The 60,948-nt window shown below is 38.2% G+C and overlaps 1 protein-coding gene and 1 non-coding gene across 5 annotated transcripts; both read right to left on the bottom strand.

Annotated features, from left to right (window-relative positions):
- Positions 1-1,030: 1,030 nt before the first annotated feature.
- On the bottom strand, positions 1,031-58,830 carry PELI1 (pellino E3 ubiquitin protein ligase 1). 4 transcript variants are annotated; one of them, XM_060412042.1, is made up of 9 exons: positions 58,504-58,830; positions 38,513-48,492; positions 31,028-38,315; positions 16,746-16,885; positions 13,704-13,833; positions 7,074-7,175; positions 4,335-4,532; positions 4,059-4,247; positions 1,031-3,487 (listed from the first exon to the last, which is right to left on the bottom strand). In XM_060412042.1, exons 4-9 carry the CDS (start codon positions 16,814-16,816, stop codon positions 2,921-2,923), a joined length of 1,257 nt encoding a protein of 418 aa, XP_060268025.1. In that variant the 5' UTR covers positions 16,817-16,885; positions 31,028-38,315; positions 38,513-48,492; positions 58,504-58,830; the 3' UTR covers positions 1,031-2,920. The 4 variants fall into 4 exon arrangements, with proteins under 4 accessions (XP_060268025.1, XP_060268024.1, XP_004005890.1 ...); XM_060412041.1 differs by having other exon boundaries at positions 31,028-48,492; XM_004005841.4 differs by lacking the exons at positions 31,028-38,315; positions 38,513-48,492.
- TRNAW-CCA (transfer RNA tryptophan (anticodon CCA)) lies at positions 43,367-43,439 on the bottom strand. The gene has a single exon. It is a non-coding gene; the product is annotated as a tRNA-Trp (tRNA).
- Positions 58,831-60,948: the final 2,118 nt, after the last annotated feature.

Genomic DNA, 60,948 nt, shown 5'->3' with positions numbered 1-60,948 from the left:
TATCTGCCTGCAATGTAGGAGACTCAGATTCAATTCCTGCGTTGGGAAGATCCCCTGGAGAAGGGAATGGCAACCCACTCCAGTATTCTTGCCTGGAGAATCCATGGACAGAGGAGCCTGGTGGGCTACAGTCCCTGGGCCTGCAGAGTCAGACACGACTGAGTGACTAACACATCCCCCGTTGGCTCAGCAGTAAAGAAACTCCTGCAATGCAGGAGACTCAGAGACATGGGTTCAAGCCCTCAGTTGGGAAGATAACCCGGAGGAGGAAATGACAACCCACTCCAGAAATCCTGCCCAGAAATGCCACAGACAGAGGGAGCCTGGTGGGCCACGGCCCATAGCATCGCAGAGAGTCAGCCACAGCTCAAGACGTGATCTTAATCAAACACAGATTTAGATATTAAGATCACTGATAAAAGAATTGAGCCATTCAGACTATCTTTCTTGAGAATGCATTTAGGACACCTAAACACAACTTTTTTCTTTTTGGTCAGAATACTGACATTCCCTTAATACAACTGAGTAAGTAAAAGTATTCTATTAGTCATTGGCAAAATGTCTAATAATTAAACTGCTTGAGTAATTAAGATGCTTGAACAGAAAAACATATGACTAATGACTTAAATTATCTAAGTTTTCATAACTTTAATTTGACAGAAAATGAACCAGATTTTTCCCAATTGATAGGAGGAAGTTCAGACACCTCCGGAAGAACACGAACCTTTTATGATTACTGAGGCACTGCTTAAACAGTCTAGTTATGCAGCTTACTAACAGCTATCTCTCTAGCAGGGTTTAACTTAGAAAAAGGCTGCAATTACTCAACCACTAAAGAAGTTCCTTTATTAACAGGGAAGACATAGCTTCCTAAGAGAACCAGAGAATAAAGAGTTACATTACATGCAAACTCCTCACCTATTTCAAGTGAATATTTCTGGAGTGTGGACTGGTTTTGTCCACAAGTTTTCACTTCTGGTTTCCCATTCTAAGTTATGGAAAAATGAACTCACAGAAACAAATTCAAGTATCTATTTTGAAAAGTATTTACTTAGTTTGAATAAATTAATTGCAAATAAAAATTAGCTACAATATATAGCCTGAATAGAAATTACTAGAACAAATACAACATAGGACTTGATTTCCTTGCATTAGTCACAAAGCATGTGACAATCTAAAAAACTTCAAAATCAACTGTATTTCTTTGAAAAAGGAGTAACAGCAGTTACTGGTACATCACAACTAGTCAACTTATAATACAAGTTTCCTGACATGCATTTCCTGAGTGAACCCAAATGATCATTTTTTTAAAACAAGTAAATTTTGACAAGTAAAGTAAAATAGTTCATGGCTTCCAAGCAACAGGTTTTGTTTTTTAAAAACCAAAAGAAAATTCAGAACAGTATCATAACAGGATAAATTAAAGCTATGCTACCACATACAAAATCTTGCTAGAGTCAATTAAGTATAATACAACTTTTTGAACTAAAGGAAAACAAATCAAAAGATTAAAAAAATGATTCTGTCTAACCTAAAAGTGTACTGATTTTTACAAGTGTCACAAAGGGTTTGATGTAGTGCAGCTGTCTATACTTTCCTTGTGGGTATTAAAAAAAAAAAAACACACAAAAACGGGTGGGTGGGGGAAAGGGAGAGAAAATGTTTTCTTCCTTCTGAAACCAAAGAACTTACTGGAAATGAAGAATAAACTGACCATGCAAGCATGTCCCTCTATTTGGCTGTCACTGGTGCTCACCTGCCAACCAAATACTTCCTTGAGTCACACTGTGGCAAATGTCCTTTTAGGATTCAAACCCACAGTTAAGGCTGGTCTGTTAAATTAAAAAAAAAACCAACAAAAAAGCACTGTTGTCATTCAACCCTTCAAGACAACCCTTCAAATCTTTCTACGTTTTTTAACACCTGAATAAGTCCAAATACAGGATAGTTAATTCAGCATTCTTCTTCTAAAAGCAAATCAAGTCACTCTCCTTTCTTGTTAATTTATGCTTTTTCTCATGGGAATGATTTTTTTCTAGAAACAGTGAACAGATGAACCACAGTTTATATCTAAAAAATAAACTTGCCAAATGTTGCTGATACTAAAAACAGATTAGTTATTGTGGGAGAAAAATAGATAATCTAGATTAAATTGCATTTTCAAAGGAGCATATAAAATGTTTCTTAGCGTTAAGTTTTCGTTATAGTACTATACTCGGAAGAAACATTAAGGAAAAAATTCTTTCCCGATTACCTTTAATGTGGTTAAAAACAAACACCTCTTACATAGTGGTAATTAATATGAATCTGTTTTTACAAAGTATTCTAATTTACCAAATTTCATATTTAAATGGGGTGGGGAGAGAGTCTCTCCTGTCCTTCTTCCTAACTCTGCAAATCCTTGAGCTACGCTTGCTAAACTACCATTCTCACCAGGAGTGTGAGACCATTGTCACCATGCTACTCTACCAGGAACATTCTAAGATATTTTCTATAATAAAGATAAATAGAAAAAAAGTTAATATACATGTTGCTGTATTTTACAATTTTGCAACAAACTGTAAACTAACATAGTTTGAACCAACAGTACCCTCAGTTATACAAAACAATTTTTCAACACTGAGGATGGGTGATTCAAAAACACTAAAAGGAAGGCATCAAATTAGACTATGTCTTTTTCTCCTCAAAATATATTTTCAAAACTCAGAAATCAGAAGTCTGGTACTTTCGAAAATCCCTTTGCTTGATTTTCTCAGATTTTTGCTCAGAAATTGCTACTATTTATTACAAATGTTTTTAAAAAATCTTCATCTTAATGCAAACGACCAAAGCAGAAAAACTGTGACGTGGACGACAGGTTGGAAAGCCCAGATCACTTAGCTTATAAATGTTTAATGTAGTCCTGGAGGACAACTGTCTGTTAGTCTAGAGGTCCTTGGAAAATAAGTCTGATGTAGCCTTGTTCACCAGCCAACTGATGTGCACAGAAGGGACAGGCGGCATGAAAAGTGTGAGTACCGTGAGGAAGCGGGATCTGGGACCAATAGGCAGTTGTCTTTTCTGAACACACATGCCCACATGGGCTAAACGCATGGGTTGGAGGGCCGGCGTCCACATAAAATCCAGCTTCACATCCAAGCCACAAAGGGACATAGGGACCAACAGACCTACACATAGGACATTCACGATCTTTTCCATCACGTTCTTCTTTGTTTCCCCAGTTATGATAGCCATGCACATGGCCGCAGTTTAGATACACCCAGGGTTGTTTTTCATCAACGACATCTTTTCTCTTCATGCTGGGAAATGCTAGTGTGTTGAACCCTACAGGGCACTGAGGTCGCGCTGCATTGATTTCCTGTCTTAAAGCTTCTAAATGCTTCACCGTAGGAGTGTGGGACAGGCCTTCTGCAGTACGCCACAGCAATGTTGCGCCACAGAGATCAATTAATGAGCCATCTTGTAACTGATTGGTTTCAATTTCCACCTAGAAGAAACAAGAATCAAAAAACACACACTCACCACGGAGTTTTGGATTTTTACTTCAGAGTTTTGGTCTTACAAGCTCCTTGCTCAAGAATCGAGATTTCCTCTGGTTGTTTATTGAAGAAACTTGAATGGCAGTCATGAAAAATACAGGTTTCAAAATCAAGGATCAAATATTAAGCAGTAACACATCTTTTCAGAGTTATAGTAAAGATAATTTATGATTAAACCATCTGACTAATCAGTTAGCTTAATATTTACAATTTGGTAAATATCTTGGTCAAAGATATACAGATACAAGTAGAAAATACACAGAGTGTTGTTTAAATTGGGAAAGCTTAGGTTTTAAAATATATTAACAAAATATAAAAGAATATATTTTTAGAGTGTCCTCATTGAAAAACTAGGATACTATCCTCCTGGTATAGTGTTTGGAAGTTAGAGCTTGATAGCCACACTTTGTACTTTGTATCAGCAAAAGATTTAATAGTTTTGGGGAATATGTAATGCATTCAGTCCAACTCACCCTACGAAGTCTACTGTAATTAAGAAGTTTACATCTTAGTACTCACCATTTTCCCTCTCTGCTGAGCTGATCTGGTTTCACGCAGGCTAAACACATTTCCACACACTGATATTTCTCTCCATATTCCCGGTTTGGAGTCTTCTGTGAACCCATTGCGTGGATGCATAACAAGAACGCCATTAGTGGTCAGGCCATCCATCTGTCCATCTGATGTCTTCCATTTGGCAGCCTTCTCCTAGCAGGAAAAATAGCTTCTGTTTATTTGTAAACTGGGAAACTGAAGTGGTTGTGAAAGGCAACATTTAGGAAAAAAGCTTTTTACCCCAAGAAAGATGTTTTTTGATGAGTCAAATCCTGCAGCATAAATCCGTGCTGTAAAGGGGGGATTCCGTTCACATATGATTCTACAGGCAAATCTTGATATGGTGCTCTGCACTGACTGTGTATCAGAATTACTTTGACTTCCAGGAACTGTGTCAGTTACTACAAAATCAATGGGACTTTCAGTCGACCGGCCAATCTAAGAGAAAAAGAAATATCTATAAAACTATTGAAAGGAACACAGAGGAAAATTCACTCAAAGGCACAAACAATAGGGTGAAATCATCAAGCCTCTGAAATTTCTAAAGCTCAAACTTGTCACACTTAACTCTGGGGGCATCTATACCCTTGAAAACCAACCTGTCCGATTTCCTCTAATGTAGTAATCACTTAGAGCACAGAATTAAGTAGGAACTTACAACCCAGAATATAGGAAACCCTTAAGAATGAAGAGTTTAGGATGGCTGAGATTTCTAAGTGAGTGCAGATTTTAATTTTAACCCCTTGGGAAAGAAATATGTCTACCACATATTACTCTAGTTTCCTTAACAGAACACAATGAACATAAAAGTAAATCTTCTATGATGACTCCAGGACATTACACTATGAATACTGTTTCTATTAAGCTGAAGTGCAGTGATGTCTTTGGGTCCTATAAAGGTGTAGAAGAACACTGATCCCTATGTTAAAACCTTACAAAGCCATGCTTTGAGGTCTTATGTCTACTTCACAGATTTTCTCCTGTCTTTTCTGTCAGGCTGTTAACTCTCATTTCTTGCTGATGGGTATACTTGTTTCTGCAGCATACTCCTCCTTGAACCAGCTACTCTTAATTCTGCTATGGGTTGAGAAATCAGATAACCAAACTTCAAAGAACAGTATTTCAAAAGGTTCTTGGCGGTGGCCTAAGGGATTCTCTAGGGAGTTAGAGAAAAGGAATTTCAGTATATGGACTCTGTGGCATTTATTTGATATGCCTAAATGTCTCTTCTGTTTTCTTCCTGGTTCTTGGCCATATTTTAGAGACAAGTTTCCTTGAACAGTGTTCTGCTGGATGAGGTGTCAGTGAAGTAAAAACATCTTCAAATTTACTAGCTAGTAAATTAATTTCATTTTGAAAGATCAAAGTTGAAAAAATGAAATCGGTGGAAAAGAAGGCAAAAGTGACAATTATCACAGGGTATTAAACATTTAGAAATCAGTTCATTAACGTATTTGTTATAAAGTAGTATCATAGGACTTCCCTAGTGGTACAATGGTTAAGAACCTGCCTACCAATGCAGGGGACAGATCTGATCCTTGGTCTGGGAGGATCCCATGTGTCATGGGACGACCAAGTCCAAACACTGTAACTACTGAAGCCCACAAGCCTAGAGCCTGTGCTCTGTCACAGGAAAAGCCACCACAATGAGAAGCCCGCTCACTGTAACAGAGCTGCCCACACTCACTGCAACTAGAGAGAGCTTGCTTGCAGCAATGAAGATCCAGCACAGCCAAAAACAACTAACACTGAATAAGTAATATCATAAAAGATAAAGAAAATTGTTACTGAGAAAAACTACTGACCCTTTATAAAGAGGATGACTCTTAAGTTGCTCTTTGCATAGTTGAGTTTTAAGAATTCCTTTTATCAACACACTTTCAGATAAAACTAGTGTTTTTATCCTGCCACTAAGTACAAAGACTTATTTAGTCTGGATAGTTTTAGGGGGAAATTTATTGATTAAAAAAATGTAACATTTGGATGTTCCTTTTCTTTATTTCTAAGAATACGATATCTAAAGAAAATGGTCTTAAACCTTTGGAACTAAAAATATTTCTACTATTCTAAAAAATTCAGCATTCCATTAAGAGGGTTGACTATAAAGTGACTTTAAAGAAATATTTTGTTACTGACTACAGCAAAGACACCTCCAGGCCTTTTTATCTTCATTTTATCTCATAAATTTAAGAAAAAGTGTAAAGTCATTGGGACAATAATTATAAGAACAACATTATGAGGCACTTTATATCCTATTTAAGTTTGTTTCAAAAAAGCCCAAGGCTTTACAAAAACCCAATATTGAGAGACGATGTCATGAATATCAAGAATCTTGCTTATGTCTTTAAGGTTTGGCTTTTCTATCACTGATTTATAAAATCATCAGTACTGGATTGGTACAAAGAATGAGAGAAATAAAAACTTACTATACCATTAGCTTTGACCAAATATGTGCTGAGAAGAAAGTTTAACTTCACGTATATGATATGAATAATTAGAAACTGTACTTTTAGTTGCCTAGAGAGGAAAGTGAGAAGTAACAGCAAAAAAGATCATAAATGTGTATAAAATATCCCTTGGTTTCTTTTTTGGATAATAATAGATAATAGTAATTTTTACAGCTACCAATACTAGTAGCTAAGTGTTTACCAGGTACCTGGCACAGTTCTGAATACTTCAGAGGGACTAACACATTTAAGCTTCCTAATAGTCATCTGAAGGAAGTTCTATTATCTCACTTTATAGGAGGAAACTGATGCAGAGAGTGGCTAAGTAATGTTTACCAGAAATTCTGATATCAGAGCCCATCTCTTACCCATGCTATGTGGACTTTTATACATGGGGTTTAGAAATCAAAATATATTTTAATGAAATGCATTAAGTGTGATAACCTTTAAGCTGACCACAGCGAAAGTCAATTACAACAGGTTTTTAACCTTTTTTTGTTTTTTAAGAAAAAAAGTTTAGATGTTATAATACCTGAAACATATCAGTGTTGCTGTCATGAGTATATTCAACCACTACTGTCTGTGCTCGAGACAAGGTGTATGATATGCTATGCTGGTCCTTATTGCTTATTGCCTAAGAAAAAAAAAGATTAATAGCAGAAATTAGCAGGTACATCAATCTAAATAGATAACCATAATAGATAAAAGATAACCTTTTTTTCAAAAAAAAAAGAGAGGGAGCTGTGCTCATTATACTATAACAATGTAATTGGAAAAAGAATTTGAGAAAGAAGAGATACATATAAATGTATAACTGAATCACCCTGTTGCACACCCAACACTAATACATTGTATTGGAGTATATGTACTCCAACATAAAACAAAAGTTAAAAAAAAAATACCACTATATTGCTTCAAGGGTAAGTCAACTATTTTATAATTACAAAACAAAACATCTCTTATGTCACTGCTGGTATTCATTTCAACCATACACAGACGTATAAAAATATATATGTTAATACATAATCAAGGACATCACTGCTGCTACTTTGAATAAAATGTTTGATCAATTGAGAATAAGAAAAATAGAGGTTTTTATTCTTTCTTTAAAAAACAATGATCTATTTATTACATGTATGACATATTTTCCCCCTGAAATTTAGAGATTAATAACTTGCATAACCTTTGCTGTGACAGTGGTTTCTTAGAGTGAGTGGAGTACAGAAGAATTTAGGCAGACCTCATTTTATTATGCTTCACAGATAACTGAATTTTTTATAAACTGAAGATTTGTGGCAACTCTGCATTGTCAGATGATGGTTAGCATTTAGCGTTAAAAGTACTTTAAAATTAAGGGCTTTCCTGGTGGCTCAATGGTGGGAAAGTCCATGGAGAGGGGAGCCTAGTAGGCTACAGTCGATGAGGTCGCAAGAGTTGGACACAACTGAGTAACTTTCATGATGCTATTACTGAACACTTAGTTCTCAGTCACTCAGTCATATCCGACTCTTTGTGACTGATGGACTGTAGCCCGCCTGGTCCTCTATCCCTGGGGTTCTCCAGGCAAGAATACTGGAGTGGGTTGCCATTCCCTTCTTCTGGGGATCTTCCTGACCCATGGATTGAACCCAGGTCTCCTAAATGGAGGTGGTTATTTACCAGGTGGATTCTTCACTCTCTGAGCCACCAGGGAAGCCTGCACACTTAGGGGACCACAGCATGGTGCAAACATAACTTTTATATATATATTAGGAAATGAAACCAGTTGTGATTTGCTTTATTGTGGTGGTCTGAAACTGATCCCAAAATATATCTGAGGTCTATCTGTGCACTGAAGCAATTACAGAGTAAAAACATAAGTTCACTGTATAAAAAAATTGTAAAATCTGAGTCTCCATTATAAGTATTTCAAGTTATAAGATACTTAAAAATCAAATCCCAGATAGAAAATGAAAGCAGTACTCAGTACTGCTCTGATAAGGAGAAAACACAAAATCTTGCAAGACAAGATTATTTATTTAAGAATCTTATTTAATAACTCAAAGAGGCTTAAAGTTAACAAATAAGCAAAGTTAACTGGTTTTTCTAGCCACTCTGTGACTCTATAGATGACAAGTATTTGCCATATGCTAGGCTAGATACAGAAAAATTCATAGAATGATTAAACATACCAAAGGAAATGGATATAATGCTTATGACTGTACTTTTGACATATGCCAAACTAAAAACATTGTTAAAAAGAACTTCTCAGTTTTGTTTTCGGGCGTTTTCTATGCATATGAGTTGATGATAATATCAGAGGGGGAAAAACCTGCACAGAGGAAGTGGAAACAGGCTGTGTAAAAGAAACAGAGAAAGACACAGAAGAATGATTATATGCAGCAAAGAGGCTAAATGAAAACAAAAAAACACTTTCGTAATTAGAACTTTGGTATTATGAAATTTTACTTGGTTTCAATTGGTAGCTAACCTGTAATGATAAAGTCTTCATAGTTTTAAGATAATTAAGACTGTGAAATTTTCAAATATACAAAAAGAATATATAAATACCTGGGTACTAACTACCCAACTTTTATCATTCTTACTAATACCATTTCTGCTTCTGATATTTTAAAAGAAATTAAACTGCAGATATAATGAAGGCTGCTTATATGTCCTTCCCTACTCCTGTCTCTGTAGAGGAACTGAACCTCAAGAGTACAGTTAACGTCACTCCCATGCACTTTAACAGGCTTTATATGCAGGCTTTACCACACATTGATGCACTCATAAACATGACAAAATGGTTTTAAAGATTTAAAAATCTATAATTACTTTATCTCAACATTAAGCAGCTGACTTTTCAATGAAATAATTTTTTAGTACTTTGGCCATTAATTCTTAAAGGCTAAAGGGATTTAAAAACACAGGTTTTGTATACTTTGAGATTATAAACTGTGTTTTTTTAAACTATGAGATCTACTCAGATTGAGAATACAGAGCTGTGTCAAGTTAAATTCTCACTGGATTGGAAGTCAGGGTTTAAGCACTCATCCCAGATGACTGCTAGACTAAACAGTTAGTTTTCTCCCTGACCTCATTATACACTCCTCCAAAACTGAAAAAGCAGAAAGTCAATTTTTGATCCCTAAGATTCCTGCTGCCTAGTAAAGATGCAAAGGAGCCAGCAATGAAACATGAGAAGTATGACAGTAAAAACATGAAGAGACGTACACAACAGGAAATTACAGAAGCAAGGCTTAGAAAGATTTCCCTAGGATAGTAGTTCTTAACCAGAGGTAGTGTCAGCTGTGTAAGGGGCGTTTGCCGGCTGTGTTTGCTGGCCATCACAATGATTTGAGGGCTGAAATGGCATTCAGTGGGAAGGGACCAAGAATATTAGGTTGGTGCAAAAGTAATGGCTGTTCTGCATTGTTGAACTCTGCCTTTAATACTGGAATAAATTCCTAAATAAATGTGGCTATGTTATTATACATCATTTTAATGTGCATTTCTCACTTTATTTTTTTTGCTAATGACTTATTACTTGTTTATATTTATTTTAGACTACAGAAATGATGCTAGATATAAAGCAAATTTGGGCAATTTTTTTATTCGAGTTCAAAACGGGTCATAACGTAGCAGAGACAACTTGTAACATCAATAATGCATCTGGCCCAGGAACTGCTAGTGAACGTACAGTGCAGTGGTGGTTCAAGAAGTTTTGCAAAGGAGACAAGCGCCTTGAAGATGACGAGTGTGGTGGCTGGCTATCAGAAGTTGACAGTGACCAACTGAAAGCATCACTGAAGCGGATCCTCTTATAACTACACAAGAAATTGCCAAAGAATTCAACGTCGACCATTCTACGGTCATTTGGCATTTGAAGCAAATTAGAAAGGTAAAAAATCTTGGTAAGTGGGTGCCTAATGAGCTGACTGCAAATCAAAAAAATCATTTTGAAGTGACATCCTCTCTTATTCTACACAACAACAAACCATTTTTCAACCGGATTGTGACATGTGACGAAAAGTGGATTTTATACAACTGGCAATGATCAACTCAGTGGTTGGACTGAGAAGCTCCAGAGCCCTTCTCAAAGCCAAACTTGCACCAAAAAAATGTCATGGTCACTGTTTGGTGGCCTGCTGCCCATATGATCCACTATAGCTTTCGGAATCCTGGTGAACCGTTACATCTGAGAAACATGTTCAGCAAATCAATCAGATGCACCCAAAACTGCAACACCTGTAGCCGGCAATGGTCAACAGCAAGGGCCCAATTCTGCTCCATGACAATGCCCGGCCACACACTGCACAATCAATGCTTCAACAATTAAATGAATTGGGCTATGGAGTTTTGTCTCATTCACCATATTCACTGACTCTCTTGCCAACCAACTACCACTTCTTCAAGCATCTTGACAACTTTTTGCAGGGAAAACACTTCTACAACCAGGAGGCGGCAGAAAATGCTTTCCAAGAGTTCATGGAATCCTGAAGCACAGAGTTTTATACTACAAGAATAAACAAAATTACTTCTCATTGGCAAAAATGTGTTGATTGTAACAGTTCCTATTTTGATTAATATAAAGACATATTTGAGCCTCTTAATTGCACCCATCTCACACGCTAATAAAGTAATGTTCAAAATTCCCTAAGCCAGGCTTCAGCAATACATGAACCGTGAACTTCCTGATGTTCAAGCTGGTTTTAGAGAAGGCAGAGGAACCAGAGATCAAATTGCCAACATCCACTGGATCATGGAAAAAGCAAGAGAGTTCCAGAAAAACATCTATTTCTGCTTTACTGACTATGCCAAAGCCTTTGACTGTGTGGATCACAATCAACTGTGGAAAATTCTGAAAGCGACAGGAACACCAGACCACCTGACCTGCCTCTTGAGAAACCTACATGCAGGTCAGGAATCAACAGTCAGAACTGGACATGGAACAACAGACTGGTTCCAAATAGGAAAAGGAGTACGTCAAGGCTGTATATTGTCACCCTGCTTATTTAACTTCTATGCAGAGTACATCATGAGAAACACTGGGCTAGAAGAAGCACAAGCTGGAATCAAGATTGCTGGGAGAAATATCAATAACCTCAGATATGCAGATGACACCACCCTTATGGCAGAAAGTGAAGAGGAGCTAAAAAGCCTCTTGATGAAAGTGAAAGAGGAGAGTGAAAAAGTTGGCTTAGAGCTCAACATTCAGAAAACGAAGATCATGGCATCTGGTCCCATCACTCCATGGGAAATAGATGGGGAAACAGTGTCAGACTTTATTTTTGGGGGCTCCAAAATCACTGCAGATGGTGACTGCAGCCGTGAAATTAAAAGACGCTTACTCCTTGGAAGGAACGTTATGACCAACCTAGATAGCATATTGAAAAGCAGAGACATTACTTTGCCGACTAAGGTCCGTCTAGTCAAGGCTATGGTTTTTCCAGTGGTCATGTATGGATGTGAGAGTTGGACTGTGAAGAAGGCTGAGTGCCGAAGAATGGATGCTTTTGAACTGTGGTGTTGGTGAAGACTCTTGAGAGTCCCTTGGACTGCAAGGAGATCCAACCAGTCCATTGTAAAGGAGATCAGTCCTGGGTGTTCTTTGGAAGGAATGATGCTAAAGCTGAAACTCCACTACTTTGGCCACCTCATGCGAAGAGTTGGCTCATTGGAAAAGACTCTGATGCTGGGAGGGATTGAGGGCAGGAGGAGAAGGGGACGACAGAGGATGAGACGGCTGGATGGCATCACCGACTCGATGGACCTGAGTCTGAGTGAACTTTGGGAGGTGGTGATGGACAGGGAGGCCTGGCGTGCTGCGATTCAAGGGGTTGCAAAGAGTCAGACACGACTGAGCGACTGAACTGAACTGAAAATGATTTGAAATTCACGGTTCGAAATCGTAATTACTTTCGCACCAACCTAATATTAAATATCCTGTAACAGGTGGGACAGTCCTGAATAAAGAATTGGCACACCCAAAATGCCAAGAGCACTTCAGTGGGGAAATACTGGAAAGAAGTTCCTCAGATCAATAAACCTTTCACTCTACCACCTGCTTATTATTTATCAGCACATCCCTTCTTTGCAAAAGAACAGAAACAAACATGTAAAAGAAAACGGTCACTTTTCTGCATTCCCTGGCCCTTAAATGACTCCTCGAGGACTCTTGCTTAGACACCACACTGGATATAAAACAAAGCCAAAAGTCCAGGGACCACAAATGTGACTTAAAACAAGGCACTATATGCCAATTTCACTCTCATTTATTTTTAATCTACAAAAATATACCTCAGATGGTGTAATATTAATGTACATTCTAGAGTTGCTTAAAGATACAGATACTTCCAGATGTAAATAACTCTTTGTAATGTTTATTCATTCACCACAGCATCAAATTTAGTCTGTGTCGTAAAATTGGAAGTAGAAGAATACATAGGAAATTTAAGATCTGAAATGTCCTCTTACTGTCTATCACTCTAGGAAAAGTCCAAGTGTCCTGAAATGATGGCCTAGCTTCTGGGAATTTTAGTTGGGAATAAAAACGGGGTTAGAAGCATGAAGTAGGCCAGGAGACTGAGAAGTTGTGTTATAGACACAACTGGGTATTTGCTTTCACAGCTTTGATTTGATTTAATAATTAATGAAAGTCTACTGTGTTTAAGGCACTATGCTACAAAGCTGTGGGGATCATAAAAAATAAAAAGAGCATCCACAAAACCTTTGATAAAGACTATTTAATTAAAAAAATGATCTCATCCAAACATGTTTCTAGGCCCTGAATACATATATTCTGTACCACGCTCCTTGCCCAGCTCAGGGAGGTCCCTCGAGTAATAGCGGGAACACACTACATCCCAGGGCAATCCCACAATTCCAAATTCTAGATGAATCCCCATTCCTCCTTCACCCCCACTTTTTTTTTTTAATGACAAAAAAGGAATTATTTCCTTCTAATTTCTACTCATGGATCCCAGTGTGTCATTAAAAAAAAAAGTCCTATGCCCTTTTAGATGGCATTTCTTTAGATATCCTATCTCCCAAGTGTCTTCTCCCATCCAAACAAAAGGAAACTTCTGGGATGCAATGTGAAGGGTCTGCTAGAGAACATAAACAGCAAATAAAAGTCTTCCAATTTCTCCAAGTTAATGTACCTAGTTTCTGTTTGTCTTACCTTTGCAGCCTGAGGAGTGCAAGCAATATGCACAGTGCTGGGCTTCACCCCATTTGCTTTAGGCCTTTTAAACAGAGCAAATCTACTTTTCCTCCTTCCTCTATCGCCGTTTGGAAGAGACCCATTATACCTGATGGGGGAGAAGAAAGTTTAGATGATCTCATGAAAGAACCACACAATTCTAAAACAAATGCTTTACTTTGTCTTAGAGGATCAACCACTGGTTAATTATCTATTAGTAGATTATAAGCGTCTGGAATTAACTTTTAGCAACTGCTGATCCCCAGACCAGCTGCCTGAGTGTGAAACAAAAAAGATTTTTTTCTGTCTACGTCTGAAGTCACAGAGAAGTACCTTTTGGATTACACACAGCTGTAAATTACTTGTATTTTTCTTCCCTCTTTTACTTAAGATAATCAAGAGCTGATTGATGGCATATCTGACTTCTTATGACTCATTCTATTTTTTTTTTAAGGTGAATGTTTGCATGTGGTAATACAACCTTTAAAAGTACATATTTAAACAAATATGACTTGTTTAAAATAGAATCTCCTTTAATTATGAACCAAACACTTTATAAATAAGTGAACTTTTGAAATTAGGAATTTTTAGACTTGTTTGTTAGTCTCAGCTACTGGCTTGTACACATTCACGTTATGTCAGTAAAACCTGTCTGACTGAGCATAATTAAGTGGCCGTTAAACATGGTTGTTGCTCAGATCTTATGACCATTTCTCCATGATAACATAAACACACCCTAAAGGTAAGCAAGTGAGCGAGGAGTGAACCAATAGGAAAAAGGTTCAAAACAAACATCTGGGTGTTAACTACATACTAGGCACTGCTGCTGCTGCACTGCTTTTAAGTTGCGTCAGTCGTGTCTGACTGTGTGACCCCACAGACGGCAGCCCACCAGGCTCCTCTGTCCCTGAGATTCTCCAGGCGAGAACACTGGAGTGGGGTGCCACTGCCTTCTCCGGTACTAGGCACTAGTGGGTTCTATTTCACAAATCACTTTATTTATCCATTCTCTCATAAAAACTGCAAGACTGGTACCACTTGCCATTGCTACAGGTTAGGAATTAAGTTATTCTTCAGAGGAATTGAGTCCCTCCATTATTTTCTGAAGGTCACACAGGTGACACTGGCAAAGCTGGAACTGGAATCTAGGCGCTTGCTGTGCTTTCTTTCATTCTTTACTGCTTCGCTGAAGCATGGACAGTAGCTTAATAATACTCTCCCCTCACACACTGTCCCCTTATTGCTCGATAAAACCCTTTGGTTTGATGGTTTCTTATTTATAGCTGGTTCATCTGGGAGGAAACTGAGGCAAGGAATGGGTACAGTTTTGAGGGTGGAGGAGACTGTGCTTATAAAATGGCCTACACTAGTGGCTGACAAGGAAGGGAAGGGAGTTTACTCAAAGGTTGTCAGATATAGAAATTACAATGAACAACCTTTATAAAATGTAAAACACACTGATTCTTCTGGTAAAAGCCCCTGCTAACCTTGCTAAAGGTTCAGAGTAGTGCCGCTCAGCTAATACATATTGGATTTTGCTGCATGGGACTGTGCTGCCCCAGTCTCACAAACTGAGGGCTCCTCACTGCCCCTCACTACTGTCTACCAGAGCTCACCTCCTTCCTCTTTTGGACATATGCTCTCTATTCCTACACTGTGTTCCTATAGCTCAGAGCTCTTTTCTAAATAGCACCAGCACAAAACTGACCACCTTATCCAGCTTGACTTCTTCTAAAATGTTGAGAAGCAGCACTGTATGCATTTTAAGACATCAAGTGCCAGGTACAGAGACAACCATTTTATAAGATTAACTGAGACACTGCTGGGCTAAAAGAGCCAGTTTAAACCATATACTAAATTTCAAATTCTAAGTCTTCAAATGACTCAAATTTCCTGCTGAAGAATTTAACTTTGAATAGCTTTTAGTGGTTAAAAATCTGTTATTAATACATAAAAATCTATGTGATTTTAAATTGTAATATTGTAGTTCCTATATTAAGTTTACAATCTTTAAGTTGTTTTTGAGAAAACAACATTTTCTTTAATCTCAAGAGACCTTAGTTGATCTTGTCTGTCATTTTACAGAAGAGGAAACTAAGGCCCCAAATGGTTAAGTGACTTGCCTAAGGCCACACAGCTAGCAGTGCTTGAAAAAGTACCGGAATTCAGGATTCCTGGCTTCCAGTCAAGCTCAGTAACACCATATTATTTCCCTAGTTTTTCTTACTTTCTTATCTGAAACAATGGCCACAGTCTCAGTTAAAGAATAATTTGCACCAACCTGATTCTAAAATATGTTGTAAATGTCTAGAACTGCTTTTTAGGCAGGACAGAAACAGTAGGGAGAAAATAAATTTTACAATGTCTAGTTTCTGAGATCTCTAAGAAACAGACTAACATTGTGTCTCCATTTTGACACTGCGGCAAGTTTAGACTGGATAAACTGAAATAATGGAATCATTTATTCGTCAATCATAAGACTGTATGAGTTGAATGGATGAGATTACTTTTGAAGCAAACAAGTAGCAATGTCCTGGGCTTCAGAATCATCATATTGTTATGTCTATACAACTCTTAAGTACAGGACCAAAAGCACACAGCAGCATCTGTCTCAGAGGGCAAAGGGACAAATAAACACTAACCTACATGAAATGACCTAAGCAGAGGGGAGATTTTGGGTATAGTCAGCTGAGGCAAATTTTCTAAAAGAAGGCATAGGGAAGGCAAATGGATTGGCTATGTGAATTTAGACAAGTACAGTTTTCACTTCATCTTTAAGAAGGCTTGTCCTTTCTAGGGATGAGGGTTAGGCAGAGTTTATGGAGCATTTGAGTACTTACAAAGGATGACATAAAAATGGAGAATTAAAAGAATTTCTTGATTTGGTAATATAACTCTGTAGCTTTAAATACTCTTTGGAAATAGACAGGATATAAACTCTAAAAAAAAGTTCATTTAACGAAGATGTTCAAGTTACCATATATCATTCAATTTTATGCTCATCAGATGGAGAAGTCTTACCCTAAGACAATGAGTTCACCATATTTCACTGGTGCTTTGGATGGATGATTTTCTTGATCAGGAGAAAACATGAGCTTGGCTGTCTTTCTCAAATCTTTGTTCACTGGTCAGGAGCCTTGGGACACCTTTTGCATTATTTCCTAGAGGGGAAAAGTTTTCATTAATAATTTGAACAACGAATTTCAATTTAAGTAAAGATGTTCTTTCCTAAAAGTCCTTGTGAGCACTATATTATGAAAATTATCACATAATATATAAAGTGTGTGACATTTCCCCCAATAATGGTTGTATATTTGATATAACTGTTTAAACACATTAAAATGTAAATTTAGGAATGTTAACTTTACATTAAAAATGTAAATTCCAGTTCCAGGACGATGAGGAAGACATTATTTTCCCTATGATTTCTGCTAATTATAACACAAAACCCTGAAATTATATATAAAGCAGAAGAAGACTCTGAAAAGTAGAGAGAAGGCAGAACAGCTAGGAGCTTTGGAATGGAATGGAATGGAATGACTTAGTGGCAAGTTCTTTTGGTTTTCTTTTTGCCTAATATCAATATATCCCAGATCTGAAGCTTAAGAATCTAGCAATCTGGAAATGCCAACTGGCACAGAGAAAAACAAACATCTGCTGCTCTCTCTGGTCAAAAGAACAAGAAAACGCAGTCTTAGCAAGACAGAAAACTTTTGACAATAACTGCTCTAATGCAGCCAACACCACAGAAAACACTGTGACCCCACCATCGCACTCACCAGCAAGAGCTGAGTGGTAAGCCCGGACATCTACCTCAGGAGGCCATAATGAGGCGGCCTGACCTCCCCCTGGGCCTACCTTACTTGCCAGAGGCAGTGTCAGAACAGGCCAAGTGGAGAGCCAGCATGACCACCCTGTTGACTGGCAACATACCTCCTCCCCTGCCTGAGTGGTGTCAGCGGAGAGCGCAGGGAGCCTGGGGTTCCATCCCAATTCGGCAGGATCTTCTTCCCTCAGGGGTCAATGGAGGGCGAGCAGGGAACCTGGACTTCCATGTCCACCTAGTAGTAGTAAGAAGGCTCCCCGTACTCCCCTGACAGAGCAATGTGAGGAAAAGCCAGTGAAAATAGAAGGTCTGGATGATATTCAGAGTGTCCGAACATAAAACGAAAATGTCCAGCTTTCAAAAGAAAGCCACTTACTATATAAAGTACAAGACAGAATTAAAACAACACAAAAAGATAATCAACAGATGCCAGAAGTTTAGATGACAGAGATGTGAGAATTATCTAACAAAGATTTTAAACCAGTCATGATAAAAAATTTCAGTAATCAATTACAAACAAGTTTGGGGCAAAGAGACAAACAAAAAATAGTCTCCACAAAGAAAGAGACAATATGTAAAGTTCACTGGATGGGCTCAACCCAGAATGGAAGGTATGTAGGAAAGGAATGAGCTGGAAGACAGAAAGTACCGTCTTAACAACAGACAGGAAATTAGACTGGAAAAAAACAGGAACGAGCCTCATGGACCTGCGGGGCTACAAAACGGCCCTATTAATAACATTAGGGCCACTGGAGTTCAGAAAGAAAGGAGAAAGAGTGGCGCTGAAAAAGTACTCAGACAACGACTGAAATTCAACAAATGTGAAAAGGAAACAAAACCACAGATTCAGGAAGCTGAACAAACTCCACATAGGATAAAACTAAAGAAATCTATGCCAAGACACGATAATTAAACTTCTGACTTAAAGGCAAAGAAATTTTCTTGAAAGAAGAACTAAATCTTACCTATAGGGGGAAAACAATGAATTTTTCACCAGAAACTACAGAAGCCAGAAGCAAGTGGCCTATTTTCTTCAGGTGCTGAAAGAAAGTAACTATCAACCAGATTCCAGCAAAAATGGAAAGAAAAACTAAGACATTCGCAGAGGAGGAAACATTAAGAGAGTCTGGCACCAGCAGAGCTACTCTAATAGCATGGTTAGCAGGAATTCTCTAAACAGAAAATAAATTAAAAAAAAAAAAAAAAAAGCTTGGAACATCAGAAAAGAACAAAGAACATGGTAGTAAAATCAAGACTTATGTTCACACAAACCTGTACATAAATGTTTATAGCAGCTTTATTCATAGTAGCCAAAAACTTGAATTAATCCAAATGTTCTTTACTGAGTGCATGATTAACCTGTGGTACATCCATACTACGGAATAGTACTCGGCAATAAAAAGGAATAAACTACTGGTACATGAAACGTCGACACATCTTTAGAGAATTGTGCTGAGTATAAAAATCTAAGCTCAAAAGGTTACATATATGATTTCTTTTATACAACACTCTTGAAATGACAAAATTACAGAAACAGAAATCAGATAAGTGGCTGCCAAAGGTTAAACTAGGGGTGGGAGCAAGGGGGAAGTGAATGTGACTACAAAAAAGCAACAGGAAGGCACCACAGTGGTGATGGAAATGGTCTGTAGCCTTATCAGTGTCAGTATTCTATAAAACCAGAATATTGTGATATTGTGCTATAGTTTCACAACTATAGTTGAATATAACAAGATCATCTGATCTACACTATGTCATATATCAATATATGAATGTCTATCCCTTTTACTTCTCCCCTAAAGAGGCATTCCATTTTAAAAACCTGAAGCAGAAGATTTAACCAGAGGTTTTAAATGAGCTCTTCTTAGACAATTAATGTACTGCCATCTAAACATGCCAACACTGCTGTGGCACACTTCTGACCAAGAGCAGTAAGAATTAAAACTTCAATAACATGAATTAATTAAATTTAAAATTTAAATTAACTTTTAATAACACTGTCCTGATTCAGATTCCTTTTTAGAGTTACTTCCTATTTTTAGGAAGTGGGGGTTTTTCATTTATAGCAGCAAAACATTTCCTTAAAAAGAACTTACTTAAAGAAGTCAATTTCAACAGTATTAAATAGGATTAGTAAGCACATAGATATGGCAAAAATCTGAAAATGATACATAAATGCCCATATTTGGCTGACACTAGTTTTTAGCATGGCTAGCAAGTATTAACCTATGTTATAGTTCTAGTTCTCTTTGAATAAACCAATCTGCTTCCTCATCTCTAAAAATGAAGGGACTAAAGTAAAATGAAGAGAACATTGGAGGTGAAAATATATGAGAGAACATCTGGTCCTGACATAAGAATTTACAAGTAATGTGCATACAGCACTATAGATTTAGTCCTATTGCCCCTATAGCAAAACAAGAATTCTAGCTTTGACAAGGAATAAGAGTAGGGCTGGCATATACTCACCATTCTATATTTTCTAGAGCCTCTGGCCAAATTAGCCAAGGAAAACAACATGTTCCCAGTTATTCTTACTTTGGTTAGATCCCTTAGAAGGTCTAATTTGAGATATTTATCAGATATCAAAATTTCAATCACAGGAACACACTGAAACTTGGTTTCTATTTCTGTATCTAATAATCTAAAATCTCAAATAAGATACTTTAGTAGTAATGGTTATTTACAATCTTAAACAAAGCCCAGCAGCTAGGTAGTAACTCTTGCATTCACTCTCTGTAGATAACCTGTGTTTTAAAAATCTGAATAATATACAGAATTCTTCGAGATCAATTTCTGAAGACATACTCCTGAGAACATGAAATGCATATGTACATAAGTGTATTCTAATACTTCAATCACAGACAACACCTGGTGGTATTCAGTTAAGTTAGCTGGTCTGACCCCATATATTCAGTCCCATCCCAAAGTGACCTAGCAAAAAGAATAAGAAATAGCACCATTAAGTCTATATGAGACTGGAAAAATGATAGAGAAAATCTTGCTAACACCATAAGTCTGTTTCCTATAATATCTATTACTTTGAAGTCCGCTTGATCTGTGAAAATTAAGCATGCTGTTCTCATCAGCCGGGACCTTCCCAAGTGGAACAGATTTTAAAAGAAATACATTCTGGAATGCTATTTGTGTGTGTGTGTTGGGGGGAGGGGGCGGTCAGGAAAACATGAATAATTTGCCATAAAATACGTTTCTTAGAGTCTCATTAATTTGACTGATACAACATTCTAATTATTTGTTCTTTAAAGGCCAGTGGGGGGGGGGGGGGAATAAAAGGCCAGTGAAATACAACTGTTTTCTTATCAAGTGTTTGCAAAGGAAAAGACTTTCTAATATGTAACTGTCAGTTTTACCTTAAGAAGGAAAACTGGGGAACCAATCTTGGTCCACATTGCTCCTTTAACATACCATTTTTCCTTTTCACACTGCACACAGCCTTTTTGCTTTCTACCCACTAAACACAAGTACAAAATTCCTGTCCTGAAAAATAAAAAGAAGCAAAACACTAAGCAAGGGACAAAACAGACCTTGGGAATGTGTTTACATAATCTTTTGAACACTCCTATTTTGGTGGGCAAGAGAGTAGGTATAAGGGATGCTGGGGGCGCGGGAGGAAAATGTTTTAAAACATGAAAATGTTATAATTTTTTTATGGTAAAAAATATAATGTGGATTGCATATGTTATCTCTGATGAAACAGAATTCCATCTATATCAGCATTCCCCTGTGGTTAATTTCAAAAGGATGATTCAAACAAAAGGAACTCTTTTCTTATGCTTGTGGTGGTGGAGCCATTTCGTGAAAACAAATTAGCTGATGATTGGAGGGTGGTAAACTTAGAGCAGTTTCTTGCTAAGAGTGAAAAGTTAATCATCATCTTCCTTCTTTCACCATCAGCAGGATTAATAAGCAGCATTTTTCCATAAATGGAGAAAAGAGATAGGCAAAATAATGGTGTCAGCTGTAGGAGTATGAGGTTACTGCTTTTCTTTCTGTTGGTGTCTTTTGGCTTCTCAGTAGACCACTGAAAGAAGTGAAGGCCATGTTCCCCTTCTCAAGATACAGGGCACTTCTGGACAAACTCCCAGCCCTGCTTTTCAGGGTGGCCAAGTGACATGCTGATAGTCTATCAGCTACAGTGATAACATATTTTCATCCTGATGGGAAAGCAATTAACATCTCTCCCACAGATAGTGACTGTTCCCCTAAACTCGGGTTTCTCAACCCTGGCACTACTGACATTCTGACATGGGGAGTGGAGGGGGGTGATGGCCTGCACATTGTCAGAGGTTCAGCAGCACCCCTGAGAAATGTCTCACCTTCCCACACTCCATCCCCCAACTTCCTTCCCACCCTTCACCCTCAGAACCACTGAGAACAAACTGGAGATAACAATTTTTTTAGGAATTTCCCCTATTTTTGTCATAGTACTTAGTACACAGTAAGGTATTTAATAAACATTTGCTTACTACCATAATCATACTGATGTCTTAAAATTTTTTTATTTTATTTGGGCACACCTCACAGCATGCAGGATCTTAGTCCCTTGACCAGGGATCAAACCCATGTTTTCCTCACTGGGAGTGTGAGTCTTAACCACTGGTCTTAAAGAGTTATTACTAAGCCGTGTGATAGGGAGAGCAATGGCTTTGAAGCTACAGTTTCAGTATTTCATTACACTTGATAAGAGTGGCTGGAATGAGAATGGGAGAACTATCATCTTATCTTGATGGTGATTATTAATATTTCTGTGCATTAAAATATTTTAATATTTTAGCAACCTCTCTCAACCTTCCTTCTGGCCAGTGCTTGGTAGCCTGACATTTCGTTGTTGCTTAGTCGCTCAGTTGTGTCTGACTCTTTGCAACCCCATGGACTGCAGCCTGCCAGGCTCCTCTGTCCATGGGATTCTCCAGGCAAGAATACTAGAGTGGGTTGCCATTTCCTTCTCCAGGGGATCTTCTCAACCCAAGGATCAAACCCATACCTCCTTCATTGGCAGATGGATTCTTTACCACTAAACCACCAGTGAAGCTCAGCCTGACATTTAGAGAAAGGCTAATCTGTGGAGGCCAGATGAGGAAATATCTTCTTGACCTAGGGAACCCAAACTCAGAGAAACTAAAAGCAGGCTTTGAAAAGCATAGAGGAATGCATTTAAATCAAAATGCATATCAATAGCAATTGGAATCAAACTTAGATTAAGGTCTATCTTGCACTTGTACAGAAAGTTAATCAGCAAAGTGCTTTCTCACAGGATTAGGTTATTTGACCCTCACAACAGCCCTGTGAATTAGTTAGGGATGTCTTATTAACTCCATTCTCCAGACAGGGAACAGAAGTTGTCAGTCAGAAAGGCCAGTGACTGGTTCAAGACCAAACAGGTACTAAGTGACAGAGCTAAAACTGAAACCTATATATTAAACAAACACACATTAACTAATTAATTTCTATCACAACTGTATCAAGTATAGTTACTTATCTCCATTTGATAAATGAGAAGACTGATGCTCCTAGAAGTTAAGCAGTAGTTCGGGTTTTTTGATAAATAACTTATCACATCCCAAACGAGGTTGGGTAGGGTTGATTCCTAAATATTAATAAGAGTAAGAGGCCATTAGGGGGCCATTTAAGAAAAGAGACTGTAAGTAAAATAAACTCTAGACAAGTTACACTCCAGCAGAGATGGACAGCAACTATGCAATTATGACTAGGGCTACTGGACATTATTTGAAATTTTGTCACTTCCTCAAAGCTCACTGTATTTGTCAACCCTGTTGCCTGGTAGTGACCAACAATAAAAACATCAGTAAATAAAGTGGACTTTGTATGCTTTTCTTTAAAAATGAGGAGGGGAGAAAGGAATCCAAGGGGAAAAGCACAGTATTACACTAAGACAAATTCCTGGCACCATGAGGAAGAAAAACACATATATGAGAAGACAGCCCAGACAGCGTAGGGACAGGTTTCATGCAATCCCAGAAAAGTTAACAGCCAAGAAAAAACTGCAGGGCAGTATTCCTGACGGGGGTGGGGGTTTAAATACAACCTGGCCACCCTACCACAAAATGATCACTTAACTCCCCACGTCTAGAAAATGTATTTTAAAGGACACAACTAAGGATTTTTCTTTTTTTAATTGTGTCTGCCCATGCTTGGCCTGTATTCAACGCTTTTAGTTTACCAAAGTGCCTAAAATGATAATATGCTTCTCTTAGGAAAGCAAGACCAGAAATTCCCCTAGATTTCACCACTAAAGTCTTGAAGAAAATTTTGCAGAAAGCAGCAAATTCAGTGGGATTAGATAGCTATTCGGAACAAAACACATCTGACAGAATTATACTCATTGTAAACGCTATAGTTTCTTCAAGTCAGCAGGCAACCCATGCCTCTGCTACCCTTTTTTCCTAGTGTCCAACACTTTCTGGGTTCTGTGCCAAGCACTGTTCTAAATACTTTACATAAAACAACTGATTTAATTCCAGAACAACCTTGTGAGGTTCAACAGATAAGAAAACCAAGGTTACAATTCAAACTCAAACCAGTACTCTGGATCAGCTGAAACAACTGAGTTTAAAATGAAAAGTAAATGGGGGGTGGGGAGGAGAGAACTGCACTGGGAAACTAAACAACAAGCAAGAAAACCCTCCAACTCTTTCCTACTATAACATATTTAATAGTGAGAGTTTATATAAATGCTATTGCTCTAATACAGGACAAACTTCTATAATATTGACTAACCATCTGAAGCTTCTAGTAACTCAATTATTTTAAAGCTGAGTTCAAAAGTCCCTTGGATAAAATTTAAACTTGAAAAAATGAACAAATGGATTTTTCTCAATCACTTTAAATCTATACCACCCTATGAAATTAAAAAATGGAATATGGAGTCCATGTTCCACAAAAAAGTATTGTGTAATGATTATTTTGGACAGTTAGATTACTCCCAGAAACAGAATAATCAAGGTTTTCTCTAGTCCTTATTTTTATTAAAACACTGACCAAATTACATGCATTTTAAAAAGGCCAATAACAGTCTCAAGTATCTCCTCCAAGATACTTATTGATTATGAAGTGAAAAACAGTAACTTACAGAGGGCGAAACCTGGCAGACACCATCTTAACTAACTGATCAAGGTTAACATCTGCAATAAAATGTTTCAATATCGTGTCTTCCCTGATTATGATGCATGAAAGCCACATCACTTTTGTGCTATGTTGCCAGAAAACGTGTAACCTCGATCTAATCAGGAGAACCTATCAGACCAACCCAAACTGACAGCCTACAAAACAACTCTCAGTACTCAAAGTACAAAGATCATGAAAGACAAGGAAAGACTGAGAAACTCCCAGGTTGGAGATGAAGGAGATGAAGCAACTACACAGGATCAGGAACTGGATCCTGGAACGGAGAAAGGACAGTGGAAAACTGAAATTTGAATATGGCCTATAGTTTAGTGAATAGTAGTATACCAATGTCAGTTTCCTGGTCTTGATAAATATACTCTGGTTATACAGATCGCTAACATTAGAGGAAATAAAGGGTATATGTAAACTCACTGAATTATTTTTCCAATTTTTCTCTAAGGCTAGAATTATTTCAAAATAAAAAGTAAAAAAAGAGAAGACAATAAAAATGGAAAATGAAATTTAATAAAAATTTTAAAGTAAAAAATTTAATATAGAAATGAACTCAAGATTTAAAGTTTGCTTCCTTCCAGCCCTCTCACAACCTAAATGTGTGAGAGTTTCATTTATGATGGGCCTGTCAAGTCACAGCATCTGGTCTCCTGTCCTGTCTCTGATGTGAAGCTGCCCCATTCACAGCCTCTTTAGTGAGGAAAGTTGTTACTGCCAAGTGTGGGCATTCGTTGGACTGAGTGATAAAAACTGAACCTTAGTGATGTATCCACACACTGATCTAAATTTGGCAGGATCATGTTTCATGATTTTTTTTCCCCTCAAAGTTATGACATAAGAGCAACTTTACTACTGAATGCTCTAGAAGGTTTTATTAGAAAATACTTTGTATATGTAAGTATATCATAGCTTTTGATTTAATGCTATACTATACACTGACCTTTAACAGGATTTTAGTTTATTTGAGTTCTCAATAGTTTATAAAAGGGAACAGAAAAAAGGATGGGAGAAAGAAGAGTTAGGAAGCAGCAGCCCTGGGTGATTTTTGACACATTTCATTTAGAATAAATCCTGAAAAGCCAGAAAGTCAAATACTTTCCTGAATCATTCATTAATGTGGATACTATTCTCTTCCAACAGGAAGCAGCACTCGCAAAGGACTATGCCGTGACAGAGTTCCCTAAGGCCAACCCTAAGAACTCTGGCCCTTGACAGTCATGAGGGCTGGACCCAGGGTCGCTCATGAATTCTCAGAACTACAAACCAGTCCTGTAACACACAACTCCCCCAAATGGGGACGTTTCCCTCACCTCATAGGATTTGTCACCGGATCTGAATGAGAAACAAAGCTGCACTGGGATTTGTTCTGTTGGGCCATCTCCTTGATTCACTCAAGTCACAGAATTTTGAGTCTCTTAAAATTATTCAAACTGTGAGAGTTAAACCAGCGATTTTCAAGGTCTTAATGTAACGTTAAAAAAAAAAAATCAAGTATTTGTAAAATGTATTCAGCTAGGCTAGATAATACTTGGTAATCTAAATAATATATCTAATAATATAAAGTTGGCCTTGATAATAATTTATGGTAATGCTGCCTTATCACTTAATATTTGTTTTCTCAGAGATGCATCTTTATTTCTCAGTATTTAAACAAATGTTTATGGTCTGCTCTTTGTCGATAACTTGATACCATGTATAAAGTTCTAGTTTTCTACTGCTCATAAACATAACAGGCCCTGAAATTAAAAACCTCAAAGATCATAGCAATTAGTTTTAAGGTTGAATGCTATATAAATGTTTTGATTCGCAGTAGTGGAAAAAACTACATCTAAATCAAATTAGATTTAGTGTATTTACTTCCTGCTTTTGATGCTTTCAAATTATGGTGCTTTTGAGACTTTTGAGAATCCTCTGGACAGCAAGCAGACCAAACCAGTCAATCTTAAAGGAAAATCAACCCTGAATATTCACTGGAGGACTGATGCTGGAGCTGAAGCTCCAATGCTTTGGCCACCTGTTGTGAAGAGCTGACACACTGGGAAATACTCTGATGCTGGGAAAGATTGAGGGCAGAAGAAGGGCGTGACAGGATAAAATGGTGGGATGGCATCACTAACTCAATGGACGTAAGAGTTTGAGCAAAGTCTGGGAGGTAGTGAAGGACAGGGACGCCTGGAGTGTTGCAGTCCACGGGGTCGCAGAGTAGGACACAACCTAGTGAAGGAGCAGCAACGATTTCCTGCTCTTACAGGGAGTTAACTTTAGCTCTTTCATAGTCTCACAATTTCATCATAAGCTTTACTAAAAAGGAACGGGGAAAGAAAATGTGGTTGAAAATTCAAATAACAACTAAATCTCCAATATTTCTTCTAACAGTGAAGTCAGCGACCCACAGAGAGAAGTCATTATTAAAAGATGACTATTATAATCTCACTAATGAACCAAAGTTTCATCTTATGATTTCTCTGTGGTTCATGAAAAGTTCTCACAAGTAACAGCATCTGATCTTTCTTTGACCAAACCATGTTTTCCCCATAAATTTTTATAGCAGTGATTTAGAGACACTGTGGGTGGGAGGCTAAGAACATCTATTTTTTAGCAGAGTGAATATTTTAAATCACTCAGTATGGTGTTCCTATCTAATTCTTTTCATTAGGAAAATAATACATACATGTAGCCGGGATATTTCTACAAATTTCCTCTTTCCACTCTGATTATCCAAGTAGGTAACTTATTAAGATCAATTTTTCTTCCTAATCTGCAACTTTCTCCTTGTCTTCTGCTGTATACATACCCAAGAGAGTGTATACTCCCCTCTCACAGATTAGAAAATCTGATAAAAAATGGACACACATTACTGGGCAGCATGTTGGTATTCTAGCAAACAGTCAGTTTTAAACAAAATTTTAAAAAGAGAATCTTAGTTGTACCTTTTCTTTAAAAGAAAATAAAATGCTTCAGAAAAGAACACTGCTGGGAACATAAAACTGTTCATTTTTTAGCAGGAGCCTCACCCCCTCTTAATCAGTCAGCAGATCTAGAATTATTAAATCTCTTCCTACCACATTATAGAACAATCACAAAGCATTCAGGTAGAAACATCATCTAAAATTCTTATAAAGCAAAACTCTCAATATTTTTTAAAAATCCTATAAATTTTCCCTACCTTGTAAAAATGTTTAAATAGTAAATTGTAGTTATCTCAAAGCCCTCATCTCTTTGAGGGGACCTTGGGAGACTTACAGTCAAAAAGCTGAATTCTGAATAAGCTATAAACAGCTAACCAAAGTAAAATGACAGTGCCATCATTCTGGCTACCAAACGATTTCCTTCATAGAGCAATGTAATTCTCAAATTTAATAGTCCAAAAGAAAACAATGAATAATACTGAATTCCAAAGTATGTTAAAAACTAAATACTGTAGCCTGGATCGGAAAAACACTGCAAATGAAGAATTTTTAGTTTTCTGCTGACCGACAGTCAACAGGCAGTAAATCCCTGTAGTTATTTCTCTAAGAGTAATGAGAGGTAAAAATTAATAGTATAAACCTCCCTAAAAACACAAAATCCTTGGAGCCTGAGATTTATTCAACCTTTCTCCCAAGAGGGAAGAAAAGATAATTTATACATAACATATTTCTAAAATCAAATGTGAAAAAATTAAGTATAAACCATCTAATGATTCCAATCATTCCTTTTGCAACCCTACCTTTAACCTGAAGCACTGACAATGTGACACTTAAAATTAAGCCATAGAACATCTACCTCTTTATTCCTTTGCTATCACCACAAGCTAGATAAACAACCTTTTCACCAGATGATAAAATCCAGATAGTACTAACGCATCTTCCAGTTACACTTGGAATCACACACAGAAAAGCAGTGTTCAGTTCAGTGTTCTTTCACTTAAGCACCTCATAACGTGTGTGGGTGGGCCTGTGTTAGGGAAAACAGGTAAACACTATGTAATTCTAGATTCTATTGGCTGAGTTGAGAATTCACTTCTCCCCTCTCCTCCCTAAGGAAGTCTGTATCCCAAAAGAGAAGAAACGAAGTAAGAGGAAAGCATTCGACAATTTTTAACAGACTGAATTTCAAGTTATGGAATACGGTACTTCAAAAGGGAGTATTCTATTTCTTAAAAGGCTGACTGAATTGACTACCTAAAGGTTCTCTAAAAATGTTGGAATTATAAAATTCTGAACTATCTTTTCATAATAAAGTAATAGCCTATTTTAACAGATTTAGTATAATACTTAATCTGTTAAGAAACACTCTTACTTAAAAAAACAGAAGAATCAATACCATTCATGCAAAGAAAGATGGCTCTTTTAGAACTATCCAACGAAGCAGATTTTTTTGATTTTGTTACAAAAAACTACATTATTCCAGGCGTAAGAACAGGTGAACATTCAAACACATTTCCAATTGATCATGCTTATTTCCAGATTTATACTTTAAAAATAGATTCACTGGGTGCTCATGAACATGGAGAAATGATACCAGTACCCAGAGCGAGTTGGGGTTGTATAAGTTTCACCAACAGCCACTGAAGGCACCAAATTATTTACTGACTTCAGCAGCTTTTAGATCCTACTTGTAAGCTTTATTTGAAGAGTTACTGCCTGCTTTTCCAAATTTCCCTGCATCTTTTCTTAAGAAATGTGTTTTCTTATGGTGAAGGGTTATACATGGAACCTGTTATTCCTCTACACAGCCAAAAATAAACCTGCTCTGAGCTTAATTATATTTCAGGGTTTTTTTAAGCATGCTAAATTAAGTTACAAGAGCAAATTCTGGTCCATACCTGTTCAATAAGCTGCACATGCAAACTATCTATACTCTCACCCATTAAATTGTTGTTCAGCTTGAGTCTAGGGAGCAAATGCTCTTATAGAAAAATATTTGGTAGCCCTAATATCTGCCAAATAATAGATACCCTGTTATCTACCAAATAGTAGTAAATTAGGGTATCTACTATCTACCTAATATCTACCAAATAATATCTTGTCACAAAATGAACTCTCTTCTAGCTTATAGCTACAAGTCTACTTCTGCTGCTACCCAGCATTCATAACTATGTCATATCCCCTGCAGCTATTCTTGAGCAAATCTGCATAATGTTTCTTTTGCTCATTATGCTGGCAGCAGGCCCACTTAGGTTACTGTGAACGTAAATCTGCTCAGGTAGTCTGCTTTTGTCCAATGTAGATACATGCTCAGTCCAGGAAACCTATTTGTCAAAGTAATCTGGGCATACTCTGACGTTTTGCTGTTTGGTGATCCTGCCGCATCATGGGATTCCAGGCTGATGAAACTGCTCAAGAAGCCGGACGTGACCGGTCCAATACTCATACTAAACAGAATGTAGTTGTGACTGACTATGCCTTAAACTTGATGCCACAACAAAACTTGAGGACCTGCCATTCTTGAGACCAATATACTGACTCTCTTATTAACTTGGGGAGTGTATTTCTTGCTCACCTCCTAAGGCAATCAAATACATCAATAGCTCATACACTGTCATTGTGACTTATCTTTTAATGATTAAAAACAGACCATCAGGAGTATAAAAATTCCTTATGTATTTCAAGCTCTGTGTTTACCAAATAATCTGAAGGAATATATTTTTCTTAAAGAACTCCAAGAAAACACTGAAGACAAAACCTCCCTATTTATTGAGAATGATGAGCAATTTAAAAATGGGACAAAGACCCGTATTCATAAGGGAAAAGGGCTAGAATTAAATTTTTAAGCTTTTCTTTCCCAATCTGAATTGACTAGTTACTTGGGTTTGCTTTTTAAGAACATTTTTTGCTTTTCACATGTGGTTTGTTTTTTATTTACAATGTCTGATTCAGTAATATCTCGTTGTTTTCTGTTGTCCCTGTGTCCATGGGATTTCCCAGGCAAGAATACTAGAGTGGGTTGCCATTTCCTTCTGCAGGGGATCTTCCTGACCCAGGGATTGAACTCGAATCTCCTGCACTGCAGGCGGATTCTTTCACTATTGAACCACTGGGGAAGCCCAGTCAAATACAAAAACAAAACATTAAGTAGTTTTGCTAACTGGCAGGAATCAAAGTTACCAAACTGGCAAATGGACCTTAACCTCAATAACCTTTCCCCACTCTTCTTCTGAATCTGCCTTGGCTTACAGGTGTCAAACTGCCTTGTCTTCACCTATAATATCTGAACTTCTGGGACTTATTTCAGTTGGGCTGGGTTTGTTTTTTTTTTTTGAGATCAGTGATAAACTTTCAGTACCCTGAAAACTTAAAAATCAATCCAAAAGAAAAATAAAACAAAGTGCACTTACCTGAAAACGTGTATGCCTTTCCAGATGTTTCTTTTCTTATGTCTTATTTTTCTTATCTGTTGTAGTTTAGGTTTTGATTTCACCTTTGAACACGACTTCCCTCTGAGAGCCTGTTTCTCCTCTAATGGTCTCTGAATTCTTGTGAGGATGCAGTCAAGGACTCTTTCCTCCTAGGCCCTTTACCTCTAGCCACACCCACAGCAAGTGTGTAAACTATTTCATCCTTTAGTTCCACCTCACTGGTGACTCGTATGTCATGTTCCTCTAAGACATAAGGCAAATTCACATAGATGGCCTTCGCTAGTCCACATTAAACTTTTACTGAACATGTGCCCAGGTTTTTACTTGCCGAATGCACCTGACTCTAATTCTTTTGAAGAAAAGGTATTTGAGGTCTAAGATATTTCAACAAGGCATAATTCTTCATTGTTAGGGACAGGAAGAAGATGACAATAACAAAAATATCACTGGTATTACTATATCATATAACCACACTGTAAAGCTGGAAAGAACCTTAAAGAATATCCTATCAGCTTCTTCAACTTTCAATTCCCTCATTTTACAGATGAGAAAAATCTGTATCTAGAGAGGGTAAGGTATTTGATCAAGTCATAGTACTGGGAAATAGATGGAGAAACAGTGGAAACAGTGTCAGACTTTATTTTGGAGGGCTCCAAAATCACTGCAGATGGTGATTGCATCCAGGAAATTAAAAGACACTTATTCCTTGGAAGAAAAGTTATGACCAACCTGGATAGCATATTCAAAAGCAGAGACACTACTTGGCCAAGAAAGGTCCATCTAGTCAAGGCTATGGTTTTTCCAGTAGTCACGTATGGATGTGAGAGTTGGACTGTGAAGAAAGCTGAGCTCCGAAGAATTGATACTTCTGAACTGTGGTGTTGGAGAAAGATTTTTGAGAGTCCCTTGGACTGCAAGGAGATCCAACCAGTTCATTCTAAAGGATATCAGTCCTGGGTGTTCTTTGGAAGGAATGATGCTAAAGCTGAAACTCCAGTACTTTGGCCACCTCATGAGAAGAGTTGAATCATTGGAGAAGACTCTGAAGCTGAGAGGAATTGGAGGCAGGAGGAAAAGGGGACGACCGAGGATGAGATGGCTGGATGGCATCACTGACTCGATGGATGTGAGTCTGAGTGAACTCCGGGAGTTGGTGATGGACAGGGAGGCCTGGCGTGCTGTGATTCATGGGGTCACAGAGTTGGACACGACTGAGCGACTGAACTGAACTGAACTAAGTAGTGGAGCCAGGTAATAGATCTTTTCACTTCTATTAGGTTGTTTCATTAGTTTTGGAGGCAATATCACAATACTAAAGAAAAGAGCAGTCAGCTGACCAGTGACTCATACTCTGTACCATAGTATTATCTATCATGTGAGATGGCCAAATATTGACCTTTAGCTCTATTCTTTTCTGTGTGCTGTTACTTTACACCATAAAGAAAAAGCTGAAAATTAGACAAATGAAAGTTTGATGATATGCATACCATGGAGATTTCTTTTTTAAAAAACATAAATAATCAATAATTACACACAAAAAAATGCTCAATATCAACAGCCATTAGGGAAAGGTAAATCAAAATCTGAATAATGAGACATTTCACACCCACTAGGATGGCTGTAATCAAAAAGAAATACTGTCAAGGATGTGGAAAATTCAAAATTCCTGACCACTGCTGGTAGGAAAGGAAAATAGGGCAGTCACTTTGGAAAACAATCTGTCAGCTTCTCAAAAGATTCAACACAAAGTTACCATATGACCCAGGAATTCCACTCCTGGTATATATTCAAAAGAAATGAAAACACATATTCAAACAAATATCTGTGCACAAATGTTCACAGTAGTATTATCCATAACAGCCAAAAAGTGGAAATCAGCCAGATGTCCATCAGCTGACAAATGGATAAATAAAATGTGGCACATCCATACAATTGATTGTTATTTGGCAATAACAGGGAATAAAATACTGATACATGCCACAACATAGGTGACCTCTGAAAACCCTATGCTAAGTGAAAGAAGCCAACCAGAAAGGACTACATATTGTATAATTCCATTTATTTGAAATGTCCAGAGTAGGCAAATCCGGAGATAGAACTATGATTAGTGGTTGCCTAGGGCTGGGACATGCGTGGGGAGGGGCAGGGGGTCGGAAATGGGAACTTGAGGGAGCAATGGTTAAATGCTTATGGGGTTATGGGGTTTCTTTTTCAGGTGATAAAAATGTTCTAAGATTGTAATAACGGTTATACAACTCTGTGACTGCACTGAAGTATACAGTTTACATTTCAAATGCATGGTATATAAAGTATATCTCAATTAAACTATTATATTATCAAAGAAACACAGCATTTCCACATTTTAAAAAAAATGCCATAGACTCTAGATCACTGGATGCTGGCGTGCATGTGGAATTCAAGTACTGATCTTGAACTTACTACTTCTTGAACCAAAGAAACTGAGGGAAACAACCATTTGAACATTCTACAAGATATATAGGTTTTAACAAACAGAGCTGAAGACTTTCCCAACCCAACTGCTTCTTGTACAAAAATCACAAAATTCAGAGTCAGGCTTGGAATTTTTAATTTTATATTATGTCAATCTACCTTTTATGTAGACATTTTTGTTTGGTTTTGCTGACATCTTACAGCACCTTCAATAAATACAAGTGAAGGGTGTTCCCCTAAGACCAACTCATCAATTCTCTGATACAAACTGAGTGTCCAAGAATTCAATTCAATTCTGACACTATCCACCTGGAGGAGTTAGCACAAATCCCACAAGTTAAAGGACTCAGTCCCATAAAAGAGCCCCACTTCAGCACTTACGATGCCAGCTGCAAATCTCAGGCAATCCTTCAGTTCAGTTCAGTTCAGTCACTCAGTCATGTCCGACTCTTTGCTACCCCATGAATCGCAGCACGCCAGGCCTCCCTACCCATCACCAACTCCCGGATTTCACTCAGGAGTCGCGTCCATCAAGTCAGTGATGCCATCCAGCCATCTCATCCCGTCGTCCCCTTCTCCTCCTGCCCCCCATTCCTCCCAGCATCAGAGTTTTTTTCAATGAGTCAACTCTTCCCATGAGGTGGCCAAAGTACTGGATCTTCAGCTTTAGCATCATTCCTTCCAAAGAAATCCCAGGGTTGATCTCCTTTAGAATGGACTGGTTGGATCTCCTTGCATCCAAGGAACTCACAAGAGTCTTCTCCAACACCACAGTTCAAAAGCATCAATTCTTCGGCGCTCAGCCTTCTTTACAGTCCAACTCTCACATCCGTACATGACCACAGGAAAAACCATAGCCTTGACTAGACGGACCTTAGTCGGCAAAGTAATGTCTCTGCTTTTGAATATACTATCTAGGTTGCTCATAACTTTTCTTAATTTCATGGCTGCAATCACCATCTCCAGTGATTTTGGAGCCCCAAAAAATAAAGTCTGACACTGTTTCCACTGTTTCCCCATCTATTTCCCATGGAGTGATGGGACCAGATGCCATGATCTTCATTTTCTGAATGTTGAGCTCTAAGCCAACTTTTTCACTCTCCTCTTTCACCCTCATCAAGAGGCTTTTTAGTTCCTCTTCACTTTCTGCCATAAGGGTGGTGTCATCTGCATATCTGAGGTTATTGATATTTCTCCCGGCAATCTTGATTCCAGCTTGTGTTTCTTCCAGCCCACCGTTTCTCATGATGTACTCTGCGTAGAAGTTAAACAAGCAGGGTGACAATATACAGCCTTGACGTACTCCTTTTCCTATTTGCAACCAGTCTGTTGTTCCATGTCCAGTTCTAACTGTTGCTTCCTGACCTGCATACAGATTTCTCAAGAGGCAGGTTAGGTGGTCTGGTATTCCCATCTCTTTCAGAATTTTCCACAGTTTCTTGTGATCCACACAGTCAAAGGCTTTGGCATAGTCAATAAAGCAGAAATAGATGTTTTTCTGGAACTCTCTTGCTTTTTCCATGATCCAGCGGATGTTGGCAATTTGATCTCTGGTTCCTCTGCCTTTTCTAAAACCAGCTTGAACATCAGGAAGTTCACGGTTCACGTATTGCTGAAGCCTGGCTTGGAGAATTTTGAGCATTACTTTACTAGCATGTGAGATGAGTGCAATTGTGCGGTAGTTTGAGTATTCTTTGGCATTGTCTTTCTTTGGGATTGGAATGAAAACTGACCTTTTCTAGTCCTGTGGCCACTGCTGAGTTTTCCAAACTTGCTGGCATATTGAGTGCAGCACTTTCACACCATCATCTTTCAGGATTTGAAACAGCTCAACTGGAATTCCATCACCTCCACTACCTTTGTTCGTAGTGATGCTTTCTAAGGCCCACTTGACTTCACATTCCAGGATGTCTGGCTCTAGATGAGTGATCACACCATCGTGATTATCTGGGTCATGAAGATCCTTTTTGTACAGTTCTTCTGTGTATTCTTGCCATCTCTTCTTAATATCTTCTGCTTCTGTTAGGTCCATACCATTTCTGTCCTTCATCAAGCCCATTCTTGGAATTCTGCCATAAATCAGGGGTTCCCATAACTTCATGGTCCCTAACTTACTAGCATGGCTCACGCAACTCAGGAGAAAATTTAACTTACATTTACCAGTTTATTATAAAGGGAAGTGTTATTTAAATATTTTGAGTATTAAATAGCTTACAGTCTCATTTGGCTAAATAGCTGAAAACAGAAAACTAAGGTCTAGGTTACCAGATGATGGTATCTCTTGACAGCAGGATTATAAAGAGCCACCCTTCTCCCAATCCTCTAGATTCCACTAAATGCCATTAATGATTTCCTCTACTAACAGCAGCAATTGTGGGCTTCCCTACACTTTAATTAGCTTAGATGTTTGAGTAATTTTCAAACTGAGGCCTATGGTCTCCTTACTTTTAATTTTATACATCTGGAGTCACACCTAGAGAATAATAATACAATTACAATCCCAACAAATAGCGTTTACTATAATGCCAGAAGCAATAAGAATATTCAAACTAATGCAAAAAGTATGATTCCGTATACCACTACTCATTTACTCACAGTTTGGAGGGGAAAAGGTGTAAATCAATCAGTTCAACCCAAATCAGGTACCATACTAAAGCAAAAGGGAATAGATAATGTAACACTTCAAGGAAAAGTATTACCATGTTGGTTGAAGAGCACCCAGGGAAAGGTTCACAGAAGGAAAGGTACTTGAGTTGGGCCCTGAGGGACAGACTAGATTTTGCTAAGTGGGGAAAAATCATTTCAGGTGGAAGAAACAACATGCATCAAGATTTAAAAAAAAAAAAAAAAAAATGTACTGTGTGCTCAGGAAAGGTTAGGTTCCCAGGAACTGAAAGGTAAAGAAGAGCCTGATACAGCAGGCCTTAAGAGTCTGGGTAAAGAGATTGAACTTTTCTCTGGAGTTAGTCAAAAGTCTTTAAGAAAGGCTTTCAGAAAGGGAAGAAAACAACTTGTATGCCTGTGTTAAACTCAATCTTTCTAACTGTCTATGACAGATGAGGAAATAAATCATGTGCTCATGGTCATTCAGAAACTAAGTGGCAGAAGTTGAGATCTGAATTTAAACATACATCCTGTCTATCATTCTAGCTGGCAAAATTCAATCAATCAATCAAGCCAGGGCCAAAAGACGTCTGGCCACAATGTCCATGATCAAATTTGATATTATGTCAGATTAATTTTTTTAGTCTGCTTATTACTACATTATGGTAAATGGGTTTTTGCCAAATTTGAGTAGACCGATGGGATAGCTTGATCTAAAAATATAGGCTGGAGTAGACACATAAAGGGCTTACCAGGTGGTGCCAGTGGCCAAGAACCAGCCTGCCACTGTAGGAGATGTAAGAGACAGAGATGCGGGTCTGATCCCCAGATGAGGAAGATCTCCTGGAGAAAGGAATGGCTACCCACTCCAGTATTCATGCCTAGAGAATCCCACGGACAGAGAAGCCTGGTGGGGCATAGCCCATAGGATCACAGAGAGTCAGACAAGACTGAAGCTACTTAGCACGAGACACATCATTTTTGGGATTCTTGAGAAGTCATCCTGAAGAAAGAGTTATCTTCCTAACAGATTAAACTAATTAAGAGATCTGAAGACGAAGAGGGAAATACATGCCAATGTATTATGATGGAATGGATGACATAAGCCACGGAAGGCCCACAAAGACACAAGCCACACGCCTCCTTATTCTAGTTACTGAGTCTCTGCACAGTGTTTTGATGATTCTTTACTCTTTATTTATGGAAATCTATATTGATGAATACAGAAGGCTGGTGGGCTCCCTGAGCATTTGTGTATGTTACTATTCAATTTCTCCCAGGTAAACGGTCTTCCCTAAGGAAGGGAAAAGACCCTGGGATCACCATACAGAAATGGATTTGTACCTGTCCTTTTCCTCAGGTCCATGGGTCAAGAACAAACCAGTAATGTGCAAATGTGAGATCATTTGCATACATGTTTCTGGAAGACACATTTGTAAATAAGAATGTGTATATAAAGCTGACAGTTATTGGGGTTATAAAGAATCAGACACAACTAAAGTGACTTAGCCAGCATATGAAGCTGAAGGATGCTTATTAAGCTATTTAAAACTAGCCAGGCCAAAACTGATCAAAAAGAATGTCTGATGCTGGATAGGGTTTTCATATTTTTAGGTTACTGAGAACCAGGAGAACCTGACTATGGTTGAGTTTACCTATGAGGATGAGGAGCTGGGTGGGGTAAGATTGGAAGGAAGCTAAAGAAATCACTTGTCAGTTACGATCTTTAACATTTGTGCAATAAAATATAAAACCTCAGTTTAAAAAATTCAGTTTCCACATAAAGAAAAAGTATGACAATAATTCCTGATTCCTCATTATAGCGTGACAACAAAGAAAATCTCTTCACACTGTATTTTTTCAATCATGGATAGATTACCAAGACCAGAAAAAAACATTCTCTTAAAGCATATTGCAGAAGTCCAGGCTGTGACCTAACCCTTTGCTTATATTTATTAAACAGTAACAACAAAACATGGGAAGACAAAAGCACAAAACTCATCCAATCCCAAGCCATTAAGAGCTGGTTTGAAAAGTTTTCAAAGACCATGATTCTGTATAAACTTGTTGGGAGACTATGTTTTAGTAGATTATGGCCATCACAGCAATGTTTCCTAAACAAAGTTAAGTAAGTCAGGTTATTAACACTGAATTGGAAGTAGATGCCTTCTGGAACTCTGTTGTATTAAAAGTATGTTCATAGAGCACCAGGCTGAGCTCCCTGTGTGATAAAGCAACTTCCCACCAGCTGTCTGTTTTACATGTGGTAATGTATGTATTTCGATGCCACTCTCTCAATTTTCCCCACCCTCTCCCTCCCAGCTCAGCCTGGTGCTCAGTGACAACCCAGAGTGGGGAATGGGGTGGGATGTGGGAGGGAGGTTCAAGAGGTAAGGGACATGTGTACACCTAGGCTGATTCATGTTGATGTACGGCAGAAACCAACGCAACATTGTAAAGCAATTATCCTCTAATTAAAAATAAGTTTAAAAAACTTAAAACAACATTTAACTTTTTCTTAAAAAAAAAAAAAAAAAAGATTTATTTTTAACTGCGCTGAGTCTTCGTTGCTGTGGGCTTTCCGGGGCCACTCCTTGTTGTGGTGCCCAGGCTTCTCACAGTGATGGCTTCTCTTGCTGCTGAGCAAAGGCTTCAGTAGTTGTGGCGCATGGACTTAGCAGCTCTGTGGCGCCATGTGGGATCTTCCCAGATCAGGGATCAGACCTGTGGCCCCTGCTCTGGCAGGAGGACTCTTAACCACTATACTACCAGGGAAGTTTCCTAACTATCTTGAACTTTATTTCCAATCAGATTTTGATTGCAACAGTTGCAGTTTTGCTAACCATAGTTCTTTTCCTTGTCAAAGGAATTTTGTACCTGAAACTGGAACTAACCCGGAAAATCAAGGTTGTTGCCTCAGCTAACCATTTGAAAGCCAGAATTTAGCTTCCCTTTAACTACATTTGTTAGGAATGACCACTAGACAAGAAGAAATCTATTTCTCAAACCAATTCTCCACCTTAGTTTACTTTTTTCCAACCAGTCATCTCAGATAAAACCAGATTCTTTCCAACCATATCATTTAGAATCCATATTCTATATACATCAGACACCTGAAAAGAAGGAATGCTGTTAAATTGACTTCCCTTTTAAGTAATTTCAGTTCAAGCTAAGACTGTATAGATGAAAAATACCAGTTTTCTTTACATTCAAAACCGAAAACCTATTTGTAGCAAATCTGAGATACAGAGGTGTGTGCCTTATGGTAGGTGGTGGTGGGGAGAGTATTGTTTTAAAGCCCAACAAAATAATACTGTCTTATATGGATATTTCTAAAACTGTAATTAGTTCAGTTTATGAAGTGCCTACTATGGGTCAGGTACTGTAAGAGAAATTACAGATACAAAGATAATTGAGAAATATTTTAATGAAGTCCTTAAAATTAGGGAAAACTCCTTTTCCCCCCGGAATTCTTCTGAGATTTCCTACTTTTAACCATTTAATGGTCTTACAAGCAAATAGACCTATACATGATACACTTCTGTGCATTTCAGGCTAAGTAATCAGATTCCAAATGTACTTTTTAAAAGTACTGTATACATTTTAATTGCCACCAACACTTCTTTATCTTTCTTCTCCCACTATAGAATATCTTTTTATCAGACCTCAAAAATTTCCAAAAATTTTACCTTTTAGTCTTTATCTGAAATTTCCTAAAACTTAACCTTTTCAACCTTTTAACCTAAAATTTACAGACTGAGTTGAATATGATATCTATAATGAGTTTTTTAAAAATTCTTAATTTGCTTCTGCTGTTATCTTTGCCCTCATTATGCTTCCTGCCCTTATTGGAGTTTTATTGTAAAGTATATATATATTTAAATTTCCACACATATCTTTGAATTGCATACAGTTTACTATTCTTAAGGAGAGGCTTTACTATAGATATTTTCACATATTAACATTGGTCAAAACACTGAATTTTATGTACTTAACATGATTATTTGTTGCAACAGAAGTAAGATTTAATTAACATACTGCTCTTTCTCTTAGGAGGTTGTGACACAGACATGAAATTTGCTCTTTGGATCTAAACATTTGGAGGGCTTTAAGGGTTTTTGGTTTTGTTTTTACCTTAAACCATGCAGCATTTGGTCTATCACTGTGTTTACTGAGCCAAGTAGCTACAAAGACAAATAGCAAAGCTTCCTATTCATTCCACTAAATCAATTAGGTTATTCACACATTTACTGAACACTCGCCAAAAAGCTCTTTTTTTGGTATCAATAAAAAGTAACCTTATAAGAAAGGTTTATTTTGTTTTGGGGGAAAAAAAAAAAAGCCAGGGTTCTCAAATTCACTGTTACTTTGCAACTCTTGATTCACTTGCCTTCAATATTGTGTAGGTGGAGGAAGGAAACCAAGACATTCAGAACAAAATGTGAAGTCAAGGGAAATTTTTAGACAGCAAATAAATTGTGAAAATGACTTAAACTTACTGTCAGAACAATGTTTTGTAGAGAAACATAAATGCAGGCACTTTAATATATAACCCTAACATTCAATGAAAAAAATACTAGGCTCAGAAGACCATAAATTCAGATCTTATATGTTTAAACTACTCTGGGCTCTTTCTCATATAATTCAATAAACTGCAATTAAAATCATATTCGAACTGGCTTTGTCTAATAGCTCATGAAATATATTACTCCCTTTTTTGTTATTATGAAAATGTTCTTCAGTAAATATTTAGACCAATTACAAATTTTCTAAGACCACTCATTTAATGTCACACTGTACTGTGGAAAATCTACTTTAAATGTACCATCCTATATTTGTAAAATGCACTACTGCTGCTGCTGCTACTGCTGCTAAGTCGCTTCAGTCGTGTCCAACTCTGTGCAAGCCCATAGACGGCAGCCCAACAGGCTCCGCAGTCCCTGGGATTCTCCAGGCAAGAACACTGGAGTGGGTGGCCATTTCCTTCTCCAATGCGTGAAAGTGAAAAGTGAAAGTGAAGTCACTCAGTCGTGTCGGACTCTTAGCGACCCCATGGACTGCAGCCCACCAGGCTCCTCCATCCATGGGATTTTCCAGGCCAGAGTACTAGAGTGGGGTGCCAAAATGCACTAGTATCTATATAAAAACCAAGTAAATAGATACACTGCTGATTCTATAAGATATAGAATACAGTCTACAACTGCTAATATTGGTGATCCATATAGTCACAGGGATTTCTTTAATAATGACTCTAATGTTAGATTAATTTGTGGCTCAGAGGATAAAGCATCTGCCTGCAATGCAGGAGACCTGGGTTCTATCCCTGGGTTGGGAAGATCCCCTGGATAAGGAAATGGCAACTCACTCCAGTCTTCTTGCCTGGAGAATCCCATGGACAGAGGAGCCTGGCGGGCTAGTCCATGGGGTGGCAAAGAGTTGGACACAACTGAGTGACTTCCCTTCAAAGCAATGTAAATACTATTAAGTTTTTTAATTGAAGGATAATTGCTTTACAAAATTTTGTTGTTTTCTGTCATGTACTATTAAGTTTTGATTCAAATCACTGATTACCTACAGAGAAACAAAGTAATTTTTAAATTTTTTAAATGTATATTTAACATCGTCTTGTGCTTTATTATTAAGTGCTGCAGAATGAGGAAAACAGTTTTTATCTTGGGAGTTTTCAGCTTTAATAGGAGATAGCATAAGTTCATACATACCTATAATGTAAAGGTTTTATAAGAATAAGAGTTCAGGGGATAAGGAAAAATTACAGTATAAGAAAAGGAATATCAAAACGGGTCTTGAAACATTAACAGAATTTCTTTTCAACTAAATAGTGAAAATATTCACTAAGAAATGATTCTCAAATTTTTATTTACACTAGGAAGAGCTATTGTGGTGGCTGAAACAGAAAGGTCCCCAATTAATGTGTCCCAATAAGCTCCATTACTTCAATTTTTAAGTTTTAAACCCTGTGTCTTCTGAATTCACTGTACTTCAAATTCTTTCCAACTTCTTCCAAATATAAAGTGCCATGGCTGTCCCTCTCTATGTCACATATACCACATATTTTTGACAAAAATGAAACTGAATATATGACAAATGCTCAGTAAACAGTAACTGTTTTAATGTTTTCACTATTTAATTGAAAAGAAATTCTGTTAATGTTTCAAGACCCGTTTTGATATTCCTTTTCTTATAACGTAATTTTTCCTTATCCCCTGAACTCTTATTCTTATAAAACTTTTACATTATAGGTATGTATGAGCTTATGCTATCTCCTATTAAAGCTGAAAACTCCCAAGATAAAAACTGTTTTCCTCATTCTGCAGCACTTAATAATAAAGCACAAGATGATGTTAAATATACATTTACGTTATATCCTTTGGAGTCTTCATTTTAATTTGGTGCATAAAGCATAAATATTTCTATGATGGCAAGAAATTTAAAAGAAAAAGCTAACATTTCCTAGAGACTATAGAATATTAAAGCTCTATGGGGATGGATATATTCATTCATATACATATTAATGTAACCGAAGAACCAGAAGCAGTATCTAAATGATTGTATTAGAGACTGAAATGCAAATAACATTTACCACTTCATATTTTTGATGTTAAAAAGCAAGAGTAATCCTACAATATCATTTTTTCAATAAGAATCTAGTTTTCATTTTCAGACTAAAATCAGTCATAGAAATCAATATGTGATGCCTTTACTGCTGCTGCTGCTGCTGCTAAGTCACTTCAGTCGTGTCCAACTCTGTGTGACCCCATAGACAGCAGCCCACCAGGCCCCGTCGTCCCTGGGGTTCTCCAGGCAAGAACACTGGAGTGGGTTGCCATTTCCTTCTCCAATGCATGAGAGTGAAAGTGAAGTCGCTCAGTCGTGTCTGACTCTTCTCCACCCCACGGACTGCAGCCTATCAGGCTCCTCCATCCATGGGATTTTCCAGGCAAGAGTACTGGAGTGGGGTGCCATTGCCTTCTCCTGATGCCTTTACTAGTGTCCCTTATAACCCCTTACTCCTCCCTCCTCTCTCTAAGGCCCTGAATGTCCAAGAGAATCTTTGATTTTATGGTTCTTTATGAACTTCTTGGTCCAAGAGCCCAGTCTGCTTAAGGCATTCTTCTTCTGAAGTCACTCATTTGTGTCCAACTCTTTGTGACCCTGTGGACTGTAGCCTACCAGGCTTCTCAGTCCATAGGATTCTCCAGGCAAGAATACTGGAGTGGGTTGCCATTTCCTTCTCCAGGGGATCTTCCTGACCCAGGGATTGAACCTGGCTCTCCTGCATTGGAGGCAGATGCTTTAACCTCTGAGCCACCAGGAAGTGTTAACCTAGAAAAAGATGTTAATCCATAAAGACAATGCCTTATCTCATAAGAACTAGCTATCAACAAATTGGATTACTACAGCTAATAGGAAAATTAGTAGTATGGTATTTGTTAAAACAGCACCAAATTTTACATTTTGATACATTCTCAAAGCTCTTCAGAGGTGAAAATTCTAGCAATTCCATTTACATACTGCTTTTAGTAATTTAAAAGTGAAATCACACAAATTTCAAATTAGCACTAAATATTACATTAAAAAATAATCAAACTGATCTTTGCTAGTTGCGTGCTAACTCTTAAAATGGAAAAGATACTACAAAGTACATCTATTTTCCACTGCCCAACAATCAATCAGTCACCCTTCAGGTGGTATACTGATATCTTCATTCCCCTTTGTAAATACATATAGTTTATGTGTGTCTGATGTAGTTGACTAACCCTCAAACTCAAAAGCTGGGTACATGGCTCTGTCCCAGATGATCTGAACGTCACATTCCCTTGGCCACAAGGGCAGTGGACAAGTATGAATCCATGAGATACAGTAAGACTTTTGCTGGGACTTCCAGGAAAAAAGATAGTTAATTTTTTCAGATTAAGGATTTAGGGGCTGAATGGACTAAAAGTTATCTTTTGCTCATGCATGGCTTGAGAATAAAGTTAACACTGAGGAAGCAGTACTAAGAAACATACAGAAACTGAGTCTTGATGACTTTGAGCCATGGGTGGAGCTATTCTTGATGCTGCACCTATCCTGGACCAGTTTACAAAAACCCTTATAAATTGTGCCCCCAGCTGGCCCCCACTTAAGCCAGTTTCAATGGAGTTTTCTGTCACAATAGAGTCTTAGCTGATATTATAACCATTTTAAGTGTTTCCCCAAAGTAAATACACTAGGTCATAGAATTCAGTTCCAAAAACAAGTAAAAACAGACTCTTCCCCATAGATGATTCTGGTTGTTCAAAGTCCACTCCTTTTCCAGAACCTGCTACCCCATCTCCCTACTAAGTTCAAATGCTATGAAAGACTCTGTATCTTCTGCCTTTATACCGTCTAAACACAAAGTTAAAAAAAAAATTACTGCAAAGGAATAAGAATAAAAAATCAACAGTGGGAAAAAAGAAAGAAGTAATGGTGGGAGCGGGGGGACAAATCTGCTATAGAAACTGTAAATAATAACCAGATGTGCTTTAAAGCTTATAAATTAAGCAGATTCAACCACATCTAGAATGTAATATAAAGATATCATAATGCTAAAATCAAAGCTCTTATTCAAAAAGCAGCTGATAAAATTCAAAGGAAAATTCTTTGGGAAATTGAAATAACTTAGACATCTGAAAACAGACAAATCACCACATCATTTCAAGACGTTAATCAAAATCATAGAAATTATTAATTTTAAGCATACTATGTGGACACAACATGTTACTGAGCCTCCAATTTTCAGCCAGAGAGAATTTAACAGAGTAAGTAAAAGACAACTAAAGTCACTTAAGAGTAATATAGAATTAGGACTTCCACTTTCTAGGGATTTTGGTGACTTAACTGCTAACAAGAAAAGGGAAAAAACAAAAATACACATGGAATAAAATGGAATTAAGATGTATATCCTTGTGTTTCTCATATCTCGGTGGTGGATTAGTTACTAAGTTGTGTTTGACTCTTGCCTACATAGACTGTAGCCCACAAGGCTTCTCAGTCCGTGGGATTCTCCAGGCAAGGATACTGGAGTGGGTCGCCATTTCCTTCTTCAAGGGATGTTCCTGACCCAGGGATCGAACCCGGATCTCCTGCACTGTAGGCAGATTCTTTACCGACTGAGCTACCAGGGAAGCTCTCTCATAACTTACTGAAGTGAAATTTTACCTGCATATTTTAGATCTTCTATATTTCAAACACCAGGCGTGAGAGTTGAAGTGATTTATAATTCTCTTATGATCACAATGAGACCATTAATTTAGAGTCTGTGTGCAAAAGGAGATAAATTCTTATTGGTTGAGATGAAGTGAAACAGAGTGGTTAAGGGAGTTCTGGAGTCAGACTGTCTATGCTGAAGCCTGACACTGTCATTTACTAGGTGTGAGACTTGGACCAACTTCACTGAGGCTCAGTTTACTCTCCTGTAAACCTAAGATAACTAATAAGTCATAATCTTAACATGTATGCAGTGCTTATCATAAGTGCCAGGCATATTTTTCAAAGACTTTTACATATTAATTCTTTAATTACTTCTTAAGAGATGTTAATGTTTGTAAGAGACAAATAATAATATCATCTTGTGTTTCACAGAGAAGGAAACTGAGACCCAGATCAATAAATTACTTATAAACATTACAGTGTATTAACTTTTAATCTAACATTACCTATATTATTACCTACCTCAGTGAGCTGTTATGAGAAAGAAACGAAGTGCCTAGTACAAAGCAACAGCTCAATAAAGGTTTACTGTTACCGTTCGGACTGTCAACTTCTATTTAATATTTATTTTGTCAATTATTTTTAAATGATTATTTTAGTATACAAACTATTTCCTGCTAAAGAGAAATTGGGGGGAAAACTGGCTGGAAATAAACTTTTTTGAAGGGTTAACTCATTCTTCAAAAACGTTTACAGTCTAGCACTCTTAAGGTTCCCATTAGTTTGAGTACAAGAATCTGAGTTACATTTGAGACATCCATGGAAAACAACTGTATATATAAGTCTGGAGCTTGGAATGGAAATAAAGACCTGGAAACCTTCAACATACAAAAGAAGTTACCTAGGAAGAGTATAGAATAAGAGAAGAAAACCTAATCTAAGACTAAGCCTTGTGGAATTCAAAATTTAGGATTCTACAAGATCAGCAGCAGCTTCTGAAAGACATTAAAAAAGCAACAGCATTAAGTGTTAATGTAAGGTATATGGTATCCTGGAAGTGAAGAAGAATGTTTCAAAAAGTAGTAAGTATCAACAATACCAAATGCTGCTGAGAAGTCAGGTTAGATAAATGGTGGAGAAGTGTCACTGGATTTAACAATACAGAGATAGTAAGTGATCTCCACAGCTTTTTTCTCCTCTACAAAACCAAATCAGGATGCCAATAAGAATAAACACAGCTTCTGTGTTTTGAGCACCTACTGAACACTTAACACTGTGCTGAGGGCTTTACATATAATTTCTACTCCTTTCAGCAACCCTATCTGGAAGGTATTCAAAGCTTTGAGAGGAAAACCAAGTCAACTACATAAGGCTGCTCATCAGTGAGGGAGGAATTTGAATCCAATTTTCTTCAAATCAAAGCCTCTTTCTACTCTATTATACTACCACACTAACTTGAATGACTGACCACCTATGAAGTTGGTTCTGGAAAAAGAAAAACAGCAAAACTAAAGAAGCTGTTAGCCTGAGAAAACAGGGAATGAGTCTAGGAAAACAAGGCTTCAAAAAAAAAAGTTTAATGGATGATGTGAAACAGGTGGAAAGAAAGAAGTAAAGATTTAAAGATTCAGCACAAAGAGCCTCATATCATCACAGCACTTTCATAAAGCAAACTCTGGTCCATGGCACACAGTAGTAGCACATCTGGGAGCCTGTTAAAAATGCAAAATCTCAAGGTCCATCCAGACTTACTAAATCAGGATCTGCACCTAATTATGGCCCCCAGATAATTCACACACTGTATTAATGTCCAAGAAGCCCTGGTCTGTTATCATTACATAGCTGAAGATACTAACCAGGTTAACAAGTTTGCAGAGCTAGAACTCAGGCCTCTTCTCTCTCAATTTAGGGTAAGTCCTGCTTCATTATGTGCCCTCCAAACAGATACAACATTACTATGAACTTCACTAACCTGAGGTTTTTGCCACAGAAACACTTAGGAGTTAAAATGAGTCAATCAAGTTATCATTGACCATTTTGACTTGTTCCACTTCACTTGGAATTTTAAGTGTACCCATGAATTTTCTCCAATCATTTTTTCTTAATAGTGCAATATACCTTAGTCCATTCGAGTTGCTATAACAGAATACCATAGACTGGATGGCTTATCAACAACAGATATTTATTTCTCACAGTTCTGGAGACAAAGAAGTACAAGACTAAATCACTGGCAGATCTGATGTCAGGTGAGGGCCCACCTGACATTTCCTCATTCACAAATCTTTTTGCTCTGTCCTCACATGATAGAAGGAGCGAGAAATCCCTCCAGGGTCATTTACAAGGTACTTACCTCATTCAGGAGGGCTCTGCCCTCATGACCTAAATACATCCCAAAGGCCCTACCTCCAAACACTGTCATATTGTGGATGAGGTCTCTACACATGCATTTCGGGCAGGTATAAACATCAGTCTACAGTCCTGTGTGAAATATACACATGCTATCCCTGACTACAAAGAATAAGAATGCTTAAATTTACCTAGTGAGTTTCAACCCTGACACTCATGTGAAAAAGACAGTAATGACTGGGAGAGGGAGATGGCCTATGGGAAGTCATGGAATCATGGAGTTAGAAGGGACCTTATAAGGCTGAGATGACAGATTTCATCTAGAATACCAACCATATAGGTGCTGACAGTGCTGTACCAAAAAGGAGTCTAGGGCCATTTTGGGGTTCAGTTCAGTCCAGTCACTCAGTCGTGTCCGACTCTTTGCAACCCCATGAATCGCAGCACGCCAGGCCTCCCTGTCCATCACCAACTCCCGGAGTTCACTCAGACTCACGTCCATCGAGTCCGTGATGCCATCCAGGCATCTCATCCTCTGTCGTCCCCTTCTCCTCCTGCCCCCAATCCCTCCCAGTATCAGAGTCTTTTCCAATGAGTCAACTCTTCCCATGAGGTGGCCAAAGGACTGGAGTTTCAGCTTTAGCATCATTCCTTCCAAAGAAATCCCAGGGCTGATCTCCTTCAGAATGGACTGGTTGGATCTCCCTGCAGTCCAAGGGACTCTCAAGAGTCTTCTCCAACACCACAGTTCAAAAGCATCCATTCTTCGGCGCTCAGCTTTCTTCACTATTAGCTTTATCTGCCATAGGTTGGTTCCAAAGAGGGCTCCCATAGAGTTCCTGACTTTCCTTGTAAAGAAAAGGAAGCTAAGACATTAAGTGAAATACATGAGGTACATCCCAAATAAATGGACCAGAACTCTACTTCTCTTGACTCCTGAATCAAGAGACGTTCTTATCCTGAACCATACTGCTTCTCCTTTTGGATACATTTATTAAAAATAGTAAATCATTTTCATGTAGTAGATAATAAAAATCAAACCAATTAAAATTTAACTGGGAATAAACAAGTCCTTGAAATTTACAAGCCTATGATAAAGACTTAGATGAAAGTACATTCAAAGATTTAAATGAAGCCCACAACCTCTAAGTTGTATCACTGTGATCCATGAATGATCTCTGACTCAGATTGTTTTCTGACAATTTTACTTCATGGTGAGTGTTTCCATGTGACAACTCTTCTTTAGAATTTAGCCATGATGACTCAGGGCACCTAGGTGCTATGAAGGCGCTTTCAATTTAAGAGGTAGGAGGAGAATGAGGGGGCATACTGAATTGTTCACAGCCTACTCAGCTTGGAAAAGTAGCAAATCCTTTTTGGAAGCCATTTAAAAGACAGCCTCAGGAGGCAAATTCTGGTCTTTAAGAGCTCAACTATCTGTAGATAAACTAGTGTGCCATTTCTAAAAGTGATACAATCAAGAAGCTTCAGTAAAATGGGATTTACTTTCTGTTGAGGAAGTGTCCGTGATGAAATTAAAAAAGATCTGGGGCCACTGACATCACAGATCTGCTCTCTGCTGAACAGTTTAAGAGTCTACCTCAAAATTCACAGCCCTTCAGTGACCTGACAGGACTAATTCAGAGGCTGAATCTTCCTACTTTAAATGAAAATTACAGTAAAGCAGTAAGTAAATTTGAAAAGCTTTCAGATACATGAAGTCTGTCTATAGGATGGTGGTTTCTAATTAGCAGCTCGTACTTTATAAAAGACACACAATTCACACATTTTCTCATGAATGATAAACTTAACTAGTTTTGTAATTTGGGTGTTTTAGTCCTTTGGTACATTTAAAGTATGGTAGTGAGAGACACTCTGAAGAAAAATCCATTATGTTAACTGTAGTCTAAAATTAAAGAAAATCAGCTCTCAGTGTTTCCAGTACATGTAGTTCATTAAATCTGGTGTAAACCCACAGGAACATGAAGTACTGTGGATAGTATCTGCCAAGAACCAGGAGTACAACTCTAAGGTTCTGAAGAATCACATACCTCCAATTGTTTTCACTTATTGTTAAAAAGTAAAATTAAACTGAACTGTGCCTTCTGAAGATTAAGGCAACTGATAGATACCTTGAACACTACAACTAGCAAAAAAAATCAGGGCCAGTCACCTTATAATTTACTTTATGGATGGAAGAAGTTATAAAGGACTTCATCACATTACTGATCTTTTTCTCCTTTCTTCTCCACTGTCAAAAAACAGCTCAACAGAAGTCCAGACAGTTTTTCCCCAAGGCTATTTATGATTAACTATTATTACAGTGATGATGAAGTTCTTGATTGTTTGACATTTTCAGAAAAGACAACAACATACACCAAAAGCTGAAAACAGCTTTTGAAAATCCACTAGGCTAGCTGAGGTATAGACTATGGATGGATGCAGGATTAACTTATGAGGCTGAGTTTATTACTATTTCCTACATTACTCAGTTCAAAAAACATTCCATCTTATTAGGTCAGTTATCTCTGAGTGCCAGCTGATACAATATACTATCTCTCCACTAGAACATGTACCATAAAAAGCGCAAGAAAAGATAAAAAGAAGCTAACTAGGTAAGACACACACACAGGAAAAGTACTACACTTGCAATCTACATGTCACTTCTTTTAGGCCCTTAATTCATTCCAAATCCACTTTATAAGTATAAAAAATGGCAGAAAAAAACGTGGAAGAGCAATGGGCTCTCCTAAAGCTAGCAAAGGAAGATAAACAGAGCCAGTGGTAGAGTGGAGAGAAGCATGAGAGAGAGATGAAGTCAGAGGTGGAATGAGTATTTGCAACGCGCAAGGTGAACAGAATAACCTGGAACCTGATGCTGCAACCATCAACAGAGCTTAAGTAACAGACTGAATTTTCATATAACTCCATAAACTACTGTTAATCACCATCATCATTATTCACTCCAAAATGAAATATAGGCTTTATCATGGTCATAATGTTCAAGTCAATGTGAAATATAACATGGCCCTTTTGCAAAGCAACTTTTTTCCTTAAAAGAGAAGCTGTACTCTTATTACTACTCTCTACTGCATTTATAAGTTTGAATCTTAGCTCATTAGGTCATGGACACGTAAGTAGATCCAAGTTACTAGGGCTTTCTGGTCATGGTTACTATTTTGTGAGAGCCGATTTTTTTCTTTCCTTCTTTCTCCTGCTCTCTCCCTTTTCCCTCTTTCTCTTTCTCCTCCTTCATAAGCTATTTATTCCACAAAAAATGGAAATGAGAAAACAGCTTCATAATCCTACCACCAAAATCAAAGACTGCCTGTTATTTCAAATACAGTCACCTCTTAGAATTTCAAAGTCCTTTCCAAAAAACTACCACCACTTTTATTTCACAGGTGAATCAGAGTTGTTAAAGACTTCCAGAGTTAGTGGAAAGCCCAAAAATTAAACATGGCCTATGTTCCATGCTCAAAGGATAGTGTTTAAAACACATTAAATAATCCAGCCAAGCAGCTTAATCCTAACAGTATGTGCAGTATATGAAGAAAGGATCTGGCTATCTACCTATCTATCCACCAAAAGGATAAAAACTCTTGAGTGAATTAAAGAACTAGATACCTAACAATTTCTGAAAAATAGGAATCTTGGTTAAAGTATTCCTTATACAGTTACATATTTATGTGCTTAGTGGTCACTGTTAGTAATCTATTATATAATAAAATTTCATAAATTCTACTTAATTCCATTAATTTCTATGTTGTTACTATTGTTCAGTCGCTAAGTCATGTCTGACTCTTTGCGAACCCGGCGACTGTAACACATGGGGTTTCCCTGTCCCTATCTCCCCGAGTTTGCTCAAACTTATATTCACTGAGTTTGATGATGCTATCTAGCCATCTTTTCCTCTGCCACACTCTTCATTTGCCTTCACTCTTTCCCAGCATCGGGGTCTCTTCCAATGAGTCAGCTCTTCAAAGTATTGGAGCCTCAGCTTCAGCTTCATTCCTTCAGGGTTGATTTCCTTTAGGATTGACTAGTTTGATCTCCTTGCAGAGATCTACATATCATATTATTGGATAAAGAAAATATTGTGCCTTCTTATTATGCATAATTGACTAGAAAAAGGATGTTTTCTTTATTCAGTGTTACTAAAGAGCATTCAAATGTTAAGTTTCTCAGGTTGAAAAACATTCCTATTAAAAAAATGAACTAGTATAAAAAATTTCAAAACTAATAGTCTTTACATCTACATTGTCCTATAAGTAGATGATTAAAAAAACTCCTATTGATGGTTTTTTTTTTGGGGGGGGGGGGAAGGAGAACTTTCAAACACTTGGAGGATGGAGGGTCTGATTTTTCTGTAATTTTAATAAAGATTTAAAAAGAGCTCTTTGTGGGAAATCAGCATGTTCTTGAAACAACTACTAATCTGAGATTTGAAACATGAACACAAGAAGACTTGAAAGCCAGATTCCTAACACTAAATGCATGCTAGTCTTTCAATTCCAAATGTATGCCATAGCAACAAGAAAGTTACACAGTTTCATTATGATGATAAATGCTATCTCTTCCATTTTGGATGCATGATACACAATTTATCAGCAATGACTGTTTCGAATACTTAAGTATTAAGAAATACGCATGGTCTTGTGTGTATATATTATGTGTCTTCATGTATGAGACAGAACTTAAATATCCAAATGAGTATAGTCTCTTCCATGTTAGTCATTCTCACAGGTTATATCCTTATTCTACATGATGCTGCAACTGTCTAGGACATTATTAAAACTTCTCTTTAGTCTATGAGTAGATCTGATTTTCAGAAACAAAAATGGTCTTCTCAGAGTAGATCTGATATTCACAAATAGCCTGAAGTTATTTCCTATTTTCTTTCTGCTAAAAGCCTTTCTGAGTCATATCTGATAAATAAAATGAGATACCATGTAGCTAATACCCCCTTTTTCCTTAAAAACAAGGAGTAAATAGAAAGTAATGAGCTATTTTCATGTGTGGCTCTTAAACTGGCTTAGAAGGCAATTTTTTAAAAGTTCCAAAAATATTTGAGTAATGCTAGTATTGTTGATGGAGAAAGAAATTGCAACCCACTACAGTACTCTTGCCTTGAGTGTCCTGTGGACAGAGGAGCCTGGTGGACTGCTGTCTATGGGGCTGCACAGAGTCGGACATGACCGAAGTAACTTAGCATGCATGCCTGCTTTGGAGAAGGAAATGGCAACTCACTCCAATATTCTTGCCTGGAGAATCCCAGGGACAGAAGAGCCTGGTGGGCTGCCGTCTATGGGGTTGCACAGAGTCGGACACGACTGAAGCGACTTAGCAGCAGCAGTATTGCTGAAATAAGTGCAGAGCTTTCAGGGTAGCTAAAGACTTATTTTAGATAAGTGTATAAAATAAGTATCCTTACTCTAAAGGAAGGATGGACAACTAAATCCTATACCAGCTGGTCTCCTCTACCCTCCATTTACATTTCTGACTGCTGCTGCTGCTAAGTTGCTTCAGTCGTGTCTGACTCTTTGCCACCCTAAGGACTACAGCCCACCAGACATTTCTGTCCATGGGATTCTCTAGGCAAGAACATTGAAGTGGGTTGCCATGCCCTCCTCCAGTGCATCTCCCTGACCCTGGGACTGAACCCATGTCTCCTGCATTGGCAGGACGGTTCTTTACCACTACTGGCACCTGGGAAGCCCCGTACTTCTGACTATCCCTGCTATTCTCTCTCACTCTAACACAGACACACTGATTTTCTTGTAATTTCTTGCCTTCCAACCAAACTTCAACCTCAGGGTCACTGTAATTGCTCTTCCCTCCACCTGGAATGTCCGGCCCCAAAATTAGCTCCAAGGCTTTTGTTCTCAACTCCTTCAAGTCTTTACTCATATAATTATTATCTCCACACTCCCATCCCATATATCCCCTCTTCTCCCTTTCTGCTTTATGTGTGTGTGTGTAAAACTGTTAATTACAGAAATTTTCAAACATACACAGAAGTGGAAAGTAAGAAATCTCATGTATCCATTATCCACTTTCAATAACTTTCAATACGTGGCCAATACTGTTTCATCTATGCTCTTTTCCCCTCCCAATTATTTTAAAGTAAAAACTTTGGATATCATATTTTAATTCATAAATATCTATTTCCAAAAGGTAAGGCTCTTGTTTTAAAACTACATTACATGTTCAATACATTATACCCTAAAAACTAACAATTCCTTTTCATTAAATATCCCAATGTCCAAATTTCCCAAATTTTTCATCAATGTCTTTTACAGTTAGTTTGCTCAAAGCAGGATCTAAGGACCATACAATGCATTTGATAGATATGACCTTTGAGTTGCTTTTAAAGTTATAATACCCCTCCCTCTCTGATTTCTTGCTATTTATTTCTTAAAAGAATCCAGGTCATTTGTCATTAAAACACAAAATATTTTACTTGTTTATTTTATTGTCTGTGTCATTACTAAGGTGTAAACACCATAAGGCAGAGATTTTAGTTGTGTGCTATTAGCATTTAGACCAATGCCTGACACATAAAAGGCATCCAAAAAACACTAAATGAATATTTGGCATTCATGCCAAACGTGCACAGCAGAAATTGCTAATCACAGCACTCTGTCCTGCTGAGACTGAACCAGGACTCCATGTTTTCTACATGGCACTCTAGGCAGTCACCACCAGGCAATCAGATTTGGTACCCAAGTTGAAATCTACTAGCTATATCAGCCACCTTTAAATTAAGTACATTTCTATTTCCAAAATAGATTCAACGAACCTTGTACTTTGAAATTTAGCTGAAGCTTAGCATAATAAATTACTGACTGTATTTCTTGTCAGGTATGTTTCAATATTTCTCAGCTCATTTTAGACAATTTAGAGGGAAAAGCAAATTGTAGCCAAAAAATTAATAGGAAAAACTGCAGAACATGGTGGGAAACTAAGCGGAGGTACTACATATTTTTAGAAGTAGCAACATCCCAAGAGGCACATTATAAAATCAAAGATCAGCAATAAACTTCTCAAAAAGGAAGGAAGGAAGTACATTACATGTGTGTTCAATTAAAAACTTTTTTTTAACTACATGGATGGTCACGATTAACTGGGGGATGACAAATGTCAGGATTTTCTCATAGGCACCAGCAACATATTCTATTTTCTGTAAATGGTATTTTGAAGTGTAAAAAAGTATTACGGGGGTGATACAAGGAGTAATTGTAGAACTCTATTTCCCTGAAATGGGAGTTTATCGTAGCAAAATATCTAAAACATGTACAACATTCTGAAAAAATAACCAGTTCTTAGACTCATTTGCAATTCAGTTCTTTTAAAGTACCTGATGAAGCTCTTTCCCTTTGAGTTTATTTCTGAAGAAAGCTATGCTAATTGAAGGGCTTCAATCAGATGTTCATGTTTCAATTAGTTACTTCTATTTAAAATGAAATAAATTCTTTGACTCAAGAAATCTTGTGCTTTCTCTTTATCTTGCAAATTCATTCAGCAAAAACAAAAACTATGTAAGACCTACTACGTGCAATTATTTTCAACCTCTGGAAGAAACAATTATTAGAACTGCTCTTTCAAGAGAATAAATATATATATAAAAGCTAGTGGTACAACCTGAAATTATATCTAGATATTTCAGTATCCAATATTTCTTGCACTGAGGTTCCTATACATTAGTCTGGGGGAAACTATTCTCTAACAGAAAACAAAGAAAAACAATAAACCCCCCTTACCATGTGTGTTAAAAAAAAAAAAAAAAACAACCTCCCAACAACTCAAATCCCTTGAAGGAATGATTTCTATTTACATTTCTCATGTGATATATTTAGAGAGAATCTGGAAAACAAGGCTAGTGATCTATAAACAGAAAATGCTAAGCGGAATTCACGGTTTACTGACTTTAGCTAGAATTTTGTCCCTTACATACTGTTGCCAGTAATCTGTAATATTGTACTCTTTAAAAGTATCTTCATCAGGTTTCCTTCATTCTACCGATTTTCTTTCTTTTTTCTACTGGCTTTTAAATTTTTTTATTCTCCTCATTAAAAGACACAAATGTAACTTCATGGATCAGCATGATTTTTTCCAAAGAAACTTCTAGCACCACCTCTCAGTGCCATCATGTGCTTGTCATTGTTTTCATAGATACAATTACAACAGATGTAACAAAATAATCCATATAAGTCTTTCTGATTCAATAAATATGAGAAAAGGTCTCTATGAGAAAAGGTCTCTACTGATGTGCCATGATAAGGCATATTATGTGAGAATGTTAGTGTTCAAAGTCTTCCAGATTAAAATCTCTTCTTAGCTACAGAAGCTTCTGTCTGAAAACAGTTCTTCACAGAGCATGACTACTACAGTCCTTATCATCTGACCTACTGGACAACCACAATAAGGCATATTCTGAATTCACAGAACTCTTCATATAGAAGTGATATTTTGACAACCTGAAAGGAAGGTGAAACAAAGACAGATGGAAGCATATTTAGGCTTCCCCTTGAAACTTGGCTCAGCAGCATTTAGCATACTAGACTCAGTTCCCTTCCCTGTACTTTTCAGTCATTTCCTTTAAGGGGTTCCAAAGAAACTAGGAAAACCTGCAATGCCAGCCTTTTGACGGTCAACACTAACTGCTGCCTTTGGACTCCAGTGACTGAGCAGACATTGTGTTAGTAGCTTTCTTAAAGCAAATAAATGCCTTTGGTAAATCTGGTTTGTAAACGCTGCAGAGAAAGTTCAACTTAACCAACTGTAAGGGCACTTCAATGAAGATATTGAGAGCACAGATTTCTCCCTGCCCCCAAATCTTCCACAAAGAGACAATTCCCAGGATCTCTTTTTCTTTTTTAAAGTCAATAAATACCACTATTATTATATGACAGCACTTCTGTATTATTAATAAAAATCCAGGTGACAGTTTTCTCTTTAAAAGTCTTAAATTTATTAGATTTAGCATTATAAGCACTTCACTACATGCATCTTTCCATACACTTAACTGTTCTATTTTCCAACTGTCTGTTTTAAAGCCAAGATCTCTTTCAAGATACTACAGAAAGAGAACAGAAAGAGAACAGGTTAGAAGACTGGGGGGAAATATCAAAATAAGAACATCTTTCCCTTTTCTGATGGAATCACCAGAATCTAAAATCTAGGGGCAACTATAAAATACAAAATTAAATTCAAGAGAATTGCAGATAAGAAAAAGTCTTGTTATTACAGTTCTGATCATTATTCACCTCAGGAAATAACTAGTAGAAATGATGCTTGATTTAAATTTGCACTACCTTCTAGTTTGGGTCAACTACCAAAATAAACTTGTCTTCAGAATTATCTTCCTCCACAAGAGGTTGTTGGTGCGAGTAAAAAACATAAGGGATTTATATGCTGTATTTGTACAAGACGGACAATGTTTTGAAAGATATAAATCTGATCACTCTGAGAAAACATTTTCTCTTTGTTAGTTACAAAGAAAACGCCATAAACTGAAACCAGAACTGGAGAAACTGAACCTTCTCCACAATTCAAAAATTTAAATTCACACTACTATGAAAAGTAAATAACAACAAAAACACTCTAATCTTTCTGCTCAATTAAGGTAACACATACACAATGTAGAAAAAGACAAAGCCAGTTCTTAAACAAAAGATCAGCTGCTGTGAAAAAATAACATTCTGCAGACTAAGAGAAGTACACCGTCTTTGAACCAAAACAAATAGATGACCTTTTCGTATATTTAAAGCTTCAGTTCTTGGCACAACCAGCACCTTATGGATAAAGCGCTCACTCAATTATCTGATGACTAAACGATGGGAAAGCTGTTGGTGCTATTAAAACCAAGACACATTTCCTTGTGTGCAGTGATTAAAATCTGTGAAGCCTACGTTAAAAAGTCTGTCCTCCCACCCCCATCCCCCATCCCTGCTAGTCTGCCTTGTAAGAAACCTACATGTACAAAAACCAAAACTAGATGGGTGAGTTTATGATCACAGTATTTTCCCCACTCCGGGCATTTTTCAAGAGACTTTTGAGGTTTTAAAATTCAAACACTATGTAAGAAGAGTTATGGTTTGAACTACCTAACAAGTACCCCGACCTCTTTTAGACTTTAGTTAGCCTATACGTAAAAGGAACATCTTTAACTTTTCCACGGGGCACTGGAGAACGAGTTCTTACTCATAAATGCTTTCAGGTCTTCAGACACCAGGTGCGGTGGAGGAGCAAGCTCTTCTGAACCTCAGTTTACCCACTTACAGAAACGGGCTTATTAACTTGTTTCGTCGGGGCCCCGGAGGTGTAATTAATTAATGTTTTTAAGTGCTCTGTGATCCAGAGATGAAAGGAAACGCGAGGGACACGCAGAGATGATGACAATAATCATAATAAAAAGAATGACTAACTTGGAAGTCTGTGTTATGTAAGGAAAGGAAAAAGAAGTTATCAGTTTCGCACAAACAAAAGAAAAGCCCACCACCCCTTTTGTTTCCCTTTGGTTTCGGTCTCGCTCCCAGCCCCCGCGGAGCTCCCCTCCGGCAGCTGGCGACCCTACCCCGGGCGCGGGGCTCGGACTTGGCCACCCTCGCGCCCGCTCCCAGGCAGAGGGGGAGGGCGCGCCGGGCAGGCTCCTGACAAAGGCGCTTCCTCCTGCGAGGGCGCGGGATGCCGGCGCCGCAAACTCCGCTCCCGGCCGCCTCCGGCGCGGGGGCGCGCAGGCGGGCGGGGAGAGCCGGCCGGCCGGCCGCCCCGGTAAGCCGCTGAGGAAGTTGCGCGCCTGCCTGGCCCGCACCCCTCGGCGGCCCCGCCGCGACCCCTCCTGCGGCCACACTCACCGGACAATTGCTGGTGGCCGGAATTCCCAGCACGGCCCCGAGACACGGAGCGAGGGGGGAGAAGTGTGCGTGCGCGGGCAGCGCGAGCAGACAGCCCGGCGTTCCGCCGCCGCCTTGTTCGCCAGCCGGCCGAGCCCAACGAGGGGAAGTTGGCCGCGGAGCCGAACGCTGGAGAAGCCGCGGGCGGAGGAAGAGCCGCGGGATCCGCCTTGTGATGCGCTCCAGGAGGGCTCGAGGCAAATCCGAACGCGCGGCGAGGCTGCTGCTGCTGCTGGAGGCGGCGGCGGCGGCGGCGCCCCCCGACGGTTCCACCGCCTCTGGGTCTCTGACCCACGCTCGGAGGGAGGGGAGGGGACTAGCGGGGGGGCGGGACTGGAGGGAGGGGACAGGGCAGGGCCACAGAGGGAGGCGGTGCGGCGGCGCCGAGCGGTCTCTTGGGAGTTGTAGTTCTCCTCAAGAAAAAAGCTGTACATTGTTGTTGAGGACGCGTCTGCGTTCGCTCTGCAGTGCGCATGCTCGGGAGGGAGGCTCGGCCCTACTGTTACTATGGTCACCGACACACTAAGGAAGGGAACGTGTTAAGCGAGGCTGCTGACTGAACAAGGCCCTCCTTGTGTTATGGTACTGTTAAGGATCCCACTTTTGGCTAGTCCTTTAACTTCGCTCCACCCCCAGCTTCTAGACTCATCACGCCAACTGCCCAGTGAAATCTGACTTCCTCACCATATCTCGGTCTTCCCTGCTGCTTAATTTTATCCCATAAATTCAGGATCACAAATACCCATTTCCCTCCCTTCCCGCAAATGTATCCTCTCTGCCTTAAATTTAAGGTTCTTTGTTTGTTTGTTGTTTAACCTAAGACTTGTAGAAAGGTGTTAGTTGTTCAGTCATGTCGGATTCTTTGTGACCCCAAGGACTGTAGCCCCCTTCAGGCTCCTTGGGATTCTCCAGGCAAGAATACTGGATTGGGTAGCCTGTCCCTTCTCCAGGGGATCTTCCTGACCCGGAGGTGGAACCCAAGGCTTCTGCATTGCAGATTCTTTACCATCTGAGCCACCAGTTGCTTCCGATATCTTAATTAATTACGTTATAAAAGGGTTAGGAGCATCACCACTGTCAGATTCCCATCATTTCTTCACGCAGTCACATCCAACTTTAAGGCCAGCAAAGGTAAAGCTCAAGGTTAAGATCACTGTATCTTACTTCATCCATGTTAAAAAATTTCTTAAATTTTAAGGCCTACGATTTTCAAGAAATACAAATTTTATAAAGTAGAAGTTCAAAAGATAAGTGGAAAGTTGAAAATTGTTTGCTGTACGTACATTGACCAACTTTCAGTTGGCAATAAGAGAAGTCTGAACCAAGGTCTGAGTATGCTTTGGGGCTGGTCAGCTAAGTCTACGCCCATGTGGGACAGCCAGGTGTGAAGAGATGGTGGACGAGGGTGGTGCAAGGCAGGACATGTTACTGGATTCCAGAGAACTAAAGGCAACCTATCCCAAGATCTTTTGTTTTCCTTCTCTGCCTACCTAGAACCCCATACTCTGGAAGAAAAGGACTAGCGTTTAGAAATCAGAAACACAGGAAAAGCTGCGGTTTTCAGGTAGAGAGTTTCAAGGTCAAGGATCCTTGTGTTTGCAGACCCCATGATTAATATTCAAAAAACAGTTATTGAGTATAGTATGTCTCAGGTACTTCTTCAGTTCCCAGAAATAGAGATACAGGAGCATAAAAGAAATATTTATTATTTTCAAAGTGCTTATTGTGCAGAGGAAGAGCCAGGTAAATAAACAAACTGCAATAAATACCTTAGTAGAAAAGTTTACCAGATGGTTTGGTACACACCTACCCCAGACTCAGATAGGGTCAGGAAATGATTCAAAGATCATTTAAACTTGAGTATGACTAGGAGTCGGTGTGTCTGTGTTCTTTGGTGGAGGAAGGAAAAGGGAGAAGTGAGAGCACTGTGGGCAGGGCTAGGGCTAGGGTTAGTACTAGAAGTGTGAGATCAAAGAATATTTTGGTCCATTAAAGAATTCATCATTGCTGGTGGTAGGATGGGATTAAACAGAATGGCTAGAGGAGAGAGGAAAAGGTAAAGGAGACAGATTGTGACGAATCTCGTATAATATGCAAAGAATGCAGGCTTTTCTAGAAGCAATGGAAAGTTGTGCCAGGATTGGAAGCAAATTTTAGTAAGATGTACATTTTATAAATGCATTTTATTCATTTAAAAAAAGATGAGAGCCTGAACTGGCACTGGCAGTGGCAGGAGACACAACTGAGGGAAATCAGACACTATTTAAGTAAAAGAATTACTAGCACCTAGTGAGTCTATTACCTGTGACAGGGAGTGAAGGATGAAGAAAAGTTATCAGTTATGATGCTTTGGATTGCAAGCAGCAAAAATCCCAACTCTAACTAGCTTAACCAATAAACCAACAT

Source organism: Ovis aries, chromosome 3, assembly GCF_016772045.2.
Source record: "Ovis aries strain OAR_USU_Benz2616 breed Rambouillet chromosome 3, ARS-UI_Ramb_v3.0, whole genome shotgun sequence".
Taxonomy (NCBI): Eukaryota; Metazoa; Chordata; class Mammalia; order Artiodactyla; family Bovidae; genus Ovis; species Ovis aries.
Note: the sequence above shows the minus strand (reverse complement) of the source record. Positions and strands in the feature narration are given on the sequence as shown.

Coding starts and splice junctions, on each gene's coding strand:
- PELI1 (XM_060412041.1), bottom strand. CDS start 16,816: ATGTTTTCTCCTGATCAAGAAAATCATCCATCCAAAGCACCAGTGAAA. Junction 13,834..16,745: donor GGTGAACTCATTGTCTTAGG/GTAAGACTTCTC, acceptor CTCCCCCATCAG/GTATAATGGGTCTCTTCCAA. Junction 3,488..4,058: donor CTCAGCAGAGAGGGAAAATG/GTGAGTACTAAG, acceptor TGTTTCTTCTAG/GTGGAAATTGAAACCAATCA.